This window comes from Vigna unguiculata, chromosome 6 (genome assembly GCF_037176805.1).
Source record: "Vigna unguiculata cultivar grain cowpea cultivar isolate G323 ecotype 2 chromosome 6, ASM3717680v1, whole genome shotgun sequence".
NCBI lineage: Eukaryota > Viridiplantae > Streptophyta > Magnoliopsida > Fabales > Fabaceae > Vigna > Vigna unguiculata.
The window spans coordinates 6,678,631-6,750,719 of record NC_140797.1 but is presented as its reverse complement, the minus strand read 5'-3'; the positions used below and the strand labels follow the sequence as shown (position 1 = coordinate 6,750,719).

The window sequence follows — 72,089 nt, the reverse complement described above, 5'->3', positions numbered from 1 at the left end:
GGCAACCCAAATACAAGTATAAATTAGATTGATTTCTTGGTGAAGTACCTAGGAATCTAGTTTATGGAATTAGCTGTCTCATTTTTCAATCTGGTCTTAATTCTTGGGCAGATTGAGTTCTTGAATGATTTAGCCTTTGATCTATTTTCAGCCCATCTTTGCATCATATAAAGACGTATTTCCTCCATCATGGACACTATGGGCTTACTCCTTACTTCTACAATTACACTGTTGAATGTCTCACTCATGTTATTGACGATTGTGTCACACAAAGTTCTGGGTATGAACCTTGATTTTGACTAATACCTATTTAAGTGGCATATAGACATCAGAAATGGTTCAAGAAATATTTCACATAAATAGTTCACAGATTTACCTTGGGGTATTGCTAACAGATGTTTCAAAGCATCAATGTTAACTTCTTTAATTTTCCTCATGACTTTCTCCCAATGTTGTGGATAAGTGCTATGAGTTGCTTCCCACATTAAAGCGTTCAAATTCTTTCTCGAGAATTTCTTCCTAAAGTTTGCATATAAATGCCTCATACAAAACCTTTGGTCAGCCCTAGGCAAGAGAGATTGAATATCAGGCAACAAACCCTGCACCAGAAAATTAAATTGAATTAGCAGCAACACCCCATATGTCGTAGTGCACCAGAAAATTTTGGGTGTTCATACTTGACAATTAAAATTACTAAAAACAGCAGTGTGCATAATTAATAGACATACCTTTTGTTGGCCTGACATGAAAGTGTATGATGAACAAATATCTGGTCCTCCAAGATCATCAATTAACAACTTCAAAAACCATGTCCATGTGTCCTTATTCTCCACTTCAACAACACATGCAATTAGTAACATATGGTCGTTGGCATCCCTTCCAACTGTAGTTAGGAGTTCACTCCCATACTTGTTTTTCAGAAAACAGACATCCAAACCAATAAAAGGGCGGCAGGAAATCATATTATCTTTGCATGCTTGGAGACACATATAAAACCTGGCAAAATATTTTTCCCTTTCATTTCCTTCGACCTTCACCTTCGTTGTAGAACCCGGATTTGATTGAAGAATCTTATGTGCGTAGTCATATATTCGTTTAAATTGTTCTACAAAGGACCCATCCATTTGCTCAACAACCAATGTTTTTGCTCTACGAGCCATGGACTTTGTGACAGCAATATTCCAATTCCTAGTTACTTTTTTGCGAATATCAATTGCCCTCAGTCTTGGATTCTCTCTTAATGTGTTTTCCAACCTACTGCTTAACCACACAACATTCAACATTTTTACATTGAATTCTCTGCTGCACTTGTGTTTGTCATTAATTCTCCTCAACTGCCACATGTTTGTTGCAGCAACATAAGCACAATAGGCAAACCAAGTACATTTTCCTTTCGTACCATAACAAATGACTCTACATCTTCGTTTATCATTTTTTTTTTGAAATTTTAGCCTTCTTACAAATTGCACTCTATATGTCCTTATTGCTTCTACAAATGTCTCTTTATCTTGAAAATATGTTCCAACTTCCCAATTGTATTGGGCCATGCTTTTGGGCATTTTAAAGGTCCCAAAATTTGCCTTACATTTGCTGCCACTGCCTAATGATTGATCACTATTTGAATCATCATTGTCCATCTTATCTGATTCCCAATCATCATCAGATAAACCCCTATCATGGATATCTACATGGACATTGTCATCAAATTCCAACCTTTCATCCTCAACCTCTTCTTCCTCATTACCTTTGCTTAAATTGTCCTCGTAATGAACACTTACATCATGTAGTTCTCCATCACTCACAATATGATCAGAATCAGTTCCTTCATCTTCAATCCTAATTTTTGCCTCAAGTGTAGTAGTTGCATGAACATCAGCATCATGGACAACACCTTCAACCTCAAGTGCAGTATTTCCATGTAGTGGTGGGTGACTTTGGACACCACCTTCTGCTTCAACCTCAATATTTTCTTCAATCACAACTTTAGTTTGTGCTTGAACCTCAGCCTCATTTTGACTCCAATTTCAACATGAACTTCACTTTGAGTTTGCGCCTGAACCCCCACCTCACACTCAATATCCACCATATGATAACTATCAACGTCATCTAGGAATTCAGATTTCATGTGACAATCACCTTGTACCCCTTCTCCTTCTCCTCCATAATTATCTTGTTGTATGTCAACCTTATGAAGGTATCTCCATCCCCACAACCACTATGACCATCCACCTCACCCTAGACCTCAACATTTTCAGTGGCTACTGGTGCAACTACCTCTTTCGAGAAATATTCCAAAAAATTATCCACAACTTCAGCTTCAAAAATTAAGTGAACCACAAACATATGCACCTGCAAATTCCTTCCAGCAATATCAACCATGTGAATTGCACCCTTATCATCAAACATCCTCTGCAAATTGTTCTCCAATACAGCGGACTTACGAAATTTATACCATAACTCCTTAATGTTTACATAAACCATTTCCCTAAGTATTCCAATTATCTAAAAAACTCCACATATTTAGGTCACAAGACAACGTGCTCATTTCCCCATTACTATACTTCAGTGTTTCCTTCATTTCAAAGTATCCCCCATGGTGGACCACCACCTCAAAACTATCATCACACATCCTATCCTATAAAAAAAACATATGAGTTACTCTATGCACTACCAATGCCCACGAATAAAACATATTTTACCACCCATACCCCAAAAAAGTTAAACACACTCTCCTTTGAAAGAGGACCACAACCCACTAACCACAAAGAAACGGGACCACAACCCACTCACCATTAAAAACAAACAAACAAAATCACACATAAAAATAACAACAACCTTCATAAACAACATACTTTCAATAGTAAAAAAGTAAAACGAAACAAATACACAAGCAATTTCCTTCATAACGCAAATACCGCAAAAACTAACCTTCGAATTGGCGACACTATGATTACAACAATGACGGAAAGCCACAGCCAAGGTGACAACGAACACTTCGTCTTAAAATCCTTCTTCTTCGATTGATTATGCTTCTCCACCAAATTCCCAAATTTGTTCTTCAATTCCCTATTTTCTTCGAACCCTAACCCTAACAACATTTATCCCCTTTGAAAACAAAGTTATTTTTTAACTAAATTCCACATCACCCAATCTCAATACACTACCACGTAATGCACAAATGCCATTGTATCACATTAAAACAATCTACTATTAATTTTTTTTAATGTTATTAACGTCGAGGACTAAATTGAACCTCCTTAACAAACTGGAGACTAAGTTGAACCTCAAAAAAATTAGGAGGCCAAAATGAACCACACATAATAATTAGAGGACCAAAATATGAATTAAGCCAAAAAAAATATGAAACCTAAAAATTTGCCCCAATTTATATACATGAAGCAAAAGAGATGACTCAGATGAATTGGTCTGGGAACCTTGATTAACGTAAAAAACAATATGCAAAAAATAATGGCAATGTGTGAAAACTTTGACTAACATAGAAAAAATATGTAGAAACCTTAGCAAGGTGTGGAAAAATGACACAAAAAGAAGGTGTAGAAATCTTGACAAACATAGAAAAAAGGTTTAAAAACCTTGGCAAGGCGTGGAAACCTTGACTGACTTAGAAACAAGGTATAAAAACCTTGGCAAGGTGTAGAAACCTTGACTAGCAAAGCTACAAGGTGTGGGAACCTTGGCAAGGTGTGGAAACCTTGACTCACATAAAAACAAGGTGTGGAAACCTTAGCTCATATAGAAATAAGGTGTACAAACGTTGGAAAGGTGTGTAAACCTTGACTCACATTGAAATAGGGTATGGAAACCTTGTCAAGGTGTGGAAACCTTGTCAAGGTGTGGAAACCTTGACTCACGAAACCAGGTGTGGAAACCTTGGCAAGGTGTGGAAACCTTGACTCATATAGAAACAAGGTGTAGAAACCTTGTCAAGGTGTGGAAACCTTAACTCCCATAAAAATAAGGTGTGGAAACCATGGTAAGGTGTGGAAACCTTGACTCATATAGAAAAAAGGTGTAACACATTTGGCAAGGTGTGGAAACCTTGACTCACATAGAAACAAGGTATGGAAACCTTGACAAGGCATGGAAACCTTTACTTATATAGAAACAAGGTGTAGAAACCTTGACTCACATAGAAACAATGTGTGGAAACCTTGGCAAGGCGTCGAAAACCTTGACTCACTTAGAAACAAGGTGTAGAAATCTTAGCAAGGTGTAGAAACCTTGATTGAGACAAGAGAACCATGATGATTAAAACTAGGTATATTATTATTTGTTTCATTTTTTTTTTTTGAAAAAGAAAGATTCAACAACCACTCATATGAATGAAGATGGTTTTGGTTCGCACAAATAAAAATGATACCTTTGACATAATGAGAATGCATGATACGTGATAATATATTGTGATTCTTTTTCTTCTTATTTTTTCAAGACTAGAAACTGGGCCTAAAGGTCAAGAAATCTAAGCTTAAGGAGTCAGAGAAAATGGTTATGGGTCAAGCAAAACTGGGCTTAAGAGCCAGTGTGAAATTGGGCTTGGGCCAAACAACGTTGGGCTTAGAAGGCCAATGCAAAACTGGGCTTAGGCCAAACAAACTTGGGCTTAGGGGGTTGTAAGATCCGCATAATTTAATTAATTAAATAAATAATTAATTAATAAATGTGGGTAGGTAGTGTATTTATGACATTAAATTCTGATGGGTATGACGTTGAAAACTACTAGCTCAAGTGGTTGAGAGTACTTTGATTGTATGAAAGGACTTGGGTTCACGTCCTATGTGTGCCAAATTATGTGTTATTTAATTATTATTGTTTTAATAATCTTTTTGCTAAAGATTGGTATGGCATGAATATGAAAAGGTGGAGAGAACCCTAACAGAAGGGGGCGGCTAGGAGGGCTGAAAATAACTTTAAGGCCCCTTTAAAAGGAGAGGATTGTGGCAATTGAGAGCATAGTGAAGGGAAGGTGTTAGGCTGCCTAGTGATCAAGGAGGGATTCCCAACACTCTGCATTTTTCTAAGCAAGGGAAAATTCCAAGTTATGGGAGCTGAACCCGAAATTCTGTGTTAATTGCATTGTCTTGCATGATTTTGATGAAGTTATGCTCTGAAATTCGTGCTGCATGAGAGGGAATTTGGGGTTGTGGGTTTTGGGTATTGTTTCATTGAAATTTGACCTAAATGTATGTATATAATGGGGTGGTGTTCTGTATATTATGTGATTGTGTAAAGTTGGGTCGTTGGGGTATATTTTCGTGTCCAATTATGCTCATATGCCTAACAAAATTATGCTGAATGAATGGTATGAATTTGGAGTGTATTTTGGGTTCAATTGTTGTTGTTGTGTGCGTAAAACAATGCTCAGATTCAGGCTCTGCTCGAGCATCTCGGTCAGGCGAGGTAATTTTGGTCTTGGGCGACAGGCCATCTCGCTTAGGCGAGTGTGCCTCGCCCAAGCGAGAACTCGCGTGTGTTTTGTGTGGCTTGGTTGCACCTCTCGCGCAGGCGAGATTTATTGTTTTGAGCGAAGGCACGTCTCGCTCAAGTGAGAGCCTCTCTCCTAAGCGAGATTTCGAGTGTGGTCCCGCTGTCTCGTTGAACTCATCGCCTAGACGAGGCAGTTTAATCCTGGGCGAGTGAGGGTCTCGCCCAAGCGAGAAAGAGCTCGCTTAAGCGAGACTTCGCGGCTACAGTTATTCTAGAGGCTCGCTCAAGCTAGCTGGCCTAGCTTAAGCGAGATAGGCTGGACTGTTCGAACAAGGGCTTTTAGCCTAAGTGAGCAAGGGTGTTGTTGTGCGTTCAAGGCAAGTGTTACTGTTGTATTGATGGGATGAGATGGAATTTGTAAAGCGTGGTCTATAAGGCTTCTAAGATATCTCAATGGTGGGCTTGCTGATGTTCCTTAGGTTGTGGGCCGGAACGTATCCTTAGGTTGTGGCCCAAGATAGGGGTTAAGCACGTGGCATTCTATAGGTTGTGGCTCGAAATGACTTCCCTTGAGTTGTAGCTAAAGATAGTGGATGAACACGAGGAACTCTTGAGTCGTGGCTCGGGTTGGCGAGTGTTGCCAATGAGTGTGCTGGTTGTGGCCAGTACGGATGGGTCCAGAAGGATTGCCCTCTTTAGTGATTTGCTGACGAGTTTGGTAGTCCTAGGACGTTACGGACTATGTTCGTATTTGGGAACTCCACCTGGCGTTATGGTGTGTGATGCGTAGCATGGTTTCCGCATGTGCTCTATCGGTTGTGGCTGATAGGTGTGGCAGCAAGGCGCCTTGAGATACTCATTAGAAGATGTAGAACACTACTACCATGGTTGTGGCCATGTGGAAAAGCTAGAACGATTCTCCTTGATGTGTACTCATATTATATGGTTATGGTTATGGCCATGTGGAAAGAAGGAAACGAGTCTCCCTTGATGTACATTGATATTACATGGTTGTGGCCATGTGATAGAGAAGGAGAAGGTTCCTTGGTGGTGGAATGATATCATTCATGGTTATGGCCATGCGGGATAAAAGATGGGATTTTATTTTGATGTATTTTATTATATATGTATGATTGATGTATATTTATGTGTTATCTTTTTAGTTCACCCTATCTGCTTGTGTTTGGCGATGATGGTATACGCAGTACACGTGAGCAAATGATATTGCAGGAGGAGCTGGTGAGGCTTAGCCTCAGAGCGTGGGCTAGATTGGGAGTTTTGATGATTTGTATTTTGAATAATAATTTGTAAACATTATGGATATTTATTATACTTTGCGTTTATAAATTATGGAATATTGGACTTTTCCTAGTTTAATAAAGTTTTAAATTTCCCGCGTTGTGACTTAATTACTTTTCTTTAATTTATTATTTAAATCTGTAATATGCGGTCGGAATGTTATAGGGGCTAGTGCGAAACTGGGATTGGAGGCTAGTGCAAAACTGGGATTGGAGGCTAATGCAAAACTGGGCTTCGGTCAATCAAAGTTGGGCTTGAGTTTTAGTGAAAACTGGGCTTGTAGGCTAGTGCGAAACTAGACTTAGGCCAGACAAAGTTGGGTCTGGGCCAGACAAAACTAGGCTTGGGCTAGATGAAGGTAGGCTTGGGCGATACAATGTTGGGCTTGAGGGCCAATGGGAAACTAGACTTGAGGGCTAGACAATGCAAGGCTTGGGAGCTAGTGCGAAATTGGGCTTGAGGGCCAGACAAAGTTGGGTTTGGGGGCTGGTGCAATAATTGGGCCTGAGGATAAGATAAAGCTGGGCTTGAAGGCTAGACAAAGCTAGGCTTGGAGGCCATTGCAAAATTGGGCTTAAGGACATATATATCATTCATATGAATGAAGAGGACCATCAATCCAGAAAACATCAAAGAAGTAGATCTTGTATCTTTCTCATTTTCTTTGTTTTGAAGTAGAAGGATTTGACAACCTTTCATGTGAATGAAGAGGGTTTCAATCCAAAAGTAAAAAGAAATTGTATTTTTGAACGAGGATTCAATAACCATTTATATGAATGAAAAGGGTTTCGATCCAAAGGTAGAATGACTTTTCTTTTTAAAAGAGGATTTGACAACAATTCATATGAATGGAGTGTTTTTGATCCAAGAATGGTAAGAATTTTTTCATTTAAAAAAAAAGAACTATGATGCATGATTATTAAGACATATGTTATGAATTTTTCTTTTTGAACATTTAGATGATTGTGCATGCATGAATATGCTAACATAATGTGTATGTGCATGAATATGCTAATATGATATGTGCATGAATATGTTGGCATGTATATGAGTTTTTTTTCTTTTTGAACCAAATATTGCATGGAGCCTAATTTTACTAACACGTGTTTGGATTTTTTTTTGTTTCATAATTGATGTGATATGTGTATGAATGCATGTAGATGCTAACACACATTATGAATTTTCTTTTTATGAATGAATGAAAATGTTGATGCTTATTGTGACTTTTTTTTACTTTTACATGGTATGTGTAAAAATGCTGACACATGCTATGTTTTTTGTTAACATTCATTATGATGTGTGATAATGTTGTTATGTTTATTTCGAACATGCATGATGAATGATAATGTTGGCATGATTCATGGATTTTCCTTTTGAACACTAATACAATATTAGTGTATGATGCACATGTTATGACTTATTTTATTTTTATTTTTTACTTCATATGCATGAACAAAGTTGAAACCTTGATGTATGAATTAATGTATGAATGCATGACGAAAGTTCCTTTGTTTGCTATTTTTTTTTTCTTTTCAAAAAAAAAATGAATGATGTATCTTTGATTTTATATGAATCTATGCATGGAGCATGCCCTCTTGTATTTTTTTCACTGTTTACATTGTATGAAACTTATTTCAATTAATCTCCAATTTGTTCTTATTTTTAGATTTATGGAATCCTTCTATTTTGACTTTTTTCTTTGAAAAATATTATTTGGTCTGACCAGTTTATTGAGAAACTCTTTTCTGTATCATTGTTTTTAGAACATTATTTGAGTGACATACATGAAATTACCAAAGGTCTTAGAAGGGTTTAGATGAGATAATTGACTAAGGAGTTGCCCCAATTTGATAGTTAAGAGTTAACTTCGGGGCATAAGGTGTGTTTGGGCTTACCCCAGTTATTGATAAAAAATAGATGGGGACTTAAAAGTTGACCCAATTTGAGGGTATAGATTGGCCTCAGGGCGCAAAAAGTGTTTGAGCTTGCCCAAGTTGTTGATAGAATGAGAATGTTGAAAATGATGGAAGACTACATACTAGTTGCCCCAATGTAAGCCTGACAATCAAAGTCAATAATTACCCAAATTCAAGATAACCAACTATAATGTATGAACAACAAGTAAAACATTTGCCCCAGTGTAGATTCAAAGTGAGAATAATGAATAATGGTAGGAGAAAGGTACATCAAAGTTTAGGCTCAAAGCAGATAATATGATAGGAAACTCATGAAGAATGAAAGAATGAGAGCGAATGGCCTTGATTTAACTTGACTACTCGTATTAATTTTGGATTTCTATGAAAACATGTCAACCAAAAATAAACTGCCCCAGTGTTTAAAAGCAAATCTTTGAACACACTTTTTCAATCTTTTTTTTTTACAAACCTCTTACATGACAAAATATTTTTCTCTAAATTAAAGTTTTCAAAGAACAACAACAAATCATTGATTTGTGTGGACTTTATTAGGCTTATATTATGGCCAGGCTAAGGGATATAAAAAAAATGGATAGTGAAGGCTTAAAATAAATGGTGTAAAGGTTATTTAAAACAAGGTTTTTAATTAACGTTGGACCCAAAATTTATTTGACTATCTTTGTTCACCATCTCTTTTTTTTTATAACTTTCAAACTCTTATTTCTCTTTTTTTTTTTGCATAACCAATTTTAGTTTTTTGTCTGTCCAAACTTTTTTATTTTTTTATTGGTGAATTACAACAAATGAAATAGATTCAAACATTATGTCAACCTCAGTGTGAAGGTGACCCTTGTTCAGGGTAATTAGAAAAGAAATTTTGATTTTTCATAGGCTCAAAATAGGTAACAAAGGAAGATCATTCTTTCTTGATAAAGAAACATGGCCACACATCATTTCAAGTCATGATTGTTTTACTTTCAAAAGCTTTAATCCAAAGGGGAAAAAATTCAATCACATTAGAGGTTGCCCTTGTTTGCCCTTGCTTTTTTTTTGTATTATTTTCTTCTTTTTTTTGTCTTAATTTTTGCCTAGACCACCCTCTTGGGTTTTCAGTCTAGCAGACTTTTCTTTATTTTATTTTTTTTTTCCTTTTTTTGTGTTCAGATACTCACTTCAATTTGAATTCATTCTAAGGCACATGCCCCCTTTATGATGATCCTCCATGGAATACAAAAGAAAGATTTATGGGGAAAAGGTGATGGGAAAGGAAATGTATTTGAATAATTTCATGTACACAAATTAGAACAATGTTTCAAAAGTATGCCACTTTTCATTTATTCAACTAATGATTTGACCAAAGAATAATTTATTTTCTCCTTTTTTTTCATTTTTCACAAAATTCCATGAATTTATTAACAAAAAAGGTAAACAATTAATTTTGAATTTATTGTAGTGCAAATTTTTTTCAAGATGTTGTGTTGATGCATGTTATATGTTATGCAAAGTGACATGAAAAGGCAAGATGCTACAAATTTCGAAGCTACCTATACACATGTATATATACTAACAACATATGGATGCATGTTATACATTATGCAAAGCGACATAAGGATGCAAATATGAAACATGTTATGTTGAATTTGGAAACTACCTAAATGCACGTGCATGTGAGTGTATGTATGGTATTACTATGAAAAGTGGCATGAAAAAGCAAGGGGGTGAATATTATGCACTGTACATTGTGACTTGAATCCAAAGTGGATCCATGCTACGTGTCATGTGAATGTCAAAATGTTATTTACCTTAAAACTATGTGCATGGTATCATGCATGAATACAAGACGTGGATGTAATGCATTCTTATGGCTGAAGAGGCACTTATTTACATGATATGTTGATGCAATTGTGATGCACTTATTAAAAAGTAGGCTTAAATATACATTTGGTCCCTATCTTCGTTGTTTTTATTCAATTTGGTCCTCATTTTCGTTTGTGTTCAATTAGGTTCTCATTTTCGTGAAATTTTGCTCAATTTGTTCCTTTTCACTGACGGTGTTTAAATTGATAACATTTTTTAACAATACATGCCAAGTGTCAACTCCTGGTTTTTTTGTTTTTTATCAAATTTTTTTCTTTTTTTTTCATTTTTTAAAATTATTAAATTTTTTTTAATTTTAAAAAAAATTATTCATCAAGTCACAATTGTGTCATGTGTCAATTCTAGTGCCACATGTCAGTTTGTGGTTGTGTTATTTTTTTTGTTCAATTTAGTTCCTATATTCGTTATTTTTGTTCAATTTAGTCCCAATTTTTTTTAAAATAAATCAATTTTATCCCTTTCAAATTTACACTAAATTTAATATCTTTTATACAAATTATATTAATATTTTTTCTAAAATTAACATTTTTATTAATTATTTTTTAAATTCAATTATAAATTATTAAATTTAATTATAAATTGAATAAAATTCTTATATTTAATTGCTAAATAGAATATAATTATTTAAAATATCATAAGAATATAATTATTAAATGTTTTTTTATAATATTTATATTCTAAAATACTTTTAAAATTAATATTTAAAAATATTCAAAATATTTTAGACAAATAAACTTATATTTGTAAAATTAACATTTAAATATAAAATATTTTAGATTTTAATATGTAAAATGCAATAAAAATATTAAATATTTTATATTTAAATGTTAATTTTACAAATGTTAATATATATTTTTAAAAATTTAGTAATTATATTTTAAAAATATTTAAATAAATATATTTTATTTAACAATTGAATCTAAGAATTATATTCAATTTATAATTAGACAAAAATAGGACCTAATTGAATACAAAACGAAAATGAGAACCAAATTGAATAAAAATAACAAAAATAGGGATCAAATGTATATTTAAGCCTAAAAAAACATGCATGATATGCATTTCACTGACTTGCCTAAAGAGATGTAATGCATGTATGTGCCTCAAGAGGCCCTTATTTACATGATATGTTGATGCAAATGTGACACAATTGAAAATTAACTACTTAATTTTATAAAAAAATGAAAAGATTAAAAAAATATAAAGAAATAATGCACGCTCCCTTTGTGTCCTAGAAGGTGTAGAGAAAACCTAATTTCTAGTCTATAGACTTTTACATGATAATTCCAAGGATAGTTCTAAATAATCTCATATGCCTCTAGAGTTGAAGTCAACCTTAGGACATAATCGACAACGATAGGTGACCTAACATACGTACTAACCTAACGTGTAGTGTGTGAAGAGAGCAACCTAAGACTACCTAAACCCACACCTGCAAAATAACCAGAAAATTCCTAAACAGATATAGCAATTGTCTTCTACCTAGGGTTCAATAATTTCAACAATATAATCATATGAGGATATCAAAGCAAGTAAAGATGACATCAAGACAAACAAAGATAGATAAATACATATATAAAAAATAATAAAGATAAAAAACAAAATCATTTTTTATTTTTTGGCCTGACAAGGATTGTACATCGCTCCTACATATTTCCATTTGAAAAATCAAGGATCACGTAAAAATCTTAATATTTACGATTTGAGATGATGAGTTAAAATTCGAAATTTTAATATTTTTAATTATGAAGGGAATCCAATATTCAACATGATAAAAATCTTATTTATCAAGTAAATTCGAGACTTGAAATGATATTCAATAATTATATAAAAGGAAATATAATTTATAATTTTTATTTTTATTTTTATTTCTTAAAATAAGATAATTAAAAGCCTACGAAGGAATATTTTAATTATCAAGCAAATCCAATCATATATTTTTTCAGTACATGAAGATCCCGATGCAACACATTACGTAAATCAAATCATAACATAATATTCATATAATTAATTCTAATTATTACCAGGAATATTTGCTTCTAACTGTCAAAATCGTACCCTTCTCTAACAAACATTATTACTGGGAATATTTGCTTCTAATTATTAAAATTGTATCATTCTTTAAAAAATATTATTACTCAGAATATTTGCTTTTATTATTAAAATCGTACATTTCTCTAAATTCAAAGATTTCAAAATTATCTTCTCGCGACATGTCCTACAAGAGTGAGGGTGAAGATATGTATAAAACCTTTGGGCCATTGTGCTCATGAGATAGGTTGTGAAAAAAAAATAAAAGGGGCTCTTCGTTCTTTTATTATTATTATTATTTTTTACTAAAATTTAAAGTTTGAAAATCTAAAGAAAGATTATTATATATTTTTTCCTTTTTTTTTGTTTTTTCTATCATTAATTAAAAATATATTTTATTTTTTATTTTTTTAGAACAAATTTATTTATCCGGACAAAATTGGGGGTTGATAATAGGTAAAATAATAGACATGATTAGGCATAGTAATATTTAATTGAGAATGTACTTTTGTTAAATTTACTATGATTAATCTACAAAGTTCTTGCTTTTAATTGATAATGTACTTTGGTTAATCGTGAGAACGCCAACAAATTAATTGAGAATTTGCATTGATTAATTTAAAAATCTAAGACAATAATTAATTGAACGATAATTCTTAGATAACCAATGATGAATCTATTTTGAAAAAGTAGTGGAATCAATCTATTTTCTTTATCATTGTTTTTATATCTTTTATTTTTTTTCCAACTTTATTTCTTTATTTCTTAGTTTATTTGATTAACCATTTTGTATACTTTCTATAAGAACTAATTTGTTAGAAATCAATTTCGCATTCGTTGGGAAATGACATTGGGTTACTTTACCCATTTTATTTTGTTGACTACTATCTTACCATACTGAAGTTGTTATAATTTAATAATATTAATTTCATCGCATTAGCAACAATATTATCAAATATTCAATTGCATCTTCTCGAATTTCCTAAACAATTATGCAACCTCAACATAAAAATGGCACTTAGACAATCCTCCAATATAATGGCATTAATTTGGAGATCATGAATTAATCAAAGAAAATGTTCCTTTTAGGTATTACTCTACATATAAACATATACAAGGATACAAGTACAATGATTTTCATTATGATGACTACTCCTTTTAGCTACATCCATCAACTTTGATCTTGTAAGAAAATGTGATTATGATGATAGATGTAGGAAAGCAACAAAGTATACAAAACGATTTCATCAGAAGCAAGATTTCCTAACATTATCTTTCTAAACCATATGAAAAGGTATTTGTAGCAAGACGAAATTATGTTCATAATATTAGAGCAAGAGCTTTAGTTAATTAATTAGATTGGATAAGATTAAATTACTTAGTTAGCCAACAAAAAAATGTGAACATGTATCTAGAAAGAAAAAAATAAAAAGAGCTACTAGCCATTGATAATTATGATTATATCAATAAATCCTCAACAAAGGAAAGCAAAAATTTTAATCCCTAACAAGAAAATATACCATCTAAAAATCAAAACCATCTTTAGGCCACCATGCTTGTCATCATTTTAAAAGTGCCTAAACCTACACCTTTATGGGACAAAAACTCAATTATTCAAATTCTATTGTGGTAGAAATAAGATATAAATCTCAAAAAAGAAAAAATCTTCCCTAAACAACTAAGTTACCTTCCTTTAAAGAATTGTTAGTCTAAAGAGAAGGAATGTGAAGAGGAAATGAGTAGTAAAAAAATGAACAAGAAAAAAAAAAGAAAAAACGGGTAATGGGTTTACGTGGAAAGCATAAATCTTTAAAGGGGAAACAAAAAGAATAATGATTCAAACACAAGGAGAGATTCAACTTATTCAACCAGTAAAAAAAATAAAGAACATACCTGGATGGGAGAGGAAGTTTGCGATGAGGAAGGAAGACGCAGAGGCTGGTATGAAGGAAGAAGGAGCACTGACGCGAAGGAGGAGCTACATCAGCAAGTACCGATGTGGAGCAAGAGCAACTACAACACAGACTAACGAACGAACACAATGGAGATGAAGCTCTATGTGGTGTATGTTTGAATCAAAGGCGATACAAGTTAGGGTTTGTGTAAGTCTACGAGGTGAAGCACTCTACGAGTAAGACGAAGCACTTTGCGAGACTTGGGTGATTGTTGTCTTCGAGAAATAAAGGAACATTTAATTAAATTAGGAAACTTAATTATCTTTAATTTAATTAGTTTTTTTAAAATATAGGTGGGGTGGTGGATTAGCTCACTTTAATCCGGCTTGAACCCACATAATCTGTGGTTTAAGAAAGTTGAACACGTTTTTACCCATAGTTGGTAAACTTTTTAGCTTTTCAACCCAACCCAGCTCGAACCCGTGATGAATCGAGTTAGCTCATGGACTTAAGCTCACTTTGACACGTCTATCTCCAACAGAACTAAGGTTCGCTCAATTTTTAACTAAAATTATAAAAAATCTTAACATAAGAATGCACCTAATAATAATAAATAATATAATAAATCTAGCAACGAACCTACTAATTAATCAAAGACATCTAAAGTATTTCTTATCGAAAACACCCTGCTACGAAAATTTAAAAAGTTCCTAAAATTGGTAAAAAGAATGTCTAAGATGAAAAAAATAATGGGAAAGACAAAATATAGCCCATGCCATCACATGCAATAAACATATATAACCAAAATGCAATGTTTTTTTATTCAAAACTAACCTTATATTGAAAACCAAAGTTTAGAACGAAGTGAGTGAAAGCACACAAATAGAGAATTGAAAACAACCTCAACCTATGGGCCTCATCATAGCGCAGGGCGAGTGAACTTAGAGGCTTGAAAACACACTAAACATGAAAACCATTCGGTCAAATCGAAGAAAAAAACACTCTCTATGCATGATAAAGACTACAATGTTGGTATCGCGCAGCGGAATGTTTGAGCGTGCAGACAAAAACTAAGAGGAGGGTGAATTGGATTCTTAATAAAAATTGTGCTTTTAATATTTTCCCTTTTTGTATCAAAGATCAATTAAAAATCTTTCCTTTATTTTAATAAACACAATAAAATAAAGAGAGTAGAGAAGAGAAAATTGCACAAAGTATTTATACTGGTTCAGATCAAAAGACCCTACGTCCAGTTGTTAATCTTTCAAAAACGAGATTAACTAAATCACTAAAATAAACCAAACTTACAATCAATGATAAGAAAGATTAGGGTTTAGAAAACACCTCTCTTGAATCACACAAGAGATGAAGACACCTCCCTTGAAATCCACAAGGGATGAAAACACCTTCCTTGAATCACACAAGGAATGAACACCTCCTTTGAATCCCACAAAGGATGATCGGCTTCTCCTAGCAACAGCAGCAGCACTCAATCACTCAAGATCCCACTTGATGAAAGTTATCGCTCTACCCACACTAGGTTTTTCAAAGCCTTTCCATAGAGAGTTCTCAAGTACTCAGACTTCTCTAACTTCTGTATTTTATAATGAAAGCCTACCACTCTATTTATAGAAGCCTATTTAGAAATTAGGTTAAGAATATGAAAAGTTAAGTCGCAACTGCCATAAATAATCGATTATCATAAGTGATAATCGATTATCACAGAAACTTTTATGAAAATATTTTTCTTGCTGTGATAATCTATTATCAGTCAGGATAATCTATTACCAGCAGGTGATAATCGATTATCAGCAGTGATAATCGATTATTCCAGAGGCTTTTCTCAAAAATCAGTTTTAATTGAGATAATCGATTATCACTAAGAATAATCGATTATTCCAGTGAGTTTTGCAAATATATAAAATTCTCTTACTGCTCTACTACATGGGTTTTGCTTTTTGACTCTTGACATACTAATTTAACTATTTCAAATAACATACACATATTACAAAACCTAAATAACTAAACCCATAAGTCTTCAATGTATCTCTTGAATCGAAGCATTCTTTTAAGTCTTCAACATTTTTTCATGCATCATCATCAAGTCTTCCATACTTTTTCATAAGTCATCATCATCATCAAAACTCCTTATTGGAGGAAGATGTTCATCTTCTTCTTTTTGTCAACAATCTCCCCCTTTTTGATGATGATCAAAATTTGCTGAAGACTTGTGATCTGTCCTGTTCTTAATAAATAACTTAAGAGAAAAGAGTAGTTAATTTAAATAAAAGATAATTAATTTTTCTCTCCTTTTTAAAACATAAGGTATTACAAGATATCAATAAACGCATATCTTCCCCTTTAAATAGGTACAACTTATCACAAGATAATAACACAAATATATCTCCCCCTTTTTGATCATAATCAAAAATGAATTCTTTAGACAACTCCCCCTAAATCAGATAACTTAAGTTCCCCTTAAAAAATATGTTTAAGATATAAAACTCCTCCTACATGTAATATTTCTCCTTTTTGATACAAACATTTCAAGAACAAATACTCCCCCTTTATCAAAGACTCCCCCTAAATGAAAGAGAGACTCTAAAGATTAAAAAATATGGGTTTAAAGAAGGAAATGTTATATTAACAAAATGAACTCCAACATTTAATTTGCATTTATGAAGTACTTAGTGGTTGCTCATGGTCTAAATTTTTGAAAAGCTCACTCAAACGGTAAAAAATTTGAAAATGTGTCCTACTATGCAAGATAATCTATTATCAGCTTAAGATAATCGATTATTGGTTCATACCCATGAACAAAAATTTCCAGATTTGCTGATAATTGATTATTACCTGAGATAATCGATTACTAATAATCGATTATCACCTGAGATAATCGATTATCACAGCGGAGTTTTTCGGAAAACACTGAAATTAATGATTTTTACCACTTTTTCACATATCTAATATTCTCAAACCCATTATAAAATCATATAACTCACCAGGATACCAAAAGTTTGATAAATATACTAGATCTTTGAACATCCAAAGGTACTTTCTTGATTTTTTTTTTTTAATAACCTGTGAGATAGAGAACAATAAAATTTTGGTCCCTAATAAACTTCTTTTGGTCCTTTGAGGTTAGAGACATGTTACTTTATAATAGGAATCCAAGCATATCTTCCATTAGGGACATCAAAATGTTTGATTCTACATTTATTTGAAGTGTGCCCCTTTAGCATACAATAAAAACATGTTACACAATTTATATTCCTAGAATAAGGTTTACCTTTTTCTACCTATACCCTATGGGCTCTTTTATTCTTATTCTTAGGAGCTTGCTTGTTGTTACTTAAATCATTTTTCTTAAAATTAGGCTTTTTAACACTTTTAATTTCTAATGCATCTTCAAGTTGTTTTTCTAGAATATTTAAATCAAACATATAGCTTTTACAAGATGCACATTCAATAATTTCAGTCTCTTTATTTTCTAAAATTGAAATTTTATTTTTCAAAATTTCTTCTTCTTCAAGAGATTTTTCAAACTTACTTCGTAACTCCTTAAAATCATATTTTAATTTCTTGTGAGCAGCATCTAACTTACTAGATTTATGAAGTAGTTGTTGAAATGCATCATACAAAGAATCATAATCATTGTCATTACTACAAGAACTTACCTCACTGTCAGAAGAGTCATGTTCAGCAATCAAACATAGATTTGCTTCCTCATCAGATTCACTAGAGTTGGATGAGCTTGAAGAAGAACTTGAAGAAGAACTTGAATCGTTATCCTCCGATTTCTTTTTATTGAAAACCTTTTTGCCGTTCTTCTCTTTACCCTTTTTAGCATTTGGGCAATCCGTTTTTACGTGACCTGTTTCACCACATCCATAGCAATTGAATTTTGAAACAAAGTTTTGGTTTTCGTTTTTATACCTTTTGTGATGACCTTTGCCATTGCTCTTCATAAACTTTGTGAACTTCTTTATCATTAGACTCATATTCTCATCATCAGAGTCATTATCTTCTTTGGGGCTTTTGCTTTTGATGATCTCAGATTTGAAAGCTATGTTCCTTTTCCTTCCTTGGTCCTCTTCTTCATTTAAACGCCCAAGTTCAAGTTCATGCTCTCTCAATTTACGAAAAAGAGCCGCCATGGACATTGTTGTAAGATTTTGAGATTCAGTGACCGCCGTAACCTTTGGCTGCCATGTCCTGTTCAAAGATTTTAGAATTTTTATATTTAACTCATCAATATCAAAAATTTTACCTAACCCAGAAAGATGATTGACGATGTGCGTAAAACGCTTTTGCACATCACAGATGGTTTCGCCTTGTTGCATTCGGAACATCTCATATTCTTGAATTAATGAGTTCTTCCTTGCACGCTTAACATCATCTGTTCCTTCATGGGTTACTCGTAAAATCTCCCACATTTCCTGGGCACTTGTACAAACTGAAATTCTATAAAATTCATCAAGAGTTAGTGCAAATGATATTATATTTCTGGCCCTAACATCATATTGAGCCCTTCTATTTTCTTCCGCAGTCCATTGGGAAAAAGGCTTAGGTTCCTGCAAATTATTAACAGTAATAGTAGGAACAAAAGGACCATTTAAAATAGCATCCCAAATACCTCTATCAATAGACTCCAAAAAGATTTGCATCCTGATTTTCCATAAAGGATAATTTTCACCAGTAAAAAGTGGAGGTCTGTCAATAGACGCACCCTCAGCAAAAGTTTGATTTTGTCCAACCATTTTCGAAAAATTTGAATAACTATCAAAGCAAGCTCTAATACCAATTGTTGGTATCGCGCAGCGGAATGTTTGAGCGTGCAGACAAAAAACTAAGAGGAGGGTGAATTGGGTTCTTAATAAAAATTGTGCTTTTAATATTTTCCCTTTTTGTATCAAAGATCAATTAAAAATCTTTCCTTTATTTTAATAAACATAATAAAATAAAGAGAGTAGAGAAGAGAAAATTGCACAAAGTATTTATACTGGTTCGGATCAAAAGACCCTACGTCTAGTTGTTAATCTTTCAAAAACGAGATTAACTAAATCACTAAAATAAACCAAACTTACAATCAATGATAAGAAAGATTAGGGTTTAGAAAACACCTCTCTTGAATCACACAAGAGATGAAGACACCTCCCTTGAAATCCACAAGGGATGAAAACACCTTCCTTGAATCACACAAGGAATGAACACCTCCTTTGAATCCCACAAAGGATGATCGGCTTCTCCTAGCAACAGCAGCAGCACTCAATCACTCAAGATCCCACTTGATGAAAGTTATCGCTCTACCCACACTAGGTTTTTCAAAGCCTTTCCATAGAGAGTTCTCAAGTACTCAGACTTCTCTAACTTCTGTATTTTATAATGAAAGCCTACCACTCTATTTATAGAAGCCTATTTAGAAATTAGGTTAAGAATATGAAAAGTTAAGTCGCAACTACCATAAATAATCGATTATCATAAGTGATAATCGATTATCACAGAAACTTTTATGAAAATATTTTTCTTGCTGTGATAATCTATTATCAGTCAGGATAATCTATTACCAGCAGGTGATAATCGATTATCAGCAGTGATAATCGATTATTCCAGAGGCTTTTCTCAAAAATCAGTTTTAATTGAGATAATCGATTATCACTAAGAATAATCGATTATTCCAGTGAGTTTTGCAAATATATAAAATTCTCTTACTGCTCTACTACATGGGTTTTGCTTTTTGACTCTTGACATACTAATTTAACTATTTCAAATAACATACACATATTACAAAACCTAAATAACTAAACCCATAAGTCTTCAATGTATCTCTTGAATCGAAGCATTCTTTTAAGTCTTCAACATTTTTTCATGCATCATCATCAAGTCTTCCATACTTTTTCATAAGTCATCATCATCATCAAAACTCCTTATTGGAGGAAGATGTTCATCTTCTTCTTTTTGTCAACAATCTCCCCCTTTTTGATGATGATCAAAATTTGCTGAAGACTTGTGATCTGTCCTGTTCTTAATAAATAACTTAAGAGAAAAGAGTAGTTAATTTAAATAAAAGATAATTAATTTTTCTCTCCTTTTTAAAACATAAGGTATTACAAGATATCAATAAACGCATATCTTCCCCTTTAAATAGGTACAACTTATCACAAGATAATAACACAAATATATCTCCCCCTTTTTGATCATAATCAAAAATGAATTCTTTAGACAACTCCCCCTAAATCAGATAACTTAAGTTCCCCTTAAAAAATATGTTTAAGATATAAAACTCCTCCTACATGTAATATTTCTCCTTTTTGATACAAACATTTCAAGAACAAATACTCCCCCTTTATCAAAGACTCCCCCTAAATGAAAGAGAGACTCTAAAGATTAAAAAATATGGGTTTAAAGAAGGAAATGTTATATTAACAAAATGAACTCCAACATTTAATTTGCATTTATGAAGTACTTAGTGGTTGCTCATGGTCTAAATTTTTGAAAAGCTCACTCAAACGGTAAAAAATTTGAAAATGTGTCCTACTATGCAAGATAATCTATTATCAGCTTAAGATAATCGATTATTGGTTCATACCCATGAACAAAAATTTCCAGATTTGCTGATAATTGATTATTACCTGAGATAATCGATTACTAATAATCGATTATCACCTGAGATAATCGATTATCACAGCGGAGTTTTTCGGAAAACACTGAAATTAATGATTTTTACCACTTTTTCACATATCTAATATTCTCAAACCCATTATAAAATCATATAACTCACCAGGATACCAAAAGTTTGATAAATATACTAGATCTTTGAACATCCAAAGGTACTTTTTCTTTGTATTAGGTTTGGTGCCAATCCATTCATTCGGAAAAGTTCAACCACACAACTCACACACACTATCCATTTCCTCCACCATAGAACCACATCTTATTTTCCCTTTACTATTTTTATGCATATGATGCTGCTGATTTGAGGATTCTTGGAGATGTTTTAGAGTGACTCTTTCCATTGCACTGAACCAATTGTTGTAAGCATGTTCTTCTTTAGTAGATTCACATATTCTTTTCATTTTCACCATTCTTTTGCTATGATTTCACGTTTCTTCTTCTAAATTGAACTCGTGATTCAAGAGAGCTTGGTTGAGTGATATTTATCCATTTCAACATTGAAATTCGAATGAAGTATTCTTGAATTTCAGAAGTTGCAATCGTCATCTTATTTAGATATCAAATGTCTTTTGATCTAAGATCAATCATACATAAATCAGGTAGCTTGAATCACGAATTTTAGTTCTGCAAAACTCGTGCACTGTCACACACTGTTTCATTCACATTTCAATTTCAGATTTTGTGATTTTTGTGTTTCTTGTGCTTGATTCATGTTTGTAACTTCATCGTGATGTTATACGTAGTGTTTTTGAACCATTTCCACACTAAATTTACCAAGCATTGCATCCAATTCGTCGTTCACGTGTTTATTCGTTAATACCGTTAATTAGGGTTCATAAATTAGGATTTGCATTTTACCTAATCATTTCGTGTGATTTTGGTTCCTATGTTCAATAAAGATCACTTCCAACTATTTCACATCATTACATTTTAATTTTATGCACTATAATTTGAGCTTTGATGTTGCAATGTACCTACGCATATTAACACTCTCGGGAAATTTTCCAAATTTTTTATTTTTGTATATTTTAGTTTTAAATCGTTTCCAGTGGTTGATTTTGTGTTTCATTTAGATGTTAGAAGCATCCTGTATCCTGTATGTTTAGATTGTATTTAGAACATCCAAATTGTTGATCCATGCATAGACACACACTTAGTTCATCTTGAACTTTCATCAAACACTTTGCATTTACATACATTCATGTCATTTTAGGTGCAATTTAATTTCACTTTTAATAAGAGTTTAGTAAAGTTTGTATAGATTTCCTCCATTTCACAAGACATGTTCAATAAATCATTATTTTTTCCTTGCCTATCTTTCGGATTGATCCTTGGTTGATCACTATAATGTACTAGTTAACATTAGTGAGAAAATCGAGTTTTGATTAAATCTTTACATGATAAGAGGTTTATCAGTGTTGATAAGACATGCATTTTGTGTTCTTCATTTTTCAGCAAGGTGTGTATGCTCAATGGTTGCAACGTTGGTTTTCGACGCAGTGTGTGGTTTGTAATTGTTTCTTCGTTGGAGGCTGACAATGGAGCTACATTTCCCGAAAACAATGGGGAGGTCTGGTCCAATGTGAAACCAAGGTGAAAGCTTTTGATGAGAGAAGGTTTTGATGGGAGAAGATGGAGATGATTTATTTAATTTCACTTTTAATAAGAGTTTAGTAAAGTTTGTATAGATTTCCTCCATTTCACAAGACATGTTCAATAAATCATTATTTTTTCCTTGCCTATCTTTCGGATTGATCCTTGGTTGATCACTATAATGTATTAGTTAACATTAGTGAGAAAATCGAGTTTTGATTAAATCTTTACATGATAAGAGGTTTATCAGTGTTGATAAGACATGCATTTTGTGTTCTTCATTTTTCAGCAAGGTGTGTATGCTTAATGGTTGCAACGTTGGTTTTCGACGCAGTGTGTGGTTTGTAATTGTTTCTTCGTGGAGCTACATTTCCCGAAAACAATGGGGAGGTCTGGTCCAATGTGAAACCAAGGTGAAAGCTTTTGATGAGAGAAGGTTTTGATGGGAGAAGATGGAGATGATTTATGACTCCTGGTTGGTGCAAATTGATGGACACATGGAAGTTTCATAAGGGTTGATTTTGAATGGTAGGAGGGGTAAAAATAGAAAGTTAAGGAGATGTAAAAATAAATGTTAATTGTGTGTCCTATTACTAAATGGGAGCGTATAAGTAAATTAGGCTGTGCAGGACAATTTTTTTTATTGGGGTATAGAGAATATAAACTATGGATGTTTTTAGCCTCTTGTATATTATCTTTTAGGTTTTGCTGATTTTAATCTTATCTTAGAAGTGTTTTGTGGATTTGATCAATTTACACACCAAAAATAATATTTTTAATATATTTGTATGTTAGAAGCTCAATAAATAAAATTTTGACAAATTTTAATTAAATTAATCTTTTAAGCCCCAAAATCAATAAAAAAAATAACATTAAAGACTAAATGAGGGTTCAAATAAAAAAAATGAGAAAAATAAATAAATAAATAAAATAAATAAAAGTTAAAAATAAAAACACGTTACACTTAAACATTATGTATTTTTAAACAAAATTAGAGTTTAGTTGACTTTTTAAAAATAATAATTAAATATTTGTCACCTTAAAAAAAATTATACAATAAAAAATGTAAAATTGTTTCTTTTTATTATTTTTTTATAAAAATTAATTTTAATTTATCAATATTTTTATTTCAATAATTATAAATTCTTTCGTAGTTTATTACAAAATTTTGCTATATAGTAAAAAAAATCGACACAAATGAGTGTTACGAAAATATAAATGTAAGCATAAAAGATTATTAAAATTTATATTAAAGTTATAAACATTATATAATAGAAAACAATAATAAAAATAGTTTTTAATTAATTTTTATAATGTTATTATTATATAATAAGTATAGCTGTAAATTTTTCCAAAATGAAAAATAAAGTTACATTAAAACATATATAAAAAGTCATTATAAATATTTTTAATTTTATCCAAAAAATATATAATTATATTTATATAATGAAAATATTTTTAAAGCTTTTTATAATGGAAACTTAAAAAATTAATACATAAATATAAATATATATATATATATATATATATATATATATATATATATATATATATATATATATATATATATAATATAAAAGAGAAAAGAAAAATCAATATTATAATAACTAGTGTAAAAATATCTACTAATATATGTACGATTTTTTTAAATATATATATATATATATATATATATATATATATATATATATATATATATGATATTAAGTAATAATATTTTAATATCGCTAAGTGAATATATAAAAACGAAAATAAGGTAACTATATATTAAAATAATTTTTAATTTTAGAAAAATAAAATATTGTAAAGAAAAAATCTCTTTATATTATATATAATATATAATAATATATAGTAATAATATATATACTTACTCTTTATATATATATATATATATATATATATATATATATATATATATATATATATATGGGGTTTAAATACCTTTTTGGTCCTAATTTTCGTGAGTTTTGTTTCGTTTGGTCCTCATTTTTTTGAAATATTTAAAATGGTCCTAATTTTTGTAATTTGTGTTCAATTTGGTCCTTTTTGCAGACATGCAGTTTAAATCGTTAACGGATGTGATTTTTTTAATTTTTAATTTTTTTTAATTTTAGAAAGTTGTTCACGTGTCAAGTCAGCATTGTGACACGTGGTAGTATCTCGTGGCTTATATTCAATTTGGTCCCAAATTTCGTTAATTTTATTCAATTTAGTCATAATTTTCGTTAATTTTGTTCAAATCAATCACAATTTTGCTCCTCTCCAAATTGACCAAATTTAATTTCTATGTAAGTGTTGTACTGAATCATTTAAAAAATAATGAAGAATTTTCTTTCTAATTTTATAAACAATGAAAATTTTTTCCTCTAATTTTAAACTAACTTTAACATGTACCAAAAATCACCCATATATAATAGTTCCCCTCCAAAAATATAGTTAGGTTTGGTATAAAAATAATGAAAGAAATATTTAAAATAAATGTGGATTTTAATAAAAATAAAATTTTCAATAAAATTTTTGTTAATTTTTTAAATTTGGTCATTTTTTATAGAGACAAAATTAGGACTAGGGATGGCAACGGAGTGGGGCGGGGACGGGTTTCGCTATCCCATACCCATCCCTGTAGAAAAAATTTATCCTCATCCCCATACCCAAATTCAACGCGTATCAAACTTTTGTTCTATCTTCATCCCCATGGGGTAAAGAGTATAATCTCTTACTCATACCCATACCCGTTTTCTTACTACTTCAATATCAATCTTAATTAATTTTTATAAATAAAAAAAAATTACGGTAAAGAAAACATAATATTATCAAATATTCAATATTAGGAGGATGGTTTTTTCTTTGATATCAAATACTTTGAAATAAATTATAATTGTTTACATTTTATATTAGAATACTAATTAAAATCTCATGAGAACCAAAACATTTATTAAATTTGCAAACATTAATGAAACCTAATTGATAAAATTTAAAAATATTTTTTTAGAAATATAAAAGGAAAACAAATATTCAAATTAAAATATATTTTAAATGTTTGTTTATTTCAATTTTTTAAATTCTAATAGATCTCTTTTTTATGCACTAATAAAATCTATAATACATCACTTGATCAAAATGACGCAAAGAACAAATAATAAACATAATAATAAAATTTTGACATAGATCTTGTATCTTTTGAACTCCAATATAGGTTTGATGGCGATAACAAAATATTCATGACAATTACATTAAATTTTCATATTTTAGTAAATAAAAGTTATTTATACAATTATAGTGAAAAAATTACACCATGACTAATAATGAGTTAGAAAATAAAAATAATTAGATAAAATATATCCAAATAGTATTCTACTCATGATGAAAATAAACAAATAAAAATATTAAAAAATTAACAAATGTGTGTCTTAGAAACAATTTGAGATACTATTGAAGAAATAGCACAAAGAAAAACAAATGTATAATTAAGAATATGATAAGATAAAAAATACATTAGAGATCTAAGCAAACGTTTCAAATATCAAAATATATACTATATGGTTGAGAAAGAATGAAAATTATTTTAGCGAAATAAAAGAGTTATTCAAATGAAATAAAAATGAATAATTATAAGTAAATATTTTTTTTATGTTACTTAGTAAATGAAATGTTTAGACTATTAAACACTTAAATTAAGAGTATTAAACATTCTTATGTGAAAGAAAAATATACAATAATTAAAAATATTAAAAAATAATATAAATATTCAAATGTAAGACATAAATTTTTTTTAATTAACATACATCATTTTGACATAATTACATAAATGTATGATAAGATGGAAATGCAAATGAGTTTCATGATAAACGAAATAATTAGAAGAAATAAAGAATAGAATATATATATATATAATTGTGAATATTTTAATAATTTAAACGGAGATGAATATTATGGTGGGGATATGTACATCTACATACTCATCCTCATACCCAATTGAAAAATCGGAGATTCCCCATTTCCATACCCATACTCCGTCAATGCAGGGAATGGGTTCGGACAATACCCACAAGGGCGAGTTTATTTGTCATCTCTAATTAGGACTGAATTGAACAAAAATAACGAAAATTAGGACTAAATTGAATAAAATTAACGAAAATTGGGATTAAATTTAAAAAAAAAAACACGAGATACTGTCACGTGTCACAATGCTAAATTGACACTTCCATTAACAATTTAAACGATTTCTGCAAAAAGAACCAAATTGAACACAAATTACAAAATTTAAGATCATTTTAAATATTTTAAAAAAATAAAAACCAAATAAAACAAAATTCACAAAAATTAGAAAAAAAAAGGTATTTAAACTTATATATTAAAAGAGAAGATCTTTTTCTTTAGTTTTCAAACTCTGGTCTCTCACTTGTGTCTATATCCTGACAATCCTCGGTAATTAGGGTTTCCATCCTCCAAGTCTGCAGTTGCAATAGCAGGGAATGGGGCGCAAAGAGAAGCCAAAATCGAAGGCAATGGAGGAGCGCGGCGATGACCATTTTACCGGCGCTTCGCCGTCACTTGTCTTCAGCAGCGACGACGACGAAGCCAACCAAGATCTCAGCCTCAAGATTGTCGAAAAAGCCATGCGAATGCGTGCAGCCAAGCACGCCGCCCCAAGCGACGACGTTTTGTCTTCGCAGACACTCGAGCTCGCTGTGGTCCGGAACGTCAGCGTTTCTGATGTGCCCAGTGCAATCGCTGATTCTGAAGTGAAGGAGAAGAAGAAAATAACTAAGTTGAAGATTGAGATTGGGGATGAAAGTGTAAGTCTTATTCCCTGTTTGGCTCATTCCATTTCTTGAGTAAAAAAGTTTGGTTTTTTTTATTTGTTGTTATTTTCATGTGAATTGAACTTTCTTTTGGTTTAATCTACAGGGACCCATACTCTCCTTATGGTTATGACATTGTTTTTGTTTTAGTCAAATAGATTCTGATTGAAGTGAAATTTGGAACAACTGATAAAAGTGGACCAATTGTTATTTGAAAATAGTGCAATTTTTCTTCTCCAAGTCTTTAATTATATGTATTGTTAATCTATTTCACTTGAAATAAAGGTTTTAAATTGCGGTTGTGGTTACAGCTTTGTCACTGATCTTGATGTTGTAAAAAAATTGTGGCTAATGCGGTAGCGAAACTGTGGTTTAGCGAAACTGTAGCGAAACCCTAAACCCTAAACTGTGGTCGTGGAGACCTCAGAAACATTGATAATGCAGCCAAAGTTGCTATTGTGGACCCATTTTTGAAACCTTGCCTATAATTTTTTTTTTCTTTTTGAAATATAATCAAATTTAAATTTCTACTTGCACAACCATGTTCATGATTATGTTTGTTTGAAAAGATGTATTCTTTTGTTTTCTTTAGGTTGTTATAGCCAATGAACAAGAGATGGAGCAGACCATCAAAGATAATGAGAATCATGAGTCTGTGGAAGGAGGTGCAGTTCAGACAGGCGACAATATGGTTCTGCGAAAGCTGCTTGTGAGTTGAAATCTTTGATCTGAAATGACATTTTTGAAAATACTACTGTCCATGAGAAAGGGGTAGTCGGGGATATATCATATCACTCTGTGTTTCTGTTCTATCAGCGGGGCCCGAGGTATTTTGATCCACCAAACAATAGTTGGGGAGCGTGTTTCAACTGTGGCGAGGAAGGTCATGCTGCTGTGAACTGTTCAGTGGCAAAGCGGAAGAAGCCATGCTATGTTTGTGGTGTTTTGGGACACAATGCAAAACAATGTACTAAAGTATGTCTTATTACCAATTTCCATCTTTTTATTGGTATATGAATGTTATTGAAATTTGTATTATGCTCCTGCAGACAAAAGATTGCTTTATCTGTAAGAAAGGTGGTCACCGTGCTAGAGACTGCCCGGAGAAGCATGCAAGTACTCCCGGAACCATTGCAATTTGCTTAAAGTGTGGAAATTCTGGGCATGATATGTTTGGATGCAAGAATGATTATTCATTGGATGATCTTCAGGTTGTTCTGTTCATTCTCCTACTTTTCTGGCAAATTTGGGAAATTTTTTGGTTCAATTTGCTTAAAAATAGTGACTCGCATTGTATGTGAATTGCAAAGTCACTGAGTGTTTGATTCTTTGTTCTGTTAAATTAGGAAATTCAATGTTATGTCTGCAAGAAACTTGGCCACTTGTGCTGTGTCAATTCTGATGATGCAACACCAGGAGAAATTTCTTGTTACAAATGTGGTCGGTTGGGTCATACTGGTTTGGTAAGTTTTACTTAAAGGCTTATTGATCTTGCCTGATGACCTCTTGCATAATCTACGCTACTCTTCCTGTGTGACTCTCCTTAGTTGGGGGACTTTGTTTGATTGTTTCTTTCTTTCTTCGTAATTGTCATCATTTTAATACTAGACCTGCCAGAATGCTTGCAAGATTATTTTTTTAATGGAAATAAACGTGCAAAAAGTTAAAATAGCCTGAAAATATTCAATCATTACTTTTGAAATTACTTGTTAACATGACCAAAAGCCACTACATGAAGGAATGAATCACTGTCCCAAACCTAAAACATCAATGATATCCTTATTGAACTTTCTTTTCAACCTTCAAAATCTGAAGTTGTCCTTTCATTCTTTTAATAGAAATTTTCATGCCTAGGTAACCAAAGGAGACTCTCAAGTCTTAAGCTATAGCACTTGATGATATATGATTGTTGGAGTAGGGACAAATGATCTTATATACTGTCTGTCTCATCTAAAAGCAGCAATGGCTCCTGGTTTTGAGCACTTTGCAGAGCTCAGAAAATGGAAGATTACAAAAAGCTGCCCCAAGACTTCCAGTTAGATATTTCTAAAATAAAAAGATGGCACATCATACACTCAGACCTGATTCATGTGCACTTTGTAATCACCACAAAATATTCCATTCTTATATTTACTAAACAGTGTCTATGTCTGGAGTGTACAGGAAAAGGTCCAAAAAATACTTGGTTACTGGTGACCTTCTCTTGTTAGATCTATGGTTCAATAGCATTATTAAACGATAGTTAAATCTGTAGTTGACTGAATGTCATTTTGAAGAACATTTAGGGGATTATTGTGATTAACACATGCATATTTCTGTGGCCTTGTTAAAAAACTTCCAGTTGTTTTTAAACATGAAATATTTTCAGTTCTTGAAACTTAAGATTATGGCTAGCATATCTAAATTTGTGTTAATTGATGCAGGCATGTTCAAGGTTGCAGGATGAGATTGCAAGTGGAGCGACACCTAGTTCATGCTTCAAATGTGGTGAAGAAGGGCATTTTGCCCGGGAGTGCACAAGTGCTGTAAAGGTACATTTTAGGATATTTTATTGTCCCATTATTGTTTCTTTAATTTATTACAGCTGTTTACCTTTTGTTTTTATTGTTGGTCTGAGTATCTTGTGGCTTAGACTAAGTAGTTTTTTGGGTGCTGTGCTTTCCTCTGCAGACAGTAAAGAGGAGTCGTGACTCATCACGCACAAAAGATAAAAGATCCCATAAAGAAAATGATTACATAGGAAATAGATCAGCACCTAATGATATGGATGTAGCTCGCAGAAAGAAACGATCTCCTACGGAAGAGAGAGGAGGCTTTTCTCTTCCCAAGAAATCAAAGAGTAGAGGTGGCTGGATGCAGGAGCATCCTGACGAAGAAAGAGGCTTTACAACTCCAAAGAAATCCAAGAGTAGAGGTGGGTGGACAACGGAGCATCCGGCGGAACATAAAGGCTATACAACTCCTAAGAAATCCAGGAGTAGAGGTGACTGGAGCACCGAGCATCCTGAAGAATTCTTTCCTCCCATGGCAATGAGGAACAGCTATAGGTTTTCAGGGTCACCATATTCCAGAAGCACTACAATTCATTCCTTCGGTAGTGGAAGTCATACTCCAGGTTATAAATCTTCCAAGGTGTGGACTGGTCATGATGGAACCCCTATGTCCCAAGGTTCAGCTTGGTCAAATCATCATAGGTTTTCAGCGTCTAGGTTTGGAAATTCTAGTAGTGGTGGGTATGGTAGGAATTACAGCCGGTGGTAGTGATCGTGCATACTGGATTATGTCCTTTGCCATTCCTTTTGTAAACTTGTAAAACAACGACCGCAAGTTTTCTAACTCATTAATTTTCCGTTCAGTCACTTGTTCTATGTTTTACTGTGATAATTCTTTCAAATTTATGGATGTGTTTAAGTGTGCAACCCGTGAACTTCATTATTGTTTGTACCACACGTCCTGTCAAGGGGAAAAGTATACTACGATTTGAACGTAGTACCTTTTGCTCTTCTATAGTTATATTTTGAATAGAGCAAATTAAGGCATGTTGTAGCAATAAACTTTTATTTACAAAAGCTAATTCCAGCATCGTCGTATTCTTTTTTCGCATGTCGTGTGTAGAGGTTAACTGATTCGATGGGAATTTCAGGCTTATTAGGATGCTTGCAATTGATTTTGAAGTCATATTTTTACTTAATACTAATGTATGAAGACGGACTATCTATTATAATTGTTTTTCGTTTACATAGTTATCTTTTATAATTTAGAATAGTGTTGCAGTAGCTGCATTTGTATTTGTGATAACTGATGTACTGTTTGTAATGACTTTTTTTTGAAGTATGTAGTAAATTGTCTTGTGTGTACAAAAAAGGTGGACTTGCCTAATGGTGCTCTATACTAAAACAATTGGAAAGGTGCTTGAAATAGATTTACGAGATTTTTTCTTTCATCTTTTATAAAATACAATTATTCCAATACTTCAGACTATTTTTTAACGCATTAGCTTATTAACATATCTTTTAGAAATGATATACAAATAAATACTTTACTTTTGTCTTCTTATTACTTTTTATTTGGTCAACTAATTTCGACTTTCGGTTCAAATTGACTTGTTTAAATATTTAGTTCGTCTTTCAGTTCGACGTTCGGCTTATTCTTTGGTTCGAGTAAGCATGACTCGACCTTCAATTCAAACGGAGTCATTTTTACCTTGTGTCCAACTTGATTCGATTTTTTGGATTTGTGGACTTTTCTTGTTCTAAGAAATTTCACAACTTGAAAAATTTCAATTTTCTTATTTCTTTTAGTGAATTTCAAACTATTATTTTATTTATATAAAATACATTCTTAAAATTTCTCAATTTGTATTTACTTTTCACTTTCTAATCCATATATGTCATTCTTCTTGAAAGAATTTCAAATTCTTCAAATAAATAAATTACTTTATTAAAATTTTTTATCCAAAATACCATAATGAAAAACATTGTCAAACATACTCATTGTAGATGAATGTAAACACTTTTAGAAAAAGAAATTAAAATTGAAAATTGAAAATTAAAATAATTTATATATAATTTAATTTGTAATAATTTTTATTGTTCTAAAAATCAAATTTTTTAATTTATATATACGTCTAATTTAGTTTGTAAAAAGTTTATTATTCACTTTGTTTCTTTATTTATAAGTGTTCATGGATAACTTTTCCCATGTCTTTTGTGTTGTTTTGAATGTGTTTACCACACCATTTGATCTCACCAACGGTTAGTTGATTTATTCTTGAAAAATCTTTCAATACTTAAAACTCCATGGCCATAATCTAACTTCCTTTTGCAATTTGTTATCGTGAGGAGCTACTTTTCTTATTTAACCATATTTTTTTTTGCATGTTGAGTAAATTCTTTAGCGATTATGACATATGAAGCATTAAATTAACCATGAGGACAATGCAATTATATGATAACATAAGCTTTCAAGACACCTGTATTATCTTAAAATAAAGACCAATTATTAAATCCAATTACTTCTTGAAGATTAATCCAAGTGTAGTGTATCATAGTCTTAACATTAAGCAGAAAGAATATCCCAAAACATGGCTTCTTTGATGCGTCAGAAATTGTTCTCAATTCTTATGTTTTACTTACTTGGCACCCTTAACATTTTACCAACTGAAACAGCCTCAACTTTCAGGCACTACAATTGCACACAGAAGCCAAAGTTTAGTCCCAAAAGTAGTTACCAATTCAACCTGAATAAACTCTTATCTAAACTTGAATCCAAAGTTAACAGCACCAACTATTACTACACCACAGTAAGTGGAAGAAACAAACAAGACACTGTCTATGGCCTCTTCATGTGCAATGGATACATGGAGAAATGTGGAGAATGTGTGAATACTTCAATCCAGACACTTAAATCAAAGTGTATCTTCAACAAAGAGGCTATAATTTGGACTCATGAATGCTTGGTTCGCTACACAAACATGTTTTTCTTCAACACTACTAAGAAATCGCCATCATGGTGTGTTAAGAACAGTGAGGATTATGAGGGGGAATTGGATATTTTCAACAGAATGCTGAGTTCCTTGATGAAGGATCTTCTGACTGAAGCCATTGAAGCTCCAATGGGTTCTGTTAAGTTTGCTGTGAAGAAAAAAAGTATCTCTCAGGAGAAGCACTTTTTTGGCTTTGCTCAGTGCGTGCCATACCTCTCCAAGGAAAATTGCAGGAAGTGCCTTAGGGATGCCATGGATTTTCTTCAAACATGTGCAAGAGGCAAGATAGGAGGAAGAGTTATATATCCAAGCTGTATTGTTAGATATGATCATTATCTGTTTTTCCCACTTCCTAGAGGTTGAATCATACTTTAATTATGTGTATCCTTTGTTTAACATATTTCAGAGAAATAGTTACTTATGTTGACACTAATCATCTCTATTGCAGGAAAAAGAAAGAATCTGGGAGTAATTGCATCAATCATATTTTTTCATGGCCTTGTTCCAGTCATTGTTTTGTTTTTTGTTTGCTATTTGTTGCACAGGGAGTTAAGGAAGGATCTCAAGCACCGAAAAGGAAATTGTAACAATCTTCATTTCTGTGATCATGTTATTCACTGAACTACTGATTTATAGCTAACATTACTTTTGGTTTAGGTGGGGAAGAGATTTCAACAGAATTGAACTCTCTGCAATTTGAATTGAGTACTATTCAAGAAGCAACAAACAAGTTTTCTGATGATAACAAGATAGGGGAAGGTGGTTTTGGAGCAGTGTACAAGGTTGCTAACTTATGTTTTGTGTTAAACTGTAATTGAGAAATTTTGCTGTAATGTTCAATTTAAGGTTTGTTAATAGCATGTATATTGCAGGGTGTGTTTTCAAATGGACTTGAAATAGCAGTAAAGAGGCTAAAGAAAAATTCCAGTCAAGGAGCTACAGAATTCAAGAAAGAGGTGTTGCTAATTTCCAAACTTCAACACAGAAATCTTGTTAGACTGTTAGGATTTTGCGTTCAAAGGAATGAGAAGATACTCATTTATGAGTTTGTGCACAACGAAAGCCTTGATTACTATCTGTTCAGTATGATACTTTAAACCTTATCTTTTGTCTTTTCTTCACTTGCAATTTGATCAATGCGTTTTCTTTTTCAGACATTTCTGATCATTAAAAATGGTTTTGTCTCATGTTTTTACTTTCACAGGCCCTCAAAATCATAGGAAATTAAGTTGGTCCGAACGTTACGAGATTATAAGAGGAATTGCACGAGGAATTCTCTATCTTCACGAGGATTCTCATCTTAACATTATACACTGTGATCTTAAACCTAGTAACATTTTGTTAGACAACAAAATGAACGCAAAGATATCAGATTTTGGATTAGCAAGGATTATTTCCATCGATCAAATGCAAGGGAATACAAGTATAATTTCTGGAACATAGTAAGTTTTGATGCTGACAAACTTTGTTCTCAAACAACACAAAGGAATTGTTTGGTTTCAGATATATTTATTATTGTTTTGCAGTGGCTACATGTCTCCTGAATATGCAATGCTTGGTCAATTTTCTATGAAATCTGATGTTTTTAGTTTTGGAGTTATAATTCTTGAAATCATCAGTGGAAAGAGAAACGTTGATGGGAACGGAAAAGATTTGGATGATCTCTTGAGCCATGTGAGTATCTTAGTATTAGATTCCAAGAGAAATATCAGTAACAGGTTATTCAACATATTTTAGCATACTTCTATACATTGAATGAGAATCATGAATCATCAGATATTATAAAAATTATAGGAATGTTAAGAAGTAGAATTTAAATCTAACTTAACTTTACAACACTTACTTTTTAAGTCAGGTTTGTACTCATTTATAATCAACTGGTCTTATTACTTGTCTAATGTGGGAATCAAACATATATGATGATTTTTATTCATGATTTTGTAATTTCTCAAAAGATTTAACTAATAAGGAGTGTTTTGTGAACATGTTAAAGGGGACTCATGATGGAAAGAGATAAATGAGCATGTATTTGGCATGTTAATTGCAGGCTTGGAAGAAGTGGAAGAAAAACAGAGTACTTGAATTGTTGGATCCCTCATTACAACACTCCTTTTCTGAAACAGAAATCAATAAGTGTGTACAAATTGGTTTATTATGTGTGCAAGGAAACCCAGATCAGAGGCCTATCATGGCAAAAATTGCTTTCTATTTTAGCTGTGATCAACTTGGGAAACTGCCTTTACCACAAGAACCAGCATTTTTCATGCGTGGAAAAACAGAAACCAAGGATTTCTAATTATCTGATTCAAGTTTATTCAGCAACATTAGTTATCTGTTGCTGAAAATATTACAATTAAGGATCATTTTTTTTTTTTTGTAGTATGTTTGGGTGTATCTATATATACTTTGTGTGTTTATTTTGTTAACATTTTGTAACAACAAAATATTCAACACTAATTTGCTTATATTAGTGTATGTTTTAACCTTCATGTGTACATTCACTTAGGAACTGTTTTGATGCCAAAAAATTTTCTACTTTTTTGTAATGTAAAGTTTGCACTAGTGGGAGTTCCTTCGAATCTCCTAAAGGAAAATTCGTCAAAATTTGAGCCTCCAAACACATGCTGAGTTTTTGTTTTTTTATTTTAAGATTCCTCTGTATTATACCAAAATTCATGTGCCCAAGTTCAAAAAAAAGTTGAGGAATTATATAATTTGCAGCAAGACAATAAGGAATATGATAAAACTAAAAAAAAGAAACGAGTAAAGTAAAGATGATAAGGTAAGTCAATTTGTTGATTTGGTTCTTCCCACATTCGGTTCATTAAAAATAAGCTGAAGAGAATTTATATGGTTTATGAGTTTGTGGACAGACTCACATAAATTAAAAAAATAAAATCTTTTTTAATTTCTTTCAATATCAAATTTGAGTATTTTATAAAAACATGAATTTAACGTAAATATAACAATTACAAGAAAAAAGTTATGGGTTAATTATTTATTGTTTATTGCAAATAAAATATGAGCATGTTATGAACAAAATATATTAAATTAGATCAAAAATCAAATTTAGATTTTTAGTTATAAATATATGATATTGATGAAATAAAGAAAAATAATATTTAGTTATATTGAATACAAAAATGCTCAAAGGTCATAATGTTTCTTGTTGCTTCAATTTTTCATATCCAAATAGAGACACTTCATCTAGAAATGACGTGTTTATGCCCTTTGAGATAACATAAGATAAATGATTTGATTATTATTATTATTATTGAGAGCATTTGATATACAATATGCTTTTTCATGAGAATGAATAGTTCTAAAAGATATTGTGTTTGATTATTTTACCTTGCTTATGGATTAATTAGATCGACTATTCAAGTTTCAACACTGACTTGAGATTGAGTTTTCTATTCTAAAAAATTCAACTTGATGGTAAAATATTGATAATCTCACGTGATAAGTATGAAATATTCAAGTGTTGATACCAAGTAAATTTGATATTGAGAGATTATGTATATTTAATAAATAAAAAACCATTCTAAAGGTCGGAATATTTAAGTTTCAATCATAAACTGTAATTACAAATTATCATATTTTCTTGGGTATTTAACTATTTATTACGCAATTTCTATAACTTTTGTATGTCTTGTTATAAATGTTTGGTTTATTTATAAAGTGTGTTTAATTTCTTATGATAATGTAAAATAATAAAATTATTATTATTTTCTAAAACTAAATATAAATATTTTGTAATTTTATTGTAAATAATTTTTATTTATTTTAAAGGTAATTTCATAATTAAAAAAATATTTAAGTTTGAAAAGATACTCAAATCTAAAAAAAAAGGCTTAAATTTAAAGTAATAGTCACTTAAAAGATAAAATTGATAAAATAATTATTTTATTTTAAGAAAAACCTCTTTTATATTTATATAGATATAGATGGTGTAACTTTTTTTCAAGAATGTTAGAAATTTTTATTTTATATTTGAATATTTTTAATTTAAATAATATATTAAGGTAACTTAAGAATGAAATTTTAATTAATGACACAAATGCATACAAATTATAAAGCTTGTGTATTAAATAACAAAAATACATGATGTATATGTTGTAGCTTTAACATAAGATTTTAGACAAATTAACTAAAACTCGATTACATCCAATAGATAATTTAAGTACTTTTTAAATTGATATTTGTTTATTTACTTTTAAACGCAACTGAAGATAACAAAAACATGTATGAATACGTCCAGTAGCGCACCTTTGAAGTATTGTTTCAATTGATATTTGTTTATTGACTTAAAACATATCTGAAGTAGTGGTACACAAACAAAGACTTTTCATGTTACAACCAGACAAGAATAGAAAGCGAATCACCAACCTCAACCTTTCCAATTGAAGGATAAATTGTCTAAATGATACACTGTATTAACAATGTGAGTGAGCTTCATTCACCATCATGTCCAAGTAAAACAAAAATACAAAGAAGCAGTCTGTGGAAGGATATTTGCTACTCATCTTCCTCGGGATCAAAATCCTTAACCTTCACATCTGCATCTTCCCCATACTGGATGCAGTTGTCAATTTGCCCCAGCACATATTGTATACTGTAGATACAAGAATCCAACAAAAAGCATATAAAACAAAAATAGGTTAGATAGAAGAAGCATACAAAATAGGTAACAAATGGAAAGGAAATGGTACGTGAGACTGGCAATGGGCTATATAAGGATAATAAGGAGAGTGAGTGATTCCTGCAGTTTGACAATGTTATTTTACCACAACATTACTATATGCTATATTGTTACGAATTAAATTTATTGTTATAATAAATTTTAAGATAATGAATTGTTATAAAAAATGTATTTTTCTTCAAAAAGACAGTTGAAAATGGGAAAATAAGTTTGAATTCAAGAACACAACACAATACCAAGTTAGCATGTCAATTCCAGAGTACACCATACTTCATATATCTCATGAAGACAAGCAAGTCTATTTTCTTAAGCAATGAGACTTATTATTCTTCCCCCAACTCACTATTCAAACTGTATGTTCTATTCGTTTCAACCATTATACTACAGAGGCAAGCTCTAATACAAAATCAAGTCAAAGTTCGTTTATCTCATAGCCTGCAAGGCTGCAACGATTTGCCAACTAACAGTCATCCAACAGCTCTGGAAGCACAAGCTACAAGAGCCATAATTTGAGTTCATCTGATAGGAATCAGTTCCTATCTAATAAAACTGACTTGTATTGATTGAGAAAAGAAGAAAATATAACAAACACATAAGAAACTGCTACAAGTAATCTAGATATTCTCTTTATGACATATCTATATCTATACTTTCTGTCTGAATAATTAACATTCACTCCACTGACCAGTGCCTCATCTGAACAACGTCAAGCTTAAGCCTTTTGCCAAGGAAAACAGGTGTAATGTAATATCTAAACTGATATTACACGTTCTTCTCACCCAAGCTCCCTTTACTGTAAGGAAAGCTCTCACAAACTCTTACGTGTCACCAAACACACTACTCCAACACTCACTCACAACTTCACAACTTCAAAGGAAGATTGTAGAAGATACAGAAAACTAGAGAACTTCTCATTATTCCCTAAAAAGCATATACAAGACCTATATATAATTCTAGTTTCAACAAGAAACCAGAATTAACTAAACAGAATTATTAAATTCTTTTAAAAAGGTTGTTATTACAACAGGTATTACATGTAAACTAGGGCCGTCTTGGCCAATGAACCTCCAGTTGGTCCATGGTGCTATCATCAACTATTATAGTTTAATTTATGTCATTCTATCATTTTTCTTTTTACCATAGAAATAATTTACACCTGTTTCAGTTCATACCATTCAAAACTAATATTTCAGCTTTCAGCATCACACCCATGGTAGATATATCCAATACCAGTCTATGATGCACACAGCCACGAGCAAAATTATATCCGCTATATGCCAACTATATAAATATAAGATTATTCAAGAAATGAACCGTAGCTAGGATATGCAAGGAAAAGAAAGAGAGAAGCATACCTTTTTTCCTTCCTCAAGTCTAGTGGTATAAAACTCACCATGCTATAGTTATTAACCTGTTCAGAAGGAGGAAATAAATAAAAAAAATGATAGAATAGAAACAAAGTGCTGTGACAGTTCAATAGTGACTGATTGTCCCATGAAGATATATGGGAATTGGTTAAGAAGAACCAATTCCCATAATTTTTGTTGAAGATTCCCAAAGGAAACGCAAATTTCATATATATATATATATATATATATTGAAGGGATTGATAAGTGTACAGTGACTAGAAACAGCAAGATTGGGTTAGTTTAGTAGACCGGCCCCATATTTGGAAATAAAATGCATTTAAATAATAACACAGGTGGCCTATCTGAACCTCATGAGTATGATTGCATTTAAACAAAATATGATATTTAAAAAAGGAACATCAGCCCAATAATCTTGCCCAGAAATTCAATGACAATTCATGCTTTCTTAACATCACCCAAGTATTACTTTTACAATTCTAATAATATAGCTATCTATGTTCAATGTTCCTTGGTAGTAGTCCAACATTCTTCACAAACCCAGCACGCATATGATGGAAGTGTAAATTGCTATCAAATTGTGAAAATATAACATGACATGGTATATAACCCAGACATTAATAAACGGTTTAACATTGAAAACCAACAAGTACACATTACATTAACTTTAATATTATTGGGAAAGGAGGAAAATGGAATAACTTCCATAAAATCATAGATGACCTACCAATTCAATCAAAGCTTTATTCAGCTTAGCATACTGAGGACCCATCCGTTGATTCAATTCAGACAGTAAAAAGGTGGGCTCTGGATCCAAAAAACTAAGCGCAAAAGTATATTAAAATTTGAATGAATGAATATGAAAATATGAAAACAAATTTGGGAAAGAAAATTTAGTGATTACTCATCAAGATATTTCTTGTTAGTCACGAGGTCCATCTTTGAGAGGATATTAACATGAGGTAGTTCAAGTTGAACCATCGCAGAAAGGCATGCCATGCATCCACTTATAAATTTGGTTACATCTGTCATGAACTGGAAACAATTTAAAATAGTCAGTCAACAAACACGGTAGTTCAAATAAACAAACAGCTGCAAACCTAAAGATATACGAGAAAGCCAAAAGCTTAAAAGAAAATATGCATTCAGCAAACTACCACAAACCTGAGAATCAAGTACGTAAACAGCACAAACACTAAAATTTTTCCGTTTCAGATGTTCCACAAAATTCTTAAGCACCGGAACATGGGAATAAAGTTCTATCTGACCTGCAAAACATTACAAGGTAAAGCTAATTTATCACAACTTGTCAAAACAACTGTAATATAGACTTCAACATTACAGAAACTGGCCATACTACCGTTCTGTTGTAAAAGAACAAAATTAAAGTAGCTCATTATACCACCCCTTCTGATTTGTGGCCTTCCATATATGTTATTGCATTTTATAACTATAACAATATTATCACCACCTCATAATCACAATATCCTCCAAAAACTTTAAATATCAAACTTTCGCTACTAAAACATAAATAAATAACAAAAAAGGTAGAGAAGAGAGCCTGAATACCAGGGCAGTCAAAAACCAAGTAATCGTCATCTAAATAATTGTCCAATTCCTCAGTAAGCCAATCATCCAGGTTATCCTCAAGGTGCCTAAATATAATTATTAAGGCAACCAAATCTTAAATCCAATTTTTAAAACAGCACAAAATCTAACATGGGTACTCATGGAGATAAACTGTACTGCTAAACATAATTGAGGAAAAAGGATACTCCATGCAGTAAACAAGACCACCATTAGGACCCAATCCCAGCTCCTCCATAACATCATCCAGAGAAATGAGTTCCCTAATATCTGCCAGCATTGCAGCCCACAAAAGTCAAGCTCCAAGGATAACAAAAATCCAAACCCTCAAAAGAAATAACCACATAATAACACACTTTATTTACCCATTGCAACAGGATAGTCAAAATTTTCAGCAGCAGGATCAAGGTTCACAACATGAATCGTTCGCCGCGAAGCCACACAGTGTTCATACAAACTCGAGCAATAGGTAGACTGATTGCACAAAAAGCAAGACACACAGATAATTGTATTTTTGTTAAATAGCAAGTTTAAAACTTCGGTATGTGGTTTAAGTCAGCAAATTCTGTGAAAGCAATAGAATTACCTTGCCACTACCAGCAGGACCTATGACAAGTTGCGCATAACCCATGATGGTAACCTAGCTGCAAGGAGGTTTCAGAAAGTACAGAGGAAATTGACTGCCCGAAAGGAAGCGAGAACTGCAACAGTAATGTAAGCAGTACACCAAACCGCAACGGCCAACAGCAAATTCACCACATCACTGTAGGCCATACACCACACACTACTACAAAACCTGAACACACCAAATATCAAACGGAAAAAAGAGTAAAATGTTAAAAAAAAAAAAAAGTAGCCTCATTTCAACTTTGTGGTTCTCTCTAATTCCTTTAGCAGTGAAAAATGCTAAGTATTAAGGTTGTTGGGTTTTCTGATCGATTGCAATTATGGTTATCAAACTCGCTAGTTAACTCGGACGAGGAGATTACGTTTCTACACATAGCTTCCGAGTCAACTCGGAAGCAAAATCGATTTTGATGTAAACTAGCTAGAATCGGTGAAGAAAACTCACAGATTAGGGGATTAGGTTTCTACTCTTGTTCTTCTGCTGCCCCGCACTGGTTCGTTCCTTCTTTTGAACCGCTCGCCGTCGAGTCTCAGACTGTCGCCCTCGGTCGTCGTCGTCGCACGCCCTCGTCGTCGTCGCAAGCCCTCGCCGTCGGCAGGTTGAGGGTAGAAGCTGCGCGAGGTTGGATGGAGAAAGAGAGACCACTCCTCCTGCACTGTTTCGCTTCGTGTAAGTGGTGGGGAGCGTGGGATTTTAATTGGATTTAATCGCTCTCCATTACACTAATTCCATTTACGGAACAAATGATATTATATTATTTATAATATATTATTTTTATTACCTTTAAAAATTAGGAATTAGAAATTAATTTTATGAGAAGAAATAAGGTGTAGGGTTTCACTTTATAAGAGAAATAGAATTTTACGGTGTTAGAAGAGAGATAATATAATATGTATTAAGCTTAAATAATCATTTTCTTATAGTTTTAGTTAAGTTTTTTCAATTTAATCATATTTTAGGAATTGTGTTTAATTTGATCTTAAATTTCCGAAATATGGTTCAATTAAATCATTTTACTTAATTCTGTTATAATAGAAAACATAACATTGTATATGGTAGTTTGTTCATGCGACATGGTATATTATAGATTGACGTAGCTCTTTTGATGTGTATACAACAGAAGTTGAACTTGAAAGGAGATATGATTTTCATTTGTATACATGTGAAGCAATTAAGGGTTTATTCTACTTGAAGAATATAGTTGTCATCCTCCTTAAGTTCTAAGGGTGTGTTCCTTTGATAGGATGGATATGGGGGAGAGTGTGAAGATGAATTTGTGTAGATTTTGGTTGATGAATTTTTGTGTTTTTTTGAGTGGATTTAGAGGTTAAAGTGAGTAGATTTGGAGATAAATTTTATGAAAGTTAGTGAAAGATTTGATTGATGTGATAAATAAAATAAATTGTAAAAATAGATAGAATTAGAAAGTTACCAAAATACCCTTAACAAAAAAAGAGAATGATTTTGTAATTTGATGTTATAAAAATAATTATAATTAATTAATACGAATTAAAAAAATATTAAACGGTTACGTATATTTATATATAATTGTTCTGGTTCAGAAAAATGCGAGATAATTCCTCACCAAAACAAGAAGAAAGTTTTATGACTTATTTAGGCCAAAAAAAACTCTGTCCCTTGACCATGGGAGTAACTCTCTTATTTATATCATAACCAGTTACAAAATATTGATCCCCAAGATTCACCAAATAATAACTAAAAAAGCACTTATTATCTAATTTCTAAAATATTTCCTAAAAATAACCACCTCCCTCATAAACGAAATTATCCTCTATCTTTTACACCCAAAATATTTACAAAATACAACAACCACCCCACTAATCCCAAAAATATCGCCAGATGTAAAACTGACCAATGTGTTCTCTCTCGCCATAATACCGAGGCTAAATACCGAGATACCAGCTTCTCCTACTCGGTTTGACTCCAACTCCCCTTAACATAATATCCGCACTCGGTACCTTGCCGATACGACGCCCCCTCCTCCTCTCAACTTTAAACCGACTTCCTCTGGTCCAGGACATAGCTCTCCAAATTGTGCACGATCTCGGCCTTAGGACGAAGAGAGCAGAATTTGTCTTGTCACTCCTGTCTTTCACTAATTCCCGTAAAATCATCATTACTCCCTGCAGTTACGCGTCCACACGTAACGTATCTGCCGTTACTCCCTACATCCACGCCCCCACGTGTAAATCATCCAACGGTTACTCTTTCAACATTCCCCTTTTGAATACCAAACGACGCTTATTTCCCCCTCTTTCAACTCCCTCCATTAGCCATTTCCTCACTCCCTCGCATTCACCTCATTTTTCACTCAAACTTTCCACCTCCCTCGTCTTGCTCAACCGCCATTTTCTTTCTCCAGGTACCTCCTCTTTTCCTCTTTTCAAGTTTTTACAACTGCATTTTCTGGTTCTTTGCTCTGGTTTCTTATACATTATTTGTGTGTATTGTGTTTTAGCTTGCACCCTGCACCTTCTTTTTTTTCAATCACCCTAACTTATTTCAAGAAAAACCCTTTCTTTGGTATAGTTTAATCGCCCTTCATGAACGACCATTACAATGCCCTCTATTCTTGGGCCCCCTTGGCCTTACGGCGAGAAACCTCCACCATGACCACCCTGACTAGGGTTAGGGCTTTTAGACGCCATCAAACACTGTGTAAGAGCAATGAGTCTGACGTAACTGTAATTGCTTGTGACAATGACGAACCCATCTGTAGGGACGGCAACTTGTTCCCTATCCCCCCTCACAAATTTACCTTTATGTATGTTACCTTATTTGAGAAATTAGGTTTACGCCTACCATTTAACACTTTTGAAAAGGAACTCCTCACTGTTTTGAATGTCTCACCTAGTCAACTTCACCCCAACAGCTGGGCCTTCATTCGTGCATTCCAAATTTTATGCACCCACTTTGGTATTACCCCCTCAAGCAATATGTTTCTTTACTTCTTCGAGTTGCGATCCCCCCATAAACATCTTCTAGCCTCCCTTAGCGGAGTCAGCGGTCGAGGCCTTCTAACTTTATACAACTCCTCCTACAAAGGTTTTAAAGGGATTTTTATAAAAATAGTCGCCCCCGAGCAGAATCCTTCCCTCTTAGAAGGCTTTCCTTTGTATTGGTGTCAATCACCTAATCTCCAATCAGCTCGGCAATTAGACGACCTGGACCCCTCCGAGAAAAAAGACTGTCTGATGCTGGAACAACTAGATGTTGTTTTTGACACTCGAAAACTTTTAGAGCTGGAATTCCGAGTGGTAGATCTAAAATTCCACATCGGTACTTACCTTACAACTGTTCCTTTATTATAGCAAGCTTACTAATGATTCTCGCATTTTAACCGACCCTGTTTCTTTTTACAGACAACCTGATGGCGATGTCCCACGAAGATATGCTTAAGCGTGCTCGCCAACTTAAAAGACAAAAGACTTCCACTCCTGGCGCAAGCCCTTCAGCACCTCCTCCCCGGATTGAACTCCATGAAGAAACCTCGGAACCCGACCTCGAAGCCTTAACACGACGATCTAGAGCTCGGGGTAAGAAGGTCATCGAGAGCACCTCCCAACACTCAACCTCCCAGACTCCAATAGCTCCGCTTCATACCGCGGACAATACCGAATTAAGCTTCTGGCACCCTCAATTCCTTCACTCTCAACATAGCCGAAAACACAACTATCTTCACCACGACATCAATCTTCTAAGAGCCCAAGATCCCCAATCTCTCCACGAAAACCTCCTAGCTGATCTTCATAGGGCCGAGGCCACTAGCATCATGCTGATGGACCAGTTCACTCTACAATCCACCCAAAAATCTCTTGATCTTGAACAAAAAGATCAAGCCTTGGCCCTTTCCAAGACCGAGACCTCCCGCCTGACCAATGAAGTATCTGAACTAAATGCTCAAGTCAAAAAATCAGATGAGTTAATTGCCGATTTGCAGAACCAACTGAAAGCCTTTGCAACTGAGAAAGAAAGCTGGGTCCTCAAAGAGAAAGATTTCATCCACAACTCAGAACTCCTCAAGGATCAGATCGGCACCTCGCTGAACATGGGATTTCAACTAGCCCTGGAGCAAGTTCGAGTTCTTTACCCGGATACAGACTTATCAGCAACGGACATCTCCAAGACGGTAGTCGAGGGACAACTCGTTGATATTGACGACTAAGCGACTCTTTCTCCCGCTCTCCTTTCGTTCTTCGAACTTTTAACTTGTCTATTTCTATATTCCTACTTTCCACCTTTTACTTGACACATTATGCTTTAAGTTACATTTTTACTTTTCCTTATTCTCTCCTTTCGTAACACACATCATAATCGACTAGATAACCCTTTCCCTTCCTTATGTTAACCGACTAGATAATCATTCGTTTATAAACCGATATTTCGATCTCTCAAAACACTCAAATAATAAGTCGTCTACACCTCAAACTCTTAACCTTTATCAAACTAAACAAGAACTCGTTTAAAACCCGAATTGCTCAATCCTACAATCTAAACAAACACCAACTCATTTATGAACCAAATTTGTTAGACAACAAACAAAATTAAATAAAAACCTGTTTAAAAAACCAAACTCTCCATCCTGCAGTCTTGCTCACAAACCAAGCTCTCAATCTCGCTTGCGAACCGAGCTCTCAGTCCTGCAAACACCAAAATGAAACTAACACAACTCGTTTATGAACCGAGCGGCTTAACCCTGCAATTTGTTTAACAAACCGAGCTCTCAATCTCATTTATAAATCGAGCTCTCAGTCTCGTTTTTAAATCGAGCTCTCAGTCTCGTTTTTAAATCGAGCTCTTAGTCTCGTTTTTAAACCGAGCTCTCAGTCCTGCGAACACCAAAATGAAACTTCTTTTACATCGAGTGTACAAACTCGGAATTTACATCAAGTGTGTAAACTTGGAATTTACATCGAGTGTATAAACTTGGAATTTACATCGAGTGTATAAACTTGGAATTTACATCGAGTGTATAAACTCGGAATTTACATCAAGTGTATAAACTTGGAATTTACATCGAGTGTATAAACTCGGAATTTACATCAAGTGTATAAACTTGGAATTTACATCGAGTGTATAAACTCGGAATTTACATAAAGTGTATAAACTTGGAATTTACATCGAGTGTATAAACTCGGAATTTACATCAAGTGTATAAACTTGGAATTTACATCGAGTGTATAAACTCGGAATTTACATCAAGTGTATAAACTTGGAATTTACATCGAGTGTATAAACTCGGAATAGAACAGGTGAAACAACACTATCGTAGTATTAGAAATCAAAACACACATGTTCTTACAAAAAGCAAAACAACTTAAACAAACTTTTAACTGAAATAAAAACGTAAATTAGTCGCATTCCATGTTCGCGGAATTTCCTTCCCCTCTAACGTCTCCAATTTATAAGCTCCTTCTCTCAACACTTGTTTGACACGATAGGGCCCAGTCCACTTCGGGGCCAATTTGCTATCCAACTGAATCAATTGCGCTTTCCTTAATACCAGATCTTGTTCTTGGAACCTCCGAGGCACCACCTTAGTCTTGTAACTTCTCTCTAACCTTCTCTTCATTGCTTCATTAGCAATCTGGGCCAAATCTCGAACCTCATCTATAACGTCAAGGTTTGCTTGCAAACCAACTTCTGAAATCTCCTCATCAAACAACTTCACTCTCCCAGTGTTTTCCACGACCTCAATGGGAATCATTGCATCAGTACCATATACTAAAGAGAAGGGAGTTTCTCGGGTAGTTGTCTGAGGAGTAGTATGATAAGCCCACAGCACCCGAGGTACCTCATTTGGCCATTCCCCCTTCGTCGCCGCCAACCTTCGCTTCAATCCCCTTAATATCACTCTATTAGCCGCTTCCGCCTGCCCGTTTGTCTGAGGATGCTCTACCGACGAGAAGACCTGTTTAATCCCTACTTCCGCGCACAACTGCTTTACCTGCGAGCACGCGAACTGAGTTCCATTGTCTGAAATAATCCGACGTGGTACCCCAAATCGACATATTATATTCTTCCAAATAAACTCTCGGACTCGCCCCCCCGAGACGACAGCAACCGGCTCGGCTTCAATCCACTTCGTAAAATATTCCACAGCCACGATCAAAAACTTGAATTGCCTCACCGCCTTGGGAAACGGACCTAGGATGTCTATTCCCCAACTGTGAAAAGGCCAAGGTGTACTAATAGAGTGCAACACCTCTGGCGGAACACTACTCCAATCGGCATGTTTCTGACATGATTCACATTTCCTGACGTACTCTACACAATCACTTTTCATAGTGGGCCAAAAGAACCCCCCTCGGATTACTCGCAGCATCAATGCTCTTCCCCCTACATGACTCCCACAAACTCCCTCATGGAGCTCGGCCATAAGCCGATCTGCTTCCTTCCTTCCTACACAAATCAACAAAGGTCTGGAATACCCATACCTGAACAAGTGACCATCTATCAGTGTATACCTGCTTGAGTTTTTCTTTATCTTCTGTGATTCGTTGGAATCCTTAGGTAATTTACCATCCGCAAGATAACTCTTAAAAGGTGCCATCCAAGATTCTTCGGTTGCCAAGATCTCCAGCACTTGATGTTTTTCCTGCGCGTCAATTCGAGGAGCTATTAATGTTTCCCTTATCACCGATTTATGCTGTCCCGGTTTCGAACAACTAGCCAACTTGGATAACAAATCAGCTCGGGAATTCTGCTCTCTCGGAACATGCACGAACTCAAAGAGGACGAAGTTCTTCGCAATAGCTTGGACAACTTCCAAATACTTAGCCAATTGCGGATCGCGAGCTTGGAATTCTCCATTCACCTGACCTGCCACCAATGCAGAGTCACTTTTAACCAACAACTTGGTGATCCCCATCTCTTTAGCTAAAAGCATACCAGCTATCAAAGCCTCATACTCCGCTTGATTATTACTAGCTTTGAAAGCAAACCTCAAGGATTGTTCAATTAGTACCCCTTCCGGTCCTTCCAAAACGATTCCAGCGCCACTACCCCTTAAATTAGAAGCTCCATCCACTGACAATATCCACATTATCTCCCCTACACCCTAATTCACCAGAGGCGGCTCAGACAATTCCACCACAAAATCAGCTAAGAACTGGGCCTTGATTGACCCACGTGACTCATACTGTAGTCCATACTCTGACAGCTCTATCGCCCATTTAACCAACCTGCCTGATATATCAGGTTTTTGCAAGATGTACTTAATGGGAAGATCCGTCATCACTTTGACACTATGATTCTGAAAATAATGTCTCAGACGCCGAGCTGAAACAACCACGACCAATGCAGCTTTCTCTATAGTGGGATACCTCACCTCGACACCATGGAGCACTTTGCTCACAAAATACACTGGTTTCTGCTCTCCATCACCCTCTCTGACTAAGACCGAGCTAACAGCATGTTCTGTTACCGATATGTATAAAGACAACTCCACACCTTTTTCAGGCTTACACAATACCGGCGGTTTGCTCAGATATTCTTTCAACTTCTGGAATGCCTCCTCACACTGATCAGTCCATTGGAATCGCTCATTCTTCTTCAAACATTGAAAGTAAGGAAAACCACGATCCCCACTTTTAGCAAGAAAACGGGATAAAGCCGCCATCCTTCCCGTCAACCTTTGTACCTCTTTAACGTTACTAGGACTCCTCATATTTATAATAGCTGCACACTTATCAGGATTGGCTTCTATCCCCCTCTCAGTGAGTAGAAAACCCAGAAACTTCCCCGCTTTAACCCCAAAAACACACTTCTCGGGATTAAGCTTAAGTCTGTACTTGTTGATGGTAACAAATAACTCCTCCAAATCCTCCTCATGCTTCTTCTCTTCCACCGAGGTGACTACCATGTCATCCACATACGCATGCAAATTTCTTCCCAACATGGGTGCTAAAATCCGATCCATCAGCCTCTGATAAGTAGCTCCCGCATTTTTTAACCCAAACGGCATTACTCGATAACAGTAATTTGCCGTTCCTCCCATAAACGCCGTCTTATCTTCATCCGACCAGTGCATCTTGATTTGATTATAGCCCGAATAAGCATCTAAGAAGCTTAGCAAAGCACAACCCGATGCGCTATCAACTAGTGCATCTATGTTAGGCAAAGGATACGAATCCTTTGGGCAGGCATTGTTCAAGTCCGTGAAATCCACACACATCCTCCATCTCCCATTAGACTTCTTCACCATCACCACATTTGCTAACCAGGTCGGATACTGTATCTCTCGGATATGAGCCGCTTCTAATAATTTATGTATCTCCTCTGTGGCTGCCTGAGCTCGGTCTCCGCTCAACCGCCTACGCTTCTGAACTTTAGGCTTAGCCAATGGGTTAATATTAAGCTTATGACATAGAAAGTCGGGATCAATCCCCGACATATCAGTCACACTCCAAGCGAATGAAGAAAGATTCTTCTTCAGTACTTGGATGAGCTGTTGTTCTTGCTCCTGACTCAGATCACCCCCAATTCTCAACTTCTTCCCCTCTATAAGTACCTCCTTCACCTCTCCCACAGGCTGAGGCCTTCTCTCAGGGTGCACCAATCTTGGATCTAACTCGGGATCCAATACTACTCCAGTTGTGCTCACTGAGTATGCGACTTTCCTCCTTAACCTCAGACTGTCCTCGTAACATTTACGAGCAGTCTCCTGGTTTACAGCTAAAGTGAGTACTTTCCCCTCATCCGTGGGAAACTTCATCTTTAAGTGTATTGTTGATATCACAGCCCTTAACTTATTGAGAGAAGGCCTTCCCAACAACAAATTATATGATGAAGGGGTATTGACAACTATGTAGCGTATAAATACGGTCTTCGCATCTTCCTTGTCTCTGAAAGTTGTTCTAAGATCAACATATCTTTTAACCTCCACTTGATCTCCAGAAAAACCGACAAGCACTCCATCAAACGGCTTTAATTGATCTATCGGAATTTGTAAGCCTATGAAAGTACTCCAAAACATCACGTCAGCAGAACTCCCCTGATCAATTAGCACCCTGTGGACATTCCTTCCCATCATGATCACCGACACCACTACAGGATCATCTTCATGTGGGATTACCCCTTTCAAATCATCATTTGAAAATGTTATGTCAGGAGCTTGCCTTGGCCTAACCATCACTGCTGTGGTCATGACACTCCTTACATATCGTTTCCTAGCCGAGCTGGTTTGGCCTCCTCCCGCGAAACCTCCTGCTATCGTATTAAAATCCCCTAAAATAGGTGTCTCATGTACTTCGGGAGCCGTGCGAATCTCAGATGATTTCTCCTCAGCGCCCGTCTTCATGAATTTTGTCAGGAGTCCCCGGTTTGCCAAAACAGAAAGTTGATAACGCAGACCATAACAGTAGTTGGTGTCATGGCCTCTGGTTTGATGAAACTCACACCAAGCACCCAGTCTATTACCGAGCGTTCTCCCCGCGATGTCAGGATAGCGCAAATGTCTAGCTACCTCCACATCCCCCAAGACTTGGGCCATCGGGACTTTCAGGTTCGGTATTCCTTGCACTTGCGGGTGATCGGTCCTTCGTTGTGCCACATAAGGGACAAAACGCCGATCTGTTTTCATTTTAGGAGGAGTTCGTTCTCTTCGATAAGGTCTCATATCTCTTTCACTCCTGAAATGAGTGACTGGTTTCTTGTCTCCTGCCTTTTTGTGTCGCATGGCCTCCTCAGTTTCTATTTCCACAACTGCCCTTTGTCTAATCTCGGTAAGGCTTTTCGGTAGATATCGGTACAGGGACTCACCAAACGAGCTGGCCCGAAGTCCTTTCATAAAGGCTTTTACGAGCAAGCCCTCGTTAGGATCTATCAGCCTCATGCTGATATTGGTGAATCGGTTAAGGAATTGCTTTAACGTCTCTTCGGTGGTTTGCCTTATATCAAACATGTCTGCCATCTCCACTGGTTTGGCTCTATTTGCTGAGAACCTCTCCAAGAAAAGACGCTTGAAATCATGGAATGAGCTGATAGACGAATTAGGTATAGTGTTGAACCATTCTAGGGCAATTTCCGTCAACGTACCCACAAACATTTTGCATCGTATAACATCATTACCACCTGATATCATCATCCGAGCTTGGAAAGCTTTTAAATGTAATTCCGGATCAGAATTCCCCGTAAAAGGTGTGATTTTAGGAATTACAAAGTTCTGTGGGATCGGCTCATTCATGATTGCCTCTATCAGAGGGCTGGTATCAGTCACATCGGCGTTCAACCGAGATGAGTAGCGAAAACCAGCCCTGGTCGACTCCAATCTGTTTTGCATATCTTCGTTCGCCTTCCGCAATTGTTCTTGCTGTCGCAGTGCCTCCTCCAACCGTTGATGCGTTTCCTCTGCATTTTTTCGCAACCTCTCTCTTTCTCCCAAAGCTTCCTCCCTTAACGTCTACAAGTCTTCTTCTGCTTTCTTGCGAGTTTCCTCTCTCTCTTTTTCAAGTTGAGCCTGATCAGCCTCCGCCTTCATCCTGATCTCCTCGTTTTGCCTTTGCAGCTCCAGTATACTCTGCATTATCTGTTGCCTAGTAGGCCCTTCACGCGGTGCTCCTCTTCCTCTATTCATCCTTCACTTCGTCTCCCTTGCTTCCTTTTCTTTCACTGTTTATTCTCTTGATGGGGTAAGGATCGAGTTTTACCGTACCCCACGGTGGGCGCCAATGTTCTGGTTCAGAAAAATGCGAGATAATTCCTCACCAAAACAAGAAGAAAGTTTTATGACTTATTTAGGCCAAAAAAAACTCTGTCCCTTGACCATAGGAGTAACTCTCTTATTTATATCATAACCAGTTACAAAATATTGATCCCCAAGATTCACCAAATAATAACTAAAAAAGCACTTATTATCTAATTTCTAAAATATTTCCTAAAAATAACCACCTCCCTCATAAACGAAATTATCCTCTATCTTTTACACCCAAAATATTTACAAAATACAACAACCACCCCACTAATCCCAAAAATATCGCCAGATGTAAAACTGACCAATGCGTTCTCTCTCGCCATAATACCGAGGCTAAATACCGAGATACCAGCTTCTCCTACTCGGTTTGACTCCAACTCCCCTTAACATAATATCCGCACTCGGTACCTTGCCGATACGACGCCCCCTCCTCCTCTCAACTTTAAACCGACTTCCTCTGGTCCAGGACAATAATAAAATAATAATAAGAACAATAATTATATATAATTATTAATAATATATATTTTAATTGTAATTTAAAGATAATATAGTGTGTAATTATTAATATTTGAAATATTGTGAAAGAAAAGTAATATATGAGAGGTTAAAATGGTAAAGTTAGTTATTACTTTTGTAAATCTTCGCATTTTAGCGGGATGAAGGTTTTGTTCAATCCCTTAAATCTGTCTTGGTACATGCTTCTAAATCGGTGCAATGGAACATGAAAAGTAACGAGAATCCATCTGCGCAAATCAGTGGATTCGTAAAATCAGTGCAAACGAACACTGCCTAAAGGTACGTCCCATAAGACATCATCTTCTTTTTATAATATTTGGGAGCAATTGCGGATCTTCACCAAAATTTTTGGGGGAGCCAAAATAATATACTCAAAATTTATATATTTAATATTTTTTTGACTAATTCAATAAAAATGAATACATAATCTAGTACATATATAATTATCAAAGAAATTACACAATCTAAAGGAATGTCTATCGTTTTTGTCATATTTTTGAACTCATGAAAATTGATTATAATTAGATTTTTCAGTTAACATTTTTTTTATGTAAATAATCATATTATCTGCAAAATATTCATCTTCCGTTTTATTAACATACATTTGATTAAAAAAATATTCACAAACTTTCATTTCATTATTATGTGATAAATAACCATATTATCATGTTTTCATCTTCACCAGTAGTTTCTCTATCAATTTTAAAAAATAAATTTATTCTTTTATTTTTCATTAATATACCTATTTAGAATATAAGTTTAAGACTAAAAAATAATTTATCATAATCTAATCAAAAGTTGAAAGACATAATTACTAAAAAAAACTATGATAATCAAGTTACAATTAAAAATTGACTATGAAAAATCACATAGTATATTGTTTCTTCTTTTATATTAATAAAAAATTAATATACAAAAAGGTCATGAGATAAAAAAATAATACTAAATGTTAAAGAAATAGTTTACTATCAAGTTTGACAAGAGAAAGTTTTATTTATTTAATAATGGAAGAGAAAATATAAAAAGATGAGGATAGAAATACTGAGTTTATGCCTAACTTTTTTTGAGTAACAAAAGAAAATAAATAAACATAAAAGAAGAATACAACTTATAAAAAACTCAAAAGATAATTAAGAGAGAAAATAAAAAAATATTTTAATAATTTTGTTTTCTTATATATTTAATTATTTATTATTGTACTTTATAAAATAAATAAAAAATAATTAATTTAATTTTTATTAATTTTTAATATAATATTATTTAATTTAAAAAATATAAAATATTTAAAATATTTAAAAAAAATTAAATGTAAAATAATGAAAAAAAAAATAAAAAAAATTTGGGAGGAGGGCCCGTGGCACCCGCCTGCCCCTTGTATGCTCGACCACTGTCTGGGGACAACAAAGTTACGATTCATACTATGGTAGTAGTTATAGGCATAAGCGCAACTTAGTAGGGACTAAGGGAGGTCATGGCCCCCTATTTTTTTTAACATTTATCTATGTAATATATAATTTTTAATATATTTTTTAAGATTTTATATTTTTAATATATTTTATATATTTAATATTTTAATAAATTTGTATATATTTATATCTATGTATAAAGAAAAGATTTTTGTTGTTGTTCATATTTATTTTTTAATTTTACCTTTTAAATATTTTTTAAATAAAAATAATAATTTTATTAATATTATCTTTTAAAATATTATTGATTTGATTTAATTATCTTTTATTTGATTAGTGTTTTAAATTTAATCGTTATAAATGGAAATTAATTATAATAAAATTATAAAAATTATTTATATTTAATTTACTAATTATAATAATAACATAATTATAATTTTATTATTTTTTATTATTATAAAAGAAGTAAATATAATGTTTTTATTAATTTATATAAAAAATTTGAAACTACTTTTTATGCTTCTATTTTTGTTTAAAAAAGTCATTCCATCTTTTTAGTCTCAATTTAGTCACGATTTTGAAAAAATGAGGCAATTTTATCCTTTTTTCCGTTAATTTCTTGAATCGGATTAAAGTTTTTTCATAAAAATTGAAGTTGTGAATAAGAATGATTTTCTTTGTTGATATATTTGACATAATTCTAATGTCAGTTTTGATGAAAAATTTTTGCTCTACTTTAAGAAATTTAACTAAAAATATCAAATTGCATCAATTTTTAAAAAATCAGAACCAAATTGAAACTAAGAAAATCTTAGATGACCAACTTGATATTTTTTGAAAGAAAAAATGGACCAAGAAAGTAATTTCATCAAAATTTTGACACTTCCAAAATATTGGCTGAAGATTCGCTACTGATTATAGGATTTTAAGCATACCACCTATTTGTAATCGCAGATAGAGATTAAATATATTTTTAGTTCCTGAAATTTGAAGTAAAATTCATATTTATTTATGTATAAAACTTTGATACATTTTGATTCAAAAACTTAAAAAATAAATAGATATAATTTTTTTAGTTTAATAATATTAAATTATTTTTTTATGTATTAAACACGTTTTTTCAACCCAAATTAAAATGTGAACATGTAAAAAAAACTATACTAAAATACTAACAAGCATACATGAAATGTTTAATTAAAAAAATTTAAAGTAGATCAAAATTACTATATTTATTTATTTTTAAATTTTAAAAATAAAAATATATTAAAATATTAGATAAAAACAAATTTTAAATTAATCTAAATAAATTATGAAAAGAAACATAATTATCAAAATAGTTTGTTAAATTGTTTCCAAGAAAGAAAGTCATTATTATGATTATTATTAGTAGCCGAGAAAGATTAGTGAGTCTTTTGTGTGGTGGTGTTTTCCGAGTCTTTCCATAAGTCTAGAACATACACGGCGGCTGTCTGCTGTTAATCGATATTCAATCAATATATTAAATAATCAGTCATTGTTCAAAAACAAATCATCTTCTTCTTCTTTTTCTTCTTTTTTTTCTTTTTTTTTTCTTTCTCCACCACATCACCGTTCACCTGGTCAACTCAACTCAGCTTCTTGAATCCACAACCTCTTCCCCGTTCTCTGTTCTCCGATGGAAGCCAGATTGGGGTTTGTGGTGGTTCCCCTTGTGCTATTTTGTCTTGTGTTGGCAGCAGAATCGGCGTGCAGGCAGGGTTGCTCTCTGGCGCTGGGCTCCTACTACATGTGGTCGGGCTCCAACCTCACCTACATCTCCGAGGTCATGTCCTCTCCCCTTCTCACCACTCCCGACGACATAGTCCTCTACAACAAGGACACCATCCCCAACAAGGACAGCGTTCAGGCCTTCATAAGGGTCAACGTCCCCTTCCCTTGCGACTGCATCGACGGTCAGTTTCTCGCCCACACTTTCCAGTACGATGTTCAAACGCAGGACACCTACGAGTATGTCGCCAGGACCGTCTTCTCCAACCTCACCGATGTTACCTGGCTCAGGAGGTTTAACTCCTATGAACCGAATAACATTCCCGACACCGGCACGCTCAACGTCACGGTGAATTGCTCTTGTGGGAACACCGATGTTGCCGATTATGGCTTGTTCATCACGTACCCTCTCAGAACCGGGGAGACTCTCGGTTCGGTGGCTGCTGATGTCAGCCTTGACTCGGGGTTGCTGCAGAGGTACAACCCTGACGTCAATTTCAACCAGGGGAGTGGACTCGTTTATATTCCCGGAAAAGGTCCGTGTATTTCGCTTGTTCTTCTTTTCTTGAAGTGGAAGATTTTTGTGTATTCTTTTTCTTACTTCAACGTTACCAAAATACCAACATGTTTTCCGAGTGCGAGCTTTTGGTTTCGAACGTTGTGAGTGATTGGAGGGAGATTCTACAAAAGTGACCAACCATGTTTTCCCAGGGATGTTGGAAATAGGTAGATGTTCACTTATCATAAAATGGTTTAAAGAAATACCTAATTTACTTTGCACTAAAAATGCTAGTTGTTGTATTGTAGTCCGAAGAGGCTTGGGGACTCCATGTTAGAACTTTCAGTGTCACCATACTTAAGATCATTCAAGATTTATTTATGGAAACTGTTGCCGTTTCAATATGCTACCCCTCCTCTTATTTAGATTGCATTACTTAAATATTAGAACATAAGTTCAGATCATATACCTCCTAATTACCCGGAGTCCATGATCTAAGCGATTCAGTTAAAGAAGCAATGGTTTTTAATTTTCCGGGGAAGTGGTTAGAAAGAAATAAGACAGTCTTTTAAGGTTGATCTACAGACGGGAAATTTGTGGATAAATTGAGCTGATGTGGTTGCAAATCTGGCTGCAGAGACCCTTAAAACATTGATGTTGTGCACTAGGAAGTATTTTAAAACGTTTTCATGGGTTTTGAGACTAGACTGTTTTGATGTTTTTGTGTGTGTTAGTTTGGATGCTTTATTATATTGCCTTTAATCTGATGTTGTTTTGATCGTTGATATGGGCAATATTTGTGGATTTTGGGTGTACTTCAACCCTACAAACCGGTTTTGAAGTTGCAGGCTACCCAAGTTTTATAATACTTTTTGAAATCATACTTGAATTGATATGGGAATAAACCACCATCCTTGAGAATGCAATTAAGGCAACCCCTAAAAGGCTGCAACTAAGATGCGCAAAGGATCATTACAATTTAGGCAACTTTTTGACACTTCCCCTCACACTTAGGACTTCTTGCTAAAGCGTGGAAAATGCTAGTGGATCCAAAAATGGATTTAGGATAAACTCTAGTATCATTTTGGAAATTGATCTTTAGGGCTTAACTGGACTCCACAAAGTCAACTTTTTTAGATTAAGACTGCCCAAGTTTTATGAACACAACACAAGTCATTTCTTTTAGAAGACATGGAAAAAAAATCTCTACCCTTGAGGTTCCAATTAAGGCTACCCTAAAAGAAGCCACAACTGGGTGGGCTTGGAATGGCAGCAATTAAGGTGACTTTCTTAGTTTTGACTCGGTGTTGCTTTGACTTGGTGCCCGCTTATTATTCACCTAGGGTTTAGGTGCATGCCTTGGAAGTTGAAATAAAATTTAGAGGTCTTCTAACTTTTTATTTAAAGGGTTGGAACGAATTTTGTCTGATGACTTCAATGAAGCATCCATTAGTGAAACAGTAACCATTTCAGCTGGATTTTGCCTACGAATTGTGTAGGCAAAATATATATAGCTCATATATAGCTCAATCTTTCGAATATTTTTCAATAAACTAAAAATTTCAATATATACCACTAACTTCTTTCTTTTCAATTTTTTGACAGATCAAAATGGTAGCTATGTGTTTTTGCCGTCCAGGTATTACTCTGTTTGCAATGTACTCCTGATTGCATTACTTTTCAATCTCCAATAAATTGACAATATCCAATGACTATCTTTTAATTTTTTTCTGCAGTTCAGGAGGTTTGACTTTCTTCTCAAAAAATTGGTTATGCGATGTTTTTATTTGAGATTCTTACTAAACATATGACCAGTATATACTAAAATCAGAAGGATGTTGACATATGTTGGCTCATTTTTTCTTCTATTTAAGCAGGTCTTGCTGGTGGGGCTATTGCTGGAATCGCTGTTGGAGTTGTGGCAGTTCTTCTGGTATTAGGAGTTGTTATATATTTTAGAATATTCAGGATGAAGATACAGAAGGAAGAACTTTCACGAGATTCTAGTGCACTATTTGCTCAAGATGGGAAGGGTATTGCTCTTTCTACTTATTCTCCTTGCAACACCTCCCTCTATCTAACTCTTTAGATAGACTGAATAATACAATGCTGAAAAAGTACAACTGAATTACCAGTTCTATTGTAGTCCTATTGCATATTACGAATAACTGAAATAACCTCTATTCCCTTTATCTGTAGATTACATATCTCAGTTGTAGTAAAGTTCTCTTAGAAAAAGTTCTCTAAAATATCGACATAAATGATTTGGTGCTTTATTTTCCAGATGAAGCTTCTCGTAGTAGTGCGCATGAAACTTTAGGACCTGGTGGTCCTGCCGCCATCACAGGCATAAAAGTGGACAAATCGGTGGAATTCACATATGAGGAACTGGCAACTGCCACAGATAACTTTAGTTTGGCAAATAAAATTGGTCAAGGAGGTTTTGGGTCAGTCTATTATGCGGAGCTGAGGGGAGAGGTTAGCAATCACATTTATAACTGCCTATTATTGGAAGCTTTTCTTCAGTTTCACTTTGATATTTCTTTTAGGGTTTTGTCATAATTGATACAATCGGTATTTTGTGTTTCTTAACATGAAGATAAATTGAAGTAGAAGATTGAAGAATAACTTTATAGATACCATGTGACATTTTATCTAATATGGTAAGCTTTTATACAATATGATCGAAAAGCTAAATGAAAAGAAACGAGTGACTGAAAAGTTTGAAATTGATCAGAATTCAGATCAGTATATTTTTCTTGCCAGATTGGGACTGAAGATTACAATGTATGGTCTATCCTGAATCCTTTGTTGGGCCACCTATGAGATTGGTTTTGGGATTGAGTTAGGCTGAAATCCAAATTTTAAGGTTAATTTTAAATGTCACCTTTTGATATTTGGTATTTTTAGATGCATTGTTTTCTTGTTGAGATCCTTTCTTGTGAGGAAGGATTGACATCTTCTTTGAATTATTTATAATCATTTATTAGGAGACTTGAACAACTAAACTATTTGATCAATAGTTATCTTACTGTTTTCTCCGTTTCAATAAATTAGTTTATGCTTGCTTCCTTGCTTGAAATTTGAAATTATCGCGGAATGTTTATTATGTATTTCCTTTGTTTTGAATTGCATTATGTTGTGTTTAAATTTACGAACAAAGTAATATTTAGTATGTCTTTCCTTTGTTTTGAATTGCAGCATGATGTGTTTAAGTGGATGAACAAAGTTCAAATATTTCTTCATATAATGCTTTATAATGCTACATGATGGAACCGAGTCTGTTTGTTCTTAAGAGCCATTCTTCGTGTTTGTTTTGAATTAGTATACTTATTATATAAGCCAATAAATTTGTCCATGCAGAAAGCTGCAATCAAGAAGATGGATATGCAAGCATCAAAAGAATTTCTTGCTGAATTGAAAGTCTTGACACGTGTTCATCATTTAAACCTGGTACTAGTCCTTTAAAACTTAAAGCATTTTTTGCATTGTTACTGTATGTATTCCAATGGAATTGCTTATCAGCAGGTGGAGAGTTATTCTGAGAGGTTTTAAGTGATTTCAAGATGGGATCTAGCATTAGCCTCGCACATATACTTTGGGTTTGAATTTAGTCATCTTGAGATAGGATAGGAGTAGCATCAGGAATTCATTAAATTTGAAAATGGTCAATTTGTATTATCTTTTATTTCTCTTTGTTATTTTGTCCATCTTGGGAACTGATTTGGATTTTTTTTAAATCAAAAACTCATGCTAGGGATCACTATGTACTGTGACATCTCAATTATGCTGACACCCCAAAATATATTTATCATTTGTTATCACATTAAAAAATTATTAAAAGGAAAAAATAAAGAATAATAAATCATGATGGGACTAGACCAAACCCATGATAAAATAATACAAGACAAAAGCAAAGCACGCCTGTACATAGGAAGTTGGTACCTATTATAAAGAAAATCCGAACTAATGCTAGGAGGCATAAAAGAATACCATTTATATTGTTACCTATTCACCAGCCTAAATTGGCCAATTTATCACCACAATGGTTCCCTTCCTTAAAAATATATGAAACTTTAAATTCCATATCAGTACAAATCTTCACACATTTCCTCCATGCCCGTTCAATTTACTTTCATTTTTTTTTTCTGAGCCTTAATATTTGTTTCTCTAGCGCATAATATATAAGGAAGTATATATTAGTGACAATCTCTTTATTATGTTACTATCCAATTTTAGTTATGAATTCAATTTGGTGCATCCTCTTTCCATGCTTCCATTACCTGAAAACAATTCTTTGAAGGTATCAATATCAGGCTTGAATAGCATAAATTAGTTTTGAATCAGTTAATACTTATGAAGGCATTACTAGATTGAGTTTGAATCTCAGTTTATGCTATCTTGCAAAGCAATTATTTGATTAAGGATTCAACATGCTCTATGCTAGATACTGATTCAGAATTAGGGAAAACAGCCAATCTTTATTTCAAATAGAATACAGTCTAACTGGTACTGAAATGACTGTAAATGTACAATATAAATGAATCACCTCGTCCTTCCATTAAACAGACCTGGACTTTACTTCCCAAAATCCATTCTCAAACCAAAGATTCTTCAGTCCTTTTCTTACTATTCTTATTCATGCCCTGTCATCTCTTAATTTCTAAAAAGCATCGATCTATTACAACTAACTAACATGTCATTTAATGCTATTGCTATGTTTATCACATAAATAAGCCATCTCCATCTGTCTTCCACTTTTCCCTTGAAAAACATCACAACAGAGAAAACAAAAGGGTGAATCTATGTCAGTGAATTGGGCTCAAAATCTAAAATTTCAATTAGTGTTTGTACACATAAGATGATGAAACCAATATACAAGGCTAAGCAGTTATCTTCGTTGACAAAGGAGTTTTGCTTGATAACTCATTTGGTCCTATACCAGAGCCATACCAGTGCCTACTTTTGATTTTGGTCCCTATATCCTACGTTTTAGTCCCTATATAAGCATTTTTTTTATGTTTATGTTTGTCGTCAATTTTCTAGCAGTTTAAACCTCCACAATATGAAGGCATAAGGACTAAATCATAAAAAAAATTGCTTGCATAGTGTACTAAAACATAACATTTTAGGTATATAGACTAAAAAAAATTGATTAAGATATAGGGATCAAATGTTACTAAGCTAAACATATATTGCTGGAAGAACTTCTATTACATTCTTGATTACTCCACTTATATGTTTTCTGTTTGTACTATATACAAAGACACTGGGCATGCTTTATTATAAAAAAAAAAAAATTCTTACATCTGCTTTCGGGAATGGCATTAACTCTTATCACTATGTAGGTGCGGCTGATTGGGTATAGCATCGAGGGCTCTCTTTTCCTTGTCTATGAATACATTGAAAATGGAAACCTAAGTCAACATCTGCGTGGTTCAGGTTGTATAACCCTTAGTTTAGTTTTTGTTTACCCATGATGTGTTGAAATTGTTCCAAGTTGACAGTGAATTGATAATGGCGTGTTTAATTACTATGGTGTGTTTAATTACCTAGGTAGTAGAGAACCACTGCCATGGGCTACACGTGTGCAGATTGCTTTGGATTCTGCCAGAGGTCTTGAATATATTCACGAGCATACAGTGCCTGTATATATTCATCGTGACATAAAGTCAGCAAATATATTAATAGACAAAAACTTCCGGGGCAAGGTCTAATGCTTTGATATCTTATCTACTTTTATTATTTGGATCACTTTGGGAGCTCACAAAATGTTCATATATGCAGGTTGCTGATTTTGGATTAACCAAACTTACAGAAGTTGGAAGTTCATCACTTCCTACTGGTCGTCTTGTTGGAACATTTGGATACATGCCACCAGAGTATGATAATATTCCTTTTAACATTACAGTGTTGATGTTCAGATTGAAAATTTACTTTCCAAGTTCACGTGGCAGTTTTTTTCAAACATAGATTGAATACTACCATTGCATTTGGCAACTATTTTATTTACGTTTCCAAAATAGGAGAACATGATCTCATGTGGCTAATTGTGACAAATGTTGATGCAGGTGTTACATACGAATAATGTAACAATACATTACACCCTAAGTCGTCATAATGTCAATAACCCTTCAAACATTTAGTAGTTACATACGAATAATGTCCCTTAATACATGCTAATTTACAACTTTTTCACTATATCAACCCTTTGTTTTCTACAACCCTTTTGACTGCCATGGCTTTGTCTGAAGGTATGCTCAATATGGGGATGTTTCTCCCAAAGTAGACGTGTATGCTTTTGGAGTTGTTCTTTATGAACTCATTTCGGCTAAGGAAGCAATTGTCAAGACAAACGACTCTGTTACTGACTCAAAAGGCCTAGTAGCTCTGGTCAGTGTTGATTTCTCCAAAGACTTTTTATTATTGTAGTCATTGCAAATATTAAGAAAATCATCATCATGATTCTTCATCAATCCAAATTATGAAAGTGAGTTTCTTAATTTTATTATGCAATGCAGTTTGATGGAGTTCTTGGTCAGCCGGATCCCACTGAAGATCTCTGCAAACTAGTTGATCCAAGGCTTGGGGATAACTACCCAATTGACTCTGTCCGCAAGGTAAGAAATTTGTTAAGAGTTTGAACGTTTGTTTTTTGTGATTTGAACATTGATCAACCGATATATGGTCACTATTTGGGCTTGCAGATGGCACAGCTAGCCAAAGCATGTACACAAGACAATCCCCAACTACGTCCAAGTATGAGATCCATTGTGGTTGCGCTGATGACACTTTCTTCAACTACAGACGAGTGGGATGTTGGTTCCTTCTATGAAAATCAAAATCTTGTGAATCTAATGTCAGGAAGATAGGATGATAGAGATCAATTGTTTTGTATTTACAATTACACGTTTTGGACTAATTTTAGGCAACACAATTGTTGAAGCATGTGATGTGTGTAAAATGGATGTAGCATTCAGGAATTTGTACTTGGATTCACTAGAAAGGGATAGAGTTTAACATTTATCCTCGTAAATTTGTAAAATAAATTATATTTGAGGCATATTTGATTGGCAAAGGTTCATGGGTGTTACTGTCGCAAATGAAGTATTATTTCTAACTACATAATAATTATCAGTTCTAAACCTATTTTGATAAAGTTGAAGGTTCGGAGATCAAGAATCCTCTACTCTACACCTCTGTGACTTTGTGATAATACTTGGCAATTAGATTTTTAAACATTCAATATGTGAAAGTAAAGGTTTTTAAAGAAGTGTCAAAAATCGGAAATAGTTGCAAGTATTGAACTTATTAACGGAGCAATATGAGTTAATGTCTAAATGTCCTCCATAACTCGCTTCGAGCTCAATATAGCCCTGATGGTATGCTTCATATGAATTATGAGTGAGTTTTTGTAGTAAAATGTGGAAAACCTCAAGGATAATGATACAGTAACATACAGAATTTGACTACTTCTCTTACAACCATACGTGGTAGGTAAGAGGGTATTTTTTTTAATTGAAAATCATTTTAACGTTAGTAGGAGGTAGATAGGAAAGAGAAAGGAAAGGGGTTTGAACAAAGTGGGTTTCAGGATGTCTTGAACTCCTATTCTTCTTCAAGTCCTCTTCTTCTTCAATCTCGCACGAAACTCTTGAACCCTTGTTGTTGCATCTCGCATTCGTCTTCATCTTCGAACTCCTCTTGTTGAAAGCTTATTAATCCTTGTACAAGTTTCAATTTCCTGTAAGTTTTGAAAATCCTAAACTTAATTTTAATTTTTTTCGTCTATTTTCAATTGGGGTTTTTATCATAAAATTCTTTGTGTAGTTTAGGTCGTTCGTTGCGGAAGAGTGGTATTGGTTGATTGGTAAGCACTTTATGGTTATGCAATGGTTAACTGTGTTTTTATTCAGTCTCTTCTGCATTCCTTCACCAACTAAGAACAAGAGTGAATTCTAATCCCATAATTGATGAAGGTTTTCAAATTAACTTAGGTACCTACTATCATAAGTACTTGCAAAGTCAAATGTAAATAAGTGTCAACCCATGTGATTTCTTTGCACTTTTGTGATACCTCTTAGCATACGTGACTAAGTAAGTGTTCACTTTAAGTTTTTTAAGTAAACATGATATTTCATGCATTTACGAACTAGTTAAATTAAGCTCACACGAGGTCCTCTATGATTACATTGCAATATGTATGTCATAACACGTGAGTAAATAAGTGTGAACCCAAGTATAAGTATTTGGACACTATGTTCCCAAGCAAAGAATACTTCACAAAATATCATTTTGAAGAGTTGAGTGAATGAGTAAAGTTTTGGTCATCATTTTGGAAGTATTTCAAGTTATTTTTACTAAATATTATATTGCTTTCCACTGTTTATTATTTACAGTGGGTTCTACTGACAAACTATTTCTTCATCACAGGTAGAGCTTCAACAATTTAGACAAGACTACATATGCGAATGGGTTTTGGATCCAAAAAATATTCATCGTGATATGATTCATCATGCAATAGAGTACAACACTTTTGATTTCTTAAAAGAGGAATGAAGTTGTAAAAACTTATAGTATTACCATTTGAATATATTGGAAATTAATATCTTTATTTAACATTACAAGTTCAATGAAAACAATTTATGGAAAGTTTGATTGTTGTTGAAGGTAAATTTGTGCCCTCTTGTTTGTTGATTCCACTATGAACATTATGTGCCTTGTTTAAAGCTATTAAGTGCCAACCCACGATATTTGAATTGCGCATTACTTGTCGGTGTTGATTATACATGTCCCACCATGATTGTGACTGATTCGCATTATCAGTAACATGTAACTGTCAACACCCAATTTCGTCCATATGAATGCCTTTGTTTTGTTAAATAAAATAAAAAATATGTTTTTGATTGATGGTAAGTTTTTTAACTTTAATTCTACTATGGGAAAAAAAGAAAAAAAAAAAGAAAAAGAAGCGAGAATCTAATTTGTCTTTAATTTTCACACCCTTTTCATGAGCTCAAATGTTTTGCATATCCTTTCACCCCCACTATTTGCTATTTACACTCCACACATGACAGGTTAGAAAAAGACATTTTATAATCTCTGTTTTTTAGAGAAGGGTATAATATTATAAGCAATATTCTTCGTAATATTTAGAATAAATATCTTGAATTTATGTTTATGTGATGTGTCTCATTGATTTTTCAGTCAAAGAAGATATTATTTTAATAATTAGAAGTAAATATTCTTGATAATAATGCTTTTTAGAGAATGATACGATTTTAATAATCGGAAGAAAATATTTCTAGTAATAATTAGAATCAATATATGAATAATATGTTATGATTTGATCAAGATCTTCATGTACCGAAAAATATATGATTCTAGTAATTACATACAATATTTTGTTAATAATTATAATCAATACCCTAGATATTATGCAACGATTTAATTTCTATAATATGTTTCATCGGGACCAATTCCTTTCTCATATATTTTATTATAATTAAAGACTAGAATTTCAGTGGTATCCCAAGTGTCTATATAAGCACAAAACTCTCCAATGCAAGACAAAGAAAAAAAATTCAAAAAGCTCTATTCTTTTGATGACCAAAGCACACACGCAAAAATGGGTCACCTTACTATCCTTTCAGTCGGTTTTGCTCTATTCGTGATCCTGGAAGGTAAATTCTTTTTGCTCCTAATGTTATTCATGTATTGTTGAGACTTCGTTATAATATATAGTGTATGATTGATTGATCCGTTGTATGGTTAAATGTTTTTGGGGTTCTAATGATAGGTGATTTTGGGTTTGGGTTAGTCATTGATATGCGCGACCTTTCTCTTTTCTTTTATTTGGGATGCCATTATTTTAACAATTAGAAATATTTTTCGTAGGCTTTTAATTCTCTTTAAAAAAAATAAATAAAAAATAATATTATTTCTTTTATATAATTATTGAATATCATGTCAAGTCTTGGACTGCTTGATAATTAAAACACTCCTCCATAGACTTTTATTTTTGTTTTATTAAAAAAATAATAATAAAAAATAAAAAATATTTTTTTTTGAATATCATGTCAAGTCTCAGATTTGTTTGATAACTAAGTCTTTTATCATATTGAATCTCAGATTCTCTTGATATTGATAAAAAAATATATATTAAAATCTAAAATTTAAAAAATAATAATAATATCAAACAACAAATATTTGTACAAAGAACTACATTATCCTTGATTTTTCAAATGGAAATACGTAGGAGCGAGGTACAATTCTCGTTGGGTAAAAAAATAAAAAAATATTTGTTTTTAATCTTTATTATTTTGTATGTGTTTTTATTTTGTTTGATTTTTTGGGAACAACAAATATTTGAAACATCTACTTTTATCTTGCATACTTAATTAAAGAAAGAACCGTCTTAAGACGGGCGTTGTGGGGTGCTAATACCTTCCCCACACGTAACCGACTCCCAAACCCAAATTTGGTTTCGAAGACTATTCTTTTTTTAAGGTTTTTCTCTAGTTTTCCATAATAAACTATGGTGGCAACTCCTCTGTACCTTTTTAAATTATTTTCGCCGTCCTGCTGCGATTTTGGTTGTGATACTAACCTTAAATGGATGAAAAAGTTATTTGTCGTATTAACCATGAATAACTAAAACACTTCTCCTCTTTCTAGGTTAGAATAACATATAAGTCCAGTATGGTAAGCATGTGTGATCCAGTAGTCAAATAAGTGTTAATCCACATTGTGTGTTTTTCACTTTCTGAACACGGTTAGAATTGACAATATTTTCAAGAATAATTTTGGACTTCTTACCTTATTTATGTACATGTAGTTGTGAATAGTTAAAGCACTTGTCCTTTTTTTAGATGAGAATAACATATAAGTCTAGTATGAAATGCAAGTGTGAACTAGGGGTAAAATAAGTGCTAACCCATGATATTTGTTTTTCACTTCTTAAACATGGTCAAAAATTCACAACATTTTGAACAATAATTTTGTAGTCCTTGCCTTATTTATGTACATGTAACCATGATTAGCTAAAGCACTTGTCCTCTTTTTAGGTGAGAATAACATATAAGTGCAGTATGAAAGTAAGTGTGAACTAGGAGCCAAATAAGTGCTAACACACGTCATGTGGTTTTCACGTTTTCATCATGGTTAGAAATTCACAACATTTTGAAGAATAATTTTGTTGTCCTTCCCTTTTTTATGTACATGTAACCCAGAATAGTGTTAAGATTTTGGCAAGTGTACCCCATCATGCAAGTAATAAAAATGGTAAGTCCAAGTATCATTTTTCCCTGGGAATTGAGTTTCTTTAGTTAACTATGCATAGTTACAAATTTATGCAATGAATGTAAACATAGATTGATTTGAATCAAGTGAAAACATAAAATATTTCTACTTGAAAGTGATTAAATAATCAGGACAAAGACTTATATGGGTTTGTCCTCTTTTTAGGTGAGAATAAAATATAAGTGCATTATGAAACATAAGTGTCAACCAGGGGTCAAATATGTATTAACCTACATTATGTGTTTTTCAGTTTTTCATCTTGCTCAGAAATTCATGACATTTCTTGCATCAACATTTGTACCACTCTTTAAATACGTTTCAATTACATTTAACTGGAACAAAAAACTGATATAAATGCAATATTACATCCTTTCTATTAATAAGCATACATATAAGTGTAAACGCAGAATATGTGTATTTCACATTCAAAAGATCTGATAGCTAAACATGTCAAAACAGTGAGGACTTTTAATTGACTACTGCCATGGTGTCCATCACTGACCATGTCATTGACAAACACGAACACATAACCATTGCAGGCAAAACATAACGATAGAGTGTTTACCAATCAACCAATACCACTCTTTTGCAACGAATGATCGAAACTGCACAAAAAAAGGGATGATAAAAAAACCTAATTAAAAATAGACAAAAAAATTAAAATTAGGTTTAGGGTTTTCAAAACTTACTGAAAATTGGAACATACACAAGGTTTAACAAACTTTCAACAAGAGAGGTTCAAAGATGAAGACAACTTTCAACAAGTGAGTCGGGTTTCAACAATGCAGGATCTAACAACAAAGGTTTGAAGAGAAACAAAAAAGCTTTCAACAACAACAATGTAGTCAACACCAACAACAAGGGTTCAGGAGCTTCATGCGAGATTGAAGAATAAGAGGAGTTGAAGAAGAAGAGGACTTGAAGAAGAAGAGGAGTTCAAGATGTCCTGAAACCCACTTTGTTCAAACCCCTTTCCTTTCTTTTTCCTCTCTGCCTCCTGCCAACGTTAAAATGATTTTCAGTTAAAAAAATACACACTTATATTGGGAAACCCTAAAAAATTCATCCATACTCAAAGATGAAGTGATGATATTCTTGGCATTACAATCATATTGATCTCTTCTCCTTTCTTCATCAGTCCATTCACTCTAAGGCTTGTCTACCTGCTTATTTTCAACAATACATTTAGGAGTATATGGTCCATTAACTATTGCATCCCAAATTCCTTTGTCTATAGATTCAATGAAAATTTGCATCCTTATTTTCCAAAATTGATAGTTTAGGCCACAAAACATAGATGGTCTATGAATAGAGGCACTTTCAGCAAAAGGGAGTTTACTTTCAGCCATTTCAAAAGATTTTTGATCAAACTTGAATACCTTTCAAGAACCTTGCTCTAGATACCAATTGTTGGTTTTGAAATGGTGAGTTTAGCCAAGAAGGGGGGGGGGGGTTGAATGTGCTTTATAAAACTTTTTTGAAAGCCTAAACCTTTGTTCAATTGAATCTAATAGACTGGAATGTTTGGATGTAAATGCAGCAGACCAGTACACTTTCAGTTGATTAAAATATAAAACAAGAGACTAATTTGTTCTTGGAGCTATGAAACAGTCGATTAAAAAGACAAATCAGTCGGCTAAAATACTGGAGATTTATGAATAATGCAGAATTCGCAAATTCAACTTAAACAACAATCTTTTACATACAAGACTTGTTCCAAACAATATTTATAACAAGTATAACGCCTCAGATTACATAAGAACGCATTAAATCACACCAAAGAACAAATTACTTTGTTTTCTTGAGTTTTTAAAGAATTTCAGTGAGAGTGAGATGAAGGAAAGAGAAATGCACAACTGTTTTTATATTGGTTCACTCAATCATAGAGCTACATCCAGTTTACCAGGACAATCTGAGCCTGGTTTCCACTATATTCAAAAGTTTTACAAATCACACACCAAGATTACACTTTTGAATAAAGAAACTCACAAGATTTTTGACTCACACAAAAATCTAGACACACACCCTGTAAGAATCACACTTACAGACTTGAAATCACATTAGGCAAACCAACCAGAGGCATAAGAACATCTAAACCTGATAATGGCTGTTCCTAGCCAACCATACATGTGTTCTTCAAACTACTCACAAGCTAAAATGCCTCCAAAATCAACCAAGATCTTCAAAAACGAGTTGCAGCTGTGTATTGTAGAGAGAGAGAGAGCTTTCCAAAGAAGAATGACAAAGTTTCGTGCATAAAAACTCAGATTCGCACCTTTGCTCGTGAAAACACAACTTATATAGTCTGGTTTAAGTGAAAACAATCGATTGAATTTTTCTTACAGTCAACTGATTTCACTTGACTTAAGTGAAATCAGTTGATTGAAAAATAATTCAACTGACTGAATACATTCATACCAGAAACTATATACAACAAGCCTTTTAACCTGTTAAAACCCATTTTAACAGATTAAATTTTAACAGGTTAAAAGAGACACACTAAGGCACACAAGACATCTAACCTATGTCATATAGCCTACCAACATTATATAACACAAACACATTACATTTAACATGTTATTTTCATATTTAATACACTAAAACTTAATCATCAAGAGGATCTTCATCAATCTTCATCAAGCACCTATGATCTTCATGCACATGGTTTTATTAATTCTTTACTTGAAGCTTGCTTGTGCCAACAACATATACCTCTTCTTAACGCAAGGTACCATTGGACTATATTTGTCTTGGATTTTTGTGTCATCTTGGCTAACTTAGGCACAGTCAAGATAGAGAATGAACAAGAATGCAATATAGATAAGAAATAGAAAGAATGAACAAGAGTGAATGGACAATATTAAAAAAGGAATCACAAATGTTTCAAAAGAGAAATTCTTTCTGCACCAAAAAGATATTGTCACCAGCTCTCCTCTTGAGTATTTTGCGCTAGCCAAGATTTGAACTATCATCCACCCAATTAACCAATGTATGCCCAACCATCAAGCCAATAAATGTTTCTTGACATATCATGCACACATACTCTTATAACGTCACAACACGTGTTCATATATGTGTCCAAAATAAATTAAATAATTGAAACATCACACTAATAGTGTACGCAGGACTCAAACCCAAATCCCCTCAAACACACCAAGCATGTCTAACCACTTGAGCTTCCATTACTCCTTTGCCAAAAATCTCTGCATTAATTACTTTATAGATTCCTTCCCTCACATTTATTAAATAAATACTTATTTATTTACTTAATTTTTCCAGGTTTTACATCGTACACTTGTCTCAAGAGGAGTATTAACAATCTTGTTGTCAAAAAGCCGAACATGCTCATATAGGTCAACAATATACTTGGACTGAGACAAAAAATAAATTTTGGAAGAAAAATCAACCTCAATATCCAAAAAGTAACGCAATACACCCAAACCTTCCACAACAAAATGATGAGATAATGCAGTTTCAAGAAGTGTCAATGTAAATGGCATATATATATAACTAACATTTTCTTCGACATTTCTATGAATCACGATTCTCTATCGCAAAACGAACTTCTCTAGTGTTTGTGACAATGAGTTGGTAAAAATAAGAATGAGTTACTTGAATAGAGAGAGACATTTTTGTAGACAACAATTTAGCAAGACTTAGGAAAGGTAACCAACACCACCTTCGATTCCCTGTGATAAATGTCTTTCTTTACATTTTTCACATCCTTCTAAAGTGGATATTTGTTTTAAGAATGAGGTTGTGAAGTAAAATATCTAAGACTTCATAATGTATTTCGATGTGAAATTTTATACCTTTTTGTAAGCTTAAAATATATTAAATTCTCAATTGCTTTCTTTCATATTTTTTATTTTTAAAATGTTTTATTTCTTTTTGTGACTCCATCACTGCGATGATTATTATGATTCTTCTTTTTGTCTTTGCAAGATGTTTAGAGTTTTTCTTCTAAATACGACACATTTATTATTTATTACTATTATTATTATTATTATTATTTATTAGTATTATTGTTATTTTATTTTACTATTATTTTTATTATTATTCTTATCATTATTTTTTTATTATTATTATCCTTAATATTATTATCATTATTAATTTATTTCAATATTATTATTATTATTATTATTATTATTATTTATTACTACTATTATCATTATAATTATTCTTCTTCGTATTATTATTATTTATTTTATTTTAATTTAGTATTATTATTTTTTATTTATTACTATTATTATTATTATTTCTATTATTATTATAATTAATATTATTGTTATTTATATTATTATTATTTATATTATTATTATTATTATTATTATTATTATTACTATTACTATTATTATTTTATTTTATTTTCATTATTTTCATTATTATTATTATTATTATTATTATTATTATTACTAGTATTATTATTATTCTTATTCTTATTCTTATTCTTATTATTTTATTTTATTATGATTACTATTTTATTATTTTATTATTATTGTTATTTTTATCATTATTTTATTTTATTTATGATTTTATTATCATTATTATTGTTTCATTATTATTACTTTATTTTATTAGTATTATTATTGTTATTATTT

General features: G+C 33.1%; 4 protein-coding genes across 4 annotated transcripts; 3 read left to right on the top strand and 1 right to left on the bottom strand.

Annotated features, from left to right (window-relative positions):
* The first annotated feature begins 27,110 nt into the window (after nucleotides 1-27,110).
* LOC114188658 (uncharacterized) lies at nucleotides 27,111-30,956 on the top strand. The gene is made up of 7 exons (XM_028077234.2): nucleotides 27,111-27,531; nucleotides 28,130-28,246; nucleotides 28,354-28,512; nucleotides 28,587-28,748; nucleotides 28,884-29,000; nucleotides 29,961-30,068; nucleotides 30,208-30,956. The coding sequence occupies exons 1-7, from the start codon at nucleotides 27,208-27,210 to the stop codon at nucleotides 30,796-30,798; spliced, it is 1,578 nt and encodes a 525-aa protein (XP_027933035.1). The 5' UTR covers nucleotides 27,111-27,207; the 3' UTR covers nucleotides 30,799-30,956.
* Nucleotides 30,957-32,620: 1,664 nt separating this feature from the next.
* On the top strand, nucleotides 32,621-35,336 carry LOC114188319 (cysteine-rich receptor-like protein kinase 25). Its single transcript, XM_085674268.1, has 7 exons — nucleotides 32,621-33,380; nucleotides 33,471-33,605; nucleotides 33,680-33,804; nucleotides 33,895-34,105; nucleotides 34,227-34,464; nucleotides 34,549-34,696; nucleotides 35,070-35,336. The coding sequence occupies exons 1-7, from the start codon at nucleotides 32,621-32,623 to the stop codon at nucleotides 35,316-35,318; spliced, it is 1,866 nt and encodes a 621-aa protein (XP_085530394.1). The 3' UTR covers nucleotides 35,319-35,336.
* Nucleotides 35,337-37,392: 2,056 nt separating this feature from the next.
* LOC114188675 (uncharacterized) lies at nucleotides 37,393-41,980 on the bottom strand. Its single transcript, XM_028077262.2, has 10 exons — nucleotides 41,751-41,980; nucleotides 41,265-41,474; nucleotides 41,044-41,152; nucleotides 40,867-40,948; nucleotides 40,661-40,746; nucleotides 40,256-40,359; nucleotides 39,996-40,126; nucleotides 39,819-39,912; nucleotides 39,080-39,135; nucleotides 37,393-37,637 (listed from the first exon to the last, which is right to left on the bottom strand). Exons 2-10 carry the CDS (start codon nucleotides 41,307-41,309, stop codon nucleotides 37,541-37,543), a joined length of 804 nt encoding a protein of 267 aa, XP_027933063.1. The 5' UTR covers nucleotides 41,310-41,474; nucleotides 41,751-41,980; the 3' UTR covers nucleotides 37,393-37,540.
* A 13,412-nt stretch (nucleotides 41,981-55,392) lies between these two features.
* Nucleotides 55,393-63,280, top strand: LOC114188082 (lysM domain receptor-like kinase 3). Its single transcript, XM_028076599.2, has 12 exons — nucleotides 55,393-56,224; nucleotides 57,793-57,826; nucleotides 57,924-57,931; nucleotides 58,065-58,220; nucleotides 58,472-58,665; nucleotides 59,551-59,640; nucleotides 61,536-61,629; nucleotides 61,744-61,898; nucleotides 61,975-62,069; nucleotides 62,442-62,580; nucleotides 62,709-62,807; nucleotides 62,895-63,280. The coding sequence occupies exons 1-12, from the start codon at nucleotides 55,597-55,599 to the stop codon at nucleotides 63,057-63,059; spliced, it is 1,857 nt and encodes a 618-aa protein (XP_027932400.1). The 5' UTR covers nucleotides 55,393-55,596; the 3' UTR covers nucleotides 63,060-63,280.
* The last annotated feature ends 8,809 nt before the right edge of the window (nucleotides 63,281-72,089 follow it).

Excerpts from the sequence above, each read along its gene's own strand:
- LOC114188082 (XM_028076599.2), top strand. The coding sequence starts at position 55,597 with ATGGAAGCCAGATTGGGGTTTGTGGTGGTTCCCCTTGTGCTATTTTGT. Across the intron at positions 56,225-57,792 it reads CGTTTATATTCCCGGAAAAG|ATCAAAATGGTAGCTATGTG; the intron begins GTCCGTGTATTT and ends ATTTTTTGACAG. Across the intron at positions 59,641-61,535 it reads GTGTTCATCATTTAAACCTG|GTGCGGCTGATTGGGTATAG; the intron begins GTACTAGTCCTT and ends ATCACTATGTAG.
- LOC114188319 (XM_085674268.1), top strand. The coding sequence starts at position 32,621 with ATGGCTTCTTTGATGCGTCAGAAATTGTTCTCAATTCTTATGTTTTAC. Across the intron at positions 33,381-33,470 it reads GTTTTTCCCACTTCCTAGAG|GAAAAAGAAAGAATCTGGGA; the intron begins GTTGAATCATAC and ends TCTCTATTGCAG. Across the intron at positions 34,465-34,548 it reads AGTATAATTTCTGGAACATA|TGGCTACATGTCTCCTGAAT; the intron begins GTAAGTTTTGAT and ends ATTGTTTTGCAG.
- LOC114188675 (XM_028077262.2), bottom strand. The coding sequence starts at position 41,309 with ATGGGTTATGCGCAACTTGTCATAGGTCCTGCTGGTAGTGGCAAG. Across the intron at positions 40,949-41,043 it reads TGACTATCCTGTTGCAATGG|ATATTAGGGAACTCATTTCT; the intron begins GTAAATAAAGTG and ends CAATGCTGGCAG. Across the intron at positions 39,136-39,818 it reads ATAAAGCTTTGATTGAATTG|GTTAATAACTATAGCATGGT; the intron begins GTAGGTCATCTA and ends CCTTCTGAACAG.
- LOC114188658 (XM_028077234.2), top strand. The coding sequence starts at position 27,208 with ATGGGGCGCAAAGAGAAGCCAAAATCGAAGGCAATGGAGGAGCGCGGC. Across the intron at positions 28,247-28,353 it reads TGGTTCTGCGAAAGCTGCTT|CGGGGCCCGAGGTATTTTGA; the intron begins GTGAGTTGAAAT and ends CTGTTCTATCAG. Across the intron at positions 29,001-29,960 it reads GGTTGGGTCATACTGGTTTG|GCATGTTCAAGGTTGCAGGA; the intron begins GTAAGTTTTACT and ends TAATTGATGCAG.